Source organism: Meleagris gallopavo, chromosome 8, assembly GCF_905368555.1.
Source record: "Meleagris gallopavo chromosome 8, MGAL_WU_HG_1.1, whole genome shotgun sequence".
In the NCBI taxonomy this organism is placed as follows: Eukaryota; Metazoa; Chordata; class Aves; order Galliformes; family Phasianidae; genus Meleagris; species Meleagris gallopavo.
In genome coordinates this window covers 18,322,294-18,394,382 of record NC_139411.1, presented here as the reverse complement: position 1 = coordinate 18,394,382, position 72,089 = coordinate 18,322,294, and positions in this window count along the sequence as shown.

Genomic DNA, 72,089 nt, shown 5'->3' with positions numbered 1-72,089 from the left:
AGGTATTCAAGAAAAGGGCAGAATATGGTACTGAGGGACATGGTTAATGAGCTATATTGGTGGTAGGTTGAACTAGATGATCTTAGAGGTCTTTTCCATCCTTAATATTCTATGATTCTTTATATAGTTCATATATATCTCTTTTTCTGTTCATATCTATATATCTATACGTTCACACAGAATGTGCTGTAAAGATATCTAGAACAGATCCATTACAGTGTGGCTCAAGTTGAATAAAACCAGGATGACATTTCCTGATTTAAGGCAGAGTTGTTTTTGTGCAAGAGGCCACGTGAGTAGGCAAATAGGGTCTTGTTATTTGTTTTTGTTTTTTTTTTTTTTTCCGCTTTGGGAAGATGGAATTTTCTCGGGACATCCATCTCTCATGTTATGACCTGCGTCTTACTGTGTTATGGCTGCTGTGTATTTATATTCCAGTGGCACCTGACTTGGGAAAATAGACTTGCTCTTGTCATAAGGTACTGGGTTGTGGGTGCCTCCTTATTGGGAGCTCTGCCTGTAGGATACTACGCTCAACTTCAGAGCTGCTGAGGGCTGTACCTGGTTTAGACACATCTGAAAATAGTTCTGATTTTTTTTGAGGCACAATATGCACACGTATGTATTCAAGTATTTGTAAAAATATTTGGGAAACTGCTCTATATAGAAACAGCTTTTCCTTTAAGACCACCTGTCAAATTTCTGCTTCTATAACAAATTCAGAAGTCTTCATTATGCTTTGTATATGAAGGGCTGGCATTTTGGTTCAGACAAAGACCAGTGTCTGAGAAACATGACTGAAGGAGGTGTCTGCTTTAAGGATATTAGATGCTACAGAGAAAAATTGGTGGTCCAGCGGATGACTTCCTATTGTGAGCACAACTATCTTTCCAGTTCCTGCCTTCTTCAGTCAGGAAAGGACCTCAGTGCTGAGCATTCTGTGTAGCAGGCTCAAGACAGAAAAGGGTTAGGGGGAAAATAGAGGTGATGGAGAGTCCACCAGCCAGCTTGGGAACAGGAGTACTGGGCTGCTTGGGAAAAGGCAGGAAAGCAAAATCCTAATGCTCAGGAGCCCAGAAGTACATACAGTGCCGATAGTGAAACAAAGGGCTGAGAGCAGCTGGACATGGTCTGTGCAGTTTCATGCTGGGACTGCACTGGTGTAACAATTTCCGTCCCTTAGCTGGATTCATCTGGGACTCGGCTTTCAGTGAGCTGTGATCAACATGTGGTCCCTTCCACTGCCCTGCTGGGAAGGAGGGAGGATGGCATGCTCCCATTCCTTTGGCCAGTCTTTGTCAGGAACTGTTCTGGGGAGAGAAGGGTGTTCAGTTGCTCTCCAAGCCTGGAGGTGCCAAATGGCAGGGGAAGTGCATGCTGGAGGTAGATGGGGAATCAGGTATTGTTACTGCCTCATGTCAGGGCTCTCCTGGTGTTCAGAGGACTCTGGGTTGCTCGCCAAGTGCTGATCATGAGGGTGAAATTTGCAGCAGATTTGTGTGGGTGGGTCTCCTTGGAGAAGAGTGATACTAGCCCAAGCACAGAGCCAAATGGTTTTGCTTTCCCAAGGATGACAAGAAGATAAAACACGTTATGACTAAAAATATTTTGCAGCACAAAATCTGGAAGCTGTCACAAGTGTGGAATTCAATTAAAATTCTGTCCTACTTGCAGCTACACCATTAAAGAGCAGGTCTCCAAGATCCTTTTGTTGATGACAGCCAGGACGTGTCTATTGCTCTTGGTGTGGTGGCTGCAGAAATGTCTTTAGGCAGGAGAATTTCTTTGCAGAGAATAATTTTGTTATTTCAACCTGGAAAATGTTAGTCATTTTAAAAGTTAGGTCAATCGGGAGATCTGCCTTGAAAAAATCATATCCAAATCTGACCTTTCTAGCTTAATCTCTGGGAGATTGTTTCCCAGGGGTAAATAAGAGAGGCTTTCATCCTTTGGGCAAGTACAGCCCTAGCACGGTCTTCCTGAAAGCTTCAGTTGTCCAGAACTGAGAACATATTCCAGCACTGCAGACAGGAGTAACAGTGCATAGAGCAGAGGGCAAATGCAAAAACCTCTCAAGTATTGCCTGTGGCTTTAGATCAGCAAAACACGAAGGCATGCGCTTAGCCTAAAATTGTAATACAAGCAATAGTTACTTGTCTACTTAAAATTAGACATGTGGTGAAGTGCTTTGCTGGATCGAGGCCAGCATGTACAGCATGATACTACCAGACGAGTAATTGGCAGCGGGGACTGACTGCACACACATGGACTGATGGCATTCTCTAATTTGCCAGCTGAGCTTCCAGGCTGGGCCCTTGGGCTGGAGACTGCCACATGCACCCGTAGGAGATGCACAGCTGGGCTGGGTGGTGCACTTGGGTGATGACAGCTGGGTGACATGGACATCTTGCTGACATGGTGCCAGCAACACTAACAGCTCTGCTGAAGGAGCGCACTGACTGTACCATAGATTGTCACCTGAGCTCTATAGGCACAAGCAAATGATGTAAATATCAGGGGGAACTTTTTTTTCACAGTGAACATGTTTTGGTTTGTTGTTGTTGTAGAGCAATAAAACCAAAGATCAAGTGAATGAAAGGTAGTATTTGTAAGTAGGAAAATGAGATTAGACAAATGTGCATTCCATTAAGAGATTTTCTTTAAGGAAAATATCTAATTTTAGCAGAGAGAAAGTAGCTGAAGGAAGTAACTGCTAGTGTTACACTGTGCCACCTGGGTATTCTCTGTGACCCAGTGCCAGGAGCTAGCTTTCATTCATTGGAAACCATACACGGTTCGACTGAAGTCTGGGAATGAGGGGATCTGGCTCTTCAGTCCTACAGAAAATGCAGCACAGAATATCAAAAATGCCTTTATTCTAAAATGAAACAAACAAAGACACGTTCTGGATTGCTTAAGAAGTACATGCAGAAAGATTCACATCACTTCACTTTCTTTTGTTTTTTAATGCTTAAAGTTTTTTTTAATCTGTTTAAAATTAAGGGATTTAAATATAAATATATATATATATATATATATTAAACTTTCCCTGAACTGGTATCATTTAAAAATGATGCTTCCCTACTTCTGAAATGGAGTTTCTTCTCTAAACAAAATGCTAAAGCCAGCTTCTAGATTTTTATTTTTATTTTTTTTTCCCCAGTGAAGGAAATACCTTTCCTTAGTTAATGATACTTTCATTAAAGAATATGGAATGTACTCTGAAAGCCTGTTTGATGAAAGATGGGCTTATTTTACAGCACACTGGAAAGCAGTCAGCTCTGGCAAGGGCGGTGTGAAGGTTTTAAAGGACTCAGGAATTCACAACGATTAGGCACTTACGCTAAGATGCTTCCCAAAAGGGATTTGGAGCATGGAGCTCTCAGCTATATTTGGTCATAAATATTACTCAGATTTTAATACCATGTGTGGCAAGCCATCTTAGTCTTCAGTGAAACTCAGAAATGCTGTCTTGTGGGTCTAACAGAGATCTTTACTGCCAAATATTATGTCTTAAAAATGTATTTGAGAGTAGCTCTGTCTTGGATTTAGCAGTGTGTATTGGGATGTAGCTTACCCAACAGCATGAAGATGTATTTCATCAGGAGATTTGGGTTTGTTTTTTTTTTTTTTTTTGATTATTTGTGTGCATTTCTTTGGATTGAAAAGTAATATATGAAGCAAAAGTAAAAAAAAAAAAAAAAAAAAAAAAATTCAGCTAAATTTGTTTTGATGAATTAGACACAAAAGCAGTCTTTTGTGTGTGTACATATACATGTGGATATACATATGGCTTTCAGATACAAAGTGGTCTTTGTTAGGAAATGTTCTTACTTAACCCTGATCTTAGGCAGAGGCTTCTTATCTACAGAGCACCCAGCAATGGGATAATCCTATTAGAAGCATTTCAGATACAGGTAACTTCATGAAAAGCACTAAAAGTGCTATTCTGGAGCAGGACTCCTGTCTCACTGCTTAATTATATTTTCTTTCTCTACAAAAATGCAGCTATCTGAAAGGGTAATGAAGTGCTTGCTGTGAAGAAGGGGAGCTCATAGGTTCATTAGCAAAGCAAATGATTTGCCTTTGGCACTGGTTAACCTTCAGGGCCAAATGCCACTCTCAAGTACAGCAACAGGAAAATAGCGAGAGGCAGTCTGGATTTACGGAGGCAAAACTTGGTCCTTACACTTCAGTGGGAAAGTAAATACAATATTGCTGCTTTCCATCCATCATGTCAGGTACTAGATGGCTCGACTAGATTACAGAGGCCACGCTAACAGTAATGTGTATAGGGTCGAATTGAGAAATGTTCATTAAGATGGGATTCTTGGAATTTAGCAGGAAAACATAATGAGTTTGGAGGGGAAATATTTTACTTACAAAAAAAATGGGGTGATTAAAAATGAGAAAGCTTTAAGGACCCTCCAATCTGTATTTAGAGTTGAAAGCATTAAAATACAGTTGGTTGTCTGATTTCCACGGCTTTGTGACAACTTTTGGAATATTTCTGGCTTTATTCTCGGAAAACTTGTAAATCTTAAACCTTTCAAAACTACACATTTTTATCTTCTGTAGAGTGTATACTGATACAGATCTATCTGTGTGTCAGTTTGTGCAGCAGAGTATTTCACCAGTCTGACTTTGCCTAAAGGCCAGGCCAACTAAAAGGGAGTGCTGGGGATGATGAGACCATGAAGGACCATCTGTACTGAACCAGGAACAGAACCATGGTCCTTTCTCCTTTCTTTCTGCAATATTAGGCTCAGATTTCTGTGGAAGAACTCTGTATCAGAAACAAGCATAGAAACATCTTCAGCACTAGCAAGAAAAAGTTGGCCATGAGCAGAGAGTGGAGAGGAACTAAAAAAGTGAAGCTATGTAGTGGTGGGAGGAGTACAGAGTGACTTTTCTTTATTGACTTTGAAGATCAGAAGTGACTTGTAGGTCATCTGGGCACCATAACACAGACTCGTGGTCTGTGGTGGGCCCTGAAAAGCTCACCCTGTTCTTTGAAGTTTTCTGCCAATCTATGTTTCCTGAATTAGGCTTCCCTTCTGTGTACTGTTGGTACCCCATGTTACCCTGTTGTTCCCACACATGTTTTCCCAGCCTTCCCTGTTGTCACGGCAGGTGGACGGAGATTTGTCCTCCAGTGTGACTTTCAAAGGTATACAGGGAAGGATTCCAATATTATTAACTTTTCTCACATTAAACAGTTAAATTTATTGTTAATATGTTACAGTTTTCTCTTGGACTCACAGTCCTTTTGCATGTTGTTTGAATCCCTTTACTGCCAGTGAAGTATAACTTTGAGTATATCTAAAAGCATTCCCAATAAATAGTCTAGATCTTCATTTATTTCCCATTAAAATGGCCTCTGTTTGTGAAACTCCTTTCTTATTTAATGGATTTTTTCCTTGCACTTGGCATTTCCATCATTTGTAACTAGAGCTCGTGCAAAACTTTGTGGAATAAATTTTGATTCCCCCTGTATAAACTGAGAGTAATTTCTATCAATAGAAAGGCTACTCCAGATTTGCACAGAACTGTGAGAAAGGTCTATTAAAAAAATCGATAGATCTGAAGTTGCAAAATGATGCATCACGTGCACTACAAAGCTGTAAACAGCAAATTTAGGTACAGTATGTAGTGCAACTAAACAGAATGTTTCCCAAGGGCATGCTGGTTTCTTTGTCAGGCACATGACCTAAGGGCTAGCAGCAGCCCGAATGCATTTGAACAGTTATGGTGCTTCTCCAGCCATTTCCTAGAGGCTTCCTGCTGCTTGTGCAGGAGGGCAGCAGGAGCAGTGGGACCCTGCAGCAGTCACAAAGGCGGGTAGAGCCTTGAGGAAGTTCTCAAAGCGAGGAACAGGACAGGCAGGTGGCTTTCTTCATGGGCAGTCTCACTGAGCTCTGCACCAGCAGAATGGCTGTGGTTCAAAGCCAGCCCTTGCTGTGGGCAGGTTGCCCCCCACCACATCGGGGCTCCAAAGCGCCTTCCAACTTGGTCTTGAACACCTCCAGCAATGGGGCATCCACAACTCTCTGGGCAGCAGACCAGGGCCTCAGTCCCCTCTCAGTGGCATCTTCTCCCAGACATCTTATCTAGATCTTCCCTCTTTCTGTTTAATGCCATTCCCCTTTGTCCTATCCCTATCTAGTTGTGCAAAAAAAACCCCCAGATTTTCCCAAGTTCTGACTATTCTGGTAACTTTTGTCTTAGATGCCATCTTTGGGTTAAATTTTAAGGAGAACCTTCTTCAGAAGTTTGGCTGCTTCCATGTGAAAACATGGAAAAGGGGGTGGGAAAAAAAGCTTTATTCTGTTAAATGTTCTTATCATAGGTTGGTTGGGGTTGAAAGGGACATTAAAGATCATCTAGTTCCTTTTAAATTCACATTTTTAAGATTTTCCTTTGCAATGCAAAGACTACAAAATTCCCCTGGGTTGTGTGTGTTTGGGGGGAATAATTACTTGCTGAATTCCTTGTGGAATCATGTGATTTTGGGACATTGGACTCCATGTAACTCCATAACTCTACACATGATCCAACTGCAGACTTGGTGACAAACCTTCTGCAGCTGGTCTGATGTGGTGGTTTGCATGCAGCCAGGTGTCCCTGCAAGACAGGCAGGCACATGCTGACCTCATCCTTGGGAGTCTTGCAGAATCCTTCCCTTTCAGAGCACATCTGGCAGGGGACAGGCGTGCTTTAATTATTACTGGCTGTGCAGGATATCCGTGTATTTCCAATTGAAGGATCACACGTTCCAGGTATCTCTCTTTTCTGCTTACTTCACTGAATAGGAATATTTATGATTCCTTGAGGTTATTGCTGGCTTTCTCTCTTACCATCTATCTATGGGGGTAAATAAATCCTGGGTTTTTTTTTTTTTTTTTTTTTTTTTTTTTTCTCCCTAAAGGAGAGGATATCTACTCATTTTATAATGAGTGTAGATCATCTTTCTTTTAAAGTCTATCAACCACATGGTCTCCAGCTTTGGCTAGCTCAGGGTCATGAGCCCAGGGCACGTTTGGCTGATATGAATCTCTGTGACTGTCATGTGCAAGCCATTTCCTTAAGGATATTCAGCAACAGTGATACCTGTGATGAGTCAGTGATTGCATTAGCAATCAGTGTATTTTCAAGCTCCTAAGGGGGCTAAAAAGACTTAAAAAATAAATAAATAAATAAAATCAGGAGAAAAGCAGATCCAAGTAAGCATCACCTGGGCTGTTTTTCTGGCCAGCAAACTGCTGGGTCTATGCTCTTTCATTTGTCTGGACAATGACAGCTTCTAAGACTGATGCTAAGGCTGAACTGAGACCCCGTAGACAGTTGGCTCAGAGGTTGACCATGAGTACAGCTACAGGTGTTGATCCAGGGCAGAGCTCCAGCAGCACTGCTGTTACTGCCAGATAACACATACAAGGCTTTCCTGGCAGCTAAGCAGACAACAAATTATATCAGAAAGCAAGATAAACGCAATTACTTCTCTGTTTCACAGACAGAACTGTGTGCTGGCACACAGAGGTGGTGGTGAGCAGAAGCCTTTCCTGTGGCCCAGCTGTCTGCAGTGCACACAGCTGTCTGCAGGGAGCACAGCTGTCTGCATGGCATACAGCTGTCCCTATGGCATGCAGCTGTCTCCATGGTGCACAGACATCTGCAAGCTGCTTCACATGGCACACAGCTCTCTGTGTGGCATACAGCTGTCTCAGGGTGCACATGTGGGTGGGGATGAACATCTGGCTCAGAGCTGTTTTAGGGCGTGCATCTGTCTGCAGCAACAGAATTCCTGCAGCCCCATTCTTCCCTCAGCAGATTCACCTTAACAGAATTTATTGGGACTTATTCAAAGTCATGATTTTCCTTAGACGTGATTGAAATTCCAGGGATTCGCAGCATCTGAGCCACCAGGGGCTCAGCTCTTCCAGCCCTTGAGCCAGGTGAAGTGTGGACAATGTGTTGTGTGCTGGGGGCTGCCAGACCTTGCAGATGGTGTCACATCAGCTGCTGACTTGCCTGTGAATGCAGATTGCCTAGGCCTTGGTGGAAGCCAGGATTACCTTTGTGTGACTTTATGCAGGTCAAAAACTTGGAAGGACAGACCCTGAGAATGGGAATTGGATGTGACAAAGTGATGTGACATGTGTCAGCAAGGCTTTAGATAAAGCTGGTCCTGCCCTGAGCAAGAAAAAGAATTGGAGGAGCTCTCAAAGTCCCTTTCAGTGCTGTGAGAAAAAGTGAAATCCTGACAGCAAGTACAGAATGCAACTGTTACACGTGGCCAGGGACAAAATACTTAATAATACTGAATAATTAATGGTACCACTGCCAGCTGGCTCAGAGACTCACTGGAGATGGGAGAGATGCCAAAGCCATTCCCACCCTACCTGCTCTCCCACCTTCCCTACACATTGGCAGAAATAGTCAGTGCAGAGAGGCTGCTTGGCTGTCAGGAGTGCAACAGGTTTATGGGGTCTGGTATGAGTTTTCTCAAGACCAAAGCATCCCAGGAGGGATAGTCATATGGTGAAGAGAGCAGCTGCCTCCTGCATTCAGGGGAGCAGTAATCCTGTGGCGCAGCAGATTTTCTGCAACCTTGTTAACTTCAGACCTTTGCTCTCTGCCTAATGGACTGTTCTTTATGGACTGACAATGGGATTACCTGCTCCATAGGTAGCAGTACCCACCCAGGTGTGCAGGAACTAAGGTCAGGAAGACAGCAGGGCAAGAGAGGATGGGATGCTGATGGGAATACACCAGACTGCAACCTGGAGAAGGTGATGTTCTGTTACTGAAAGAGCTGAGTAAACAGACATCCTGCTGGGTCAGGGAAATGTAGCTTATCCAGAATATCCCGGGCTTAAGTTTAATGGTTTTCATCCATTGCCTGCCTCATTTACATATTACAGCAACTGATTCAGATCCAGGTGAAATTCAAAACCACAGGCTGGTATTATTCTGTTCCTCAGGGTTTCTTTGGCAATCACATGACATTTAATAAAATAGCTAGAAGTGAAATAATCCCGGAATAGTCCCAGCAGCTCAGTAACTTTGGAATGCAGATCCTTTCCAGGGGATATTTCCTTCACAGTAGGCAGCTACTGATATCTAGCAGGTAAGGGAGAAGTGTTGAAAAGGAGTTGGTATTTGATGTGAAGGCTTAGAGTGTACTCAACTCTGTTGTGGTCAGACTTGTTCTTGATTGAGACAAGGGGGTAAAAGCAGCCAAGAAAAGAACTGTTTGTTAAAGTGGTAGTTTCCAGTTCTCCTTACAGGTGCCTCAAAGTACGCCCCAAGTCTGTCCTTCCTGTTGCTAGCACAGGATTGGACTGAAAAGTGAACGCTTGTTTCACAGAAGGCTGGAGTTCTCCAGCACTACCTCCTGAGTGACTTTCAGCCACTGTGTAGCATTGGTTGTGGATTAGAGGAGCAAAACGGCCCTCAAAATGGTCAAGTTGACTGGACTCTTCCAGAATGTGTAGCTATACTGGTCTTTCTCCCTACCTGATGCTGCTGATGGAGTACTGAGAGGTGCCTTGCGTTCAGAAGAATCTTTTCCTTTCATCCCCATCCTGGGCAAATGCGCAGCCACCAGGTACAGCCCACGGTGACCTGTCATTGTTTCTGCCAGAGGCTATTAGCAGTATTCAGAACTGTGCTGGTACACAAAAACAGTAATGAGAGACATCTGAAAACACTGAATCTCTGTCCTATGGGAAATGTGGATATTTTAGCTTCTTCTTTAATCTTGAGACAAAAATGAAGAAAGGAACTAAGAAGAAGGAAAAGTCATAAGAATTAACATTTTTTTGTTGGATGGAAAGTCCCTAGAGATGCAATTTGAAACCTCAAACATGTTAATTTTCTATGGATAAGGAAATGCTTATGGTTTTGATGTGACAAAGCCTCTAGCAGTAGCAGCATTTGGTATTTCAAAGGAGTGATGCGAAAATGGGATAGAAGCACAGTAGTGGTAGGGTTGAATGACTCATCTGCTCCACTTTCCTGCTATCAGAGGCAAATGCACTGTAAACCCAGTAGCTGTTTGTACACATTAAGCTCAATCTAAAAGTAGATTTATTTTCCAATTTTCCTTTGGAATGCCTGATCTTGAAAACCATTCCTTCTGGTTTGTAGTAAAAATATATTTGTGCACATTAGCTCTTGTACCAACATTGTTCTTTGACTCTTCTTCTTATGCAGTTTCTCCCCACTAGCATCCTTTTGGAAGGAATGACCACACTGCCTCTTCACCTCTGATTTGCTAAGTTACGCAGGCCAAGCAGGGTACTTTAGTTCTTTCTCGCAGTAAACTCCAATTTCCGAGCATCCTTGCAGCTCCTGTTTGTATTGGATTATGGATGACCAGATGTGCAGACAAAGTCTCATTAGATCCCTGATTTCTGGAATTACTATTTCTCACTTCATGTGGAAATACCTCTTCAAATTTCTCTTTTCTCAGAGTTCTGCTTTTCTCTCTGTACTTTCCTCTGTAGTGATGACTCCAAGACATCTCGTTGTGTCTGAGAGCTGCAGAGCTATGTTGGTTCCCAGTAATGGACTGTCCAGTCAAGCTGCAATTTCTGAGCCTGATCATTTTGCATATAAACTTCTGTGAGATTTTTGTCCCATTTTCCTTGTTCTAGCCCCTGAGATCATCTAAGCCTTCCTGTATATGTTATAATTGCATGAAAACTGGCACTTTCCCATGTATGCATTCAATTAAATCTATGTTTCATGAGAATTTTTTAATAGGCTGTGCTTCCTGTTGTTTTGTGTATTCAAATTAGTTTTCATAATTATTTACTTCTTTTTTTCTTAGCTCGTTTTGTCAACATCCTGCCACTGTTCTGAATTGGTCTTTTGGGGCTGGCAACTGGTCTTGGAAAAACTGTGTAAATCTGATGTAATACTACAATAACCCAGAATGTGTCTTCAGATTAGAATCAGAATAACAGCATTGCTGAAGTGATTCTGGGTTAACTGGGACTGAAGCTTCCCTAGTGAATTCACTGAGATAATTTCTTTGAGCAGAAGCAGCAGGACCTTACCAAACTGTCAATTACATTGCAGGATAACAACAACGTACATTGAAGGGGATGTTTTTCCTTTGTCTTGAAGCCCATGAGAGGCAGCTAGTGGGGTATGGTCAGACTGAAGAGCTGGGCTCCTGCTTCTGTCCTACTCCCTCTGACCAACCATGGGCAAACCATCAGATTTCGTGAGGTACTTAAAGGCCTCTGTGGATGGAGATGGGAGTATAGCTTTTCAGTAGAGCTGGAAAAGTAGACTCATCTGATAGGAGCTCCAGGAATGATAGGGGCTCTCAGTAGACACAGAAAGCAGGTGCAGGTTACGGAGAAGGGTGGATAAAAGGATCATGTGTTTTCCTCACCAGGTTTCCTACAGGTATCATGAGATCTACTAATGCCACAAGTCTCATGATAGAGAGGAAGCCAAGAGCTGCATTCAGCCCTGAGCTGGATATAGTTGCTTCTTAAAATTCTCACTGAGTGTTTGGATACCTCTTTAGTATTTCTGGCACTCCAGTCCCTTTTAATTTAATCAGCATTTGCAACTGTAAAGGAGAAATAATTTCACTTTTCTGCCAGGGTGGTTGCTAGGATTAATGTATTTGTGAGTGCAAAGGGCTAAGATATTGCAACAGGGAAAGTAATAAAGGTCTCTGAGACGTGCATCTCTGTGCAGTCAGCATGGGAGTTTGCCAGCATTGTGGCGGGGCTGATTGTTTGAATTAAGCCTCAACATATTTGCAGGAAGAAAGCTGTAAACAAAGAGTACAAATGTGACCATTGTTATTTGCAAATCAACTTTCAAGACTCTCGCCAGATTGTAAATCTTGACTGCGTGTACCTCTGCCGTTTCTCAGGTCTGAACCAAAAATATTTACCAAGGAAATAACGTTTGTAGCGATGATCTCAGAGCAGTGCAACTCATTAGCTGGTAATGTGTCTGCAGGCGTTAGTGAAGATTCGATCCATCTGGAATTAAATAGCAAGGGATAGCTGGAAGCTGTATTCGATACTGATGGTGGGAAAAGCCTTAAAACTCCTTGATTGCTACACATGAAAGTTGTGAGCCATCAATAACCAAAAAAATATGATGTGCCAGCTATAGTAAAAGTAACAGTAGGGCAATGCTGTTATCTGAGGTCATTCCACCTTCATCTTGACAAAAAGGGATAGGGGAAGGGCATGATACAAGCCAGATCTCCAGGCTATTCCTCCCTTGTCAGTAGGACCTAATTGGCATTAAATACTAAATGTGTCTGGCTTTAATATATCTCCTCTGCTCAATTACTTCATCCACTCAAATAGTGGAAAGCTGTTCGTTTCACATTTATAGAGGATAGCTTGCTCTAAAGTGCTTCAGACATCAGAGGCCCAAATGACCTAACTGATATCTTATTAATAAATTCTCAAAGCATTTCTAAGTTGTGCCAAGCAGGGGAGACAAAATCCTGCAGCATTAGGACAGAAGGGGCTTTTATCTGTATAATACATCCCTTTGAAACAGTTTAGAAGTGTATGCAAAAACTGGAAACCTGTTTCTCCATCCCTGTCAGCAGTGTCATAAGGAAATATGTAAAGTGCAGTAGGGGAAGGAAGGTAAACTTTGTCCACAGCACATCCAACATTGAGCCCATTTTAAGGCAAGTGGGGAGATGATGCTCCACTGCCCTTTTGCTCTATGGCTTCTCCACTGGTAAGAGAGGGCAGGAAAGGTGACAGAAGCCTTCATGGCCTAGTAGGACATTGTGTTTGAGATACATGCCAAGCTCGCAACAAGTTGTGTTGAGAAACTGAGGCCAAATGTCAACTGCTGACTGCTGCCTCCTACTCCGTCTGGGAGCATCTTTTATTGCAAAAGGCTGTCCAACCAGGATGCCTGTGTCCAGTGGGTCCAGTCTGGGTGGGATGGGACAAGGCTGTCATACCATGGGACTGCCAATGTGCCTTGCCAAAATGGTTAATATTGATAGGGAGGGAATAAGGTTTGACCCCATTAGTTGCTAGGTGTTTCTGCTGCTCCTGAAATGGTGTGGCACTGACCTCAGCCAAAAGTTTGCACTCAGAATTAATAAATGAAGCACTTGAGCAGTTCTGACAGATTGATAGGCTTGTTTAAAAAAAAAAAAAAAAAAAAAACAAGATGGAAAAGGGACCTCAAAGCACCATCTAGCTCAGTGTTTCCCTGGTCTGCAAACATCAGGAAACTCTTTGTGAAAGCAATGCAAAAAACCTATTGTAGAACTGTACCCACCCACCCAGTACGCTCTTATACATGCCAAAACCTAGGGGATGGGGAAACTAAACATAGCAAGTGTGTGCTCTGAACTTAATTTCATTTTCAGCCAGTTGCAATTGAAAACCGTTGTGGAAATGCTGCACAGGAGGACCTGCATGTTCCTCTCATATGACTTATGTGACCTTTCATTTAAAAAAAATATATATATACACACACATACACACGCTCAGGGGCTCTATAGCCTAGTCTGTGTTTCCCAGAGGGATGAGTTTTAACTACCTAGAGTCTGATCTAGCACTAGCAGGCATCTGAGTTTTCTGGCTATGTCCTATTTCTTCCATTTGGAAGTCTACTGGTGTGAGATTATAGAACCTGCCCATATCTCCAATATGGGAGGGATTCTGCACCTTCCATCTCCAGAGCACTCCAGGCTTTCATTAATCCTCTCACTATTGTAATTTCATTCTGCTGTTTTTTTACGGTTAATGGACTTGTGTGGCTGCCATTGCTGTTTCAATAGTGTTTAAACGTAGAATATCTATAGTACTGTGTAAACAAAGGGGACATCAATATGGACAACATTTTCTTCTTATGTTGCCTTCTTATCTTCTATAGCTAAGTCTGCACATTTTTCAGGTAATGTTATTTCAATTGTTGGATGTGTAAGTGGAGCCCTTAGCTATTTACTGCAATTTTGCGTGGTTTTTCCCTTGTGCCTATCAGGCACTTTCACCTTTGTTGTTGAGGCTCTGGCAAGTTCATGCTCATTTACCAGACCAATCAGTAACTTTGTCCGGTTGTGCATCTGTACGAGTTCAGTCCAGGAACTAGAAGAAAAAGGAAACCAAGAGGACTGCAGGCAGGAGAGACAGAAACAGCTCCATCCTTTTGGATGAACATAATAGTAATACAGGAAAAAGACTGTACATTTTTTTTTTTCCTATTTTTCCTTTTTTCTCTATTTTTCTATCTGGTAGTAATTATTAATTTTTGCTTTGTCTTATTAGCTTTTAAGAATCAATTGGACAATCTTACAGAATTCTTGGTTTGATGAATGAGTTCTGGTCCAATGTATGGTATGGACAGCAAACAATCTCTTTTGTTTAAGGAATTCAAGCATGAATACATCCAGTTCCCTAAAACCTTTCTCCATCAAAGGATGAAAGAAAAAACAAGCAAAGTAAATGCTTTAGCTGCTGGCTGCATCTCACCTGAGAAGAAATTTCACTCCTGAATTTGCAACAATTTTTAAATGAGATTAGGCAAGGCTTACTTGAATGCAAAAGGACATGTAAAGCCATATAGTAGCTTTACCTGATTGTATCTGCTATATGGACAGCACTATTGTTATGTGCTATTACTCTGAAAAGACTCTTTACAGCCCTCTGATATGCAGAGACACCAGCCACAGAGTGCCACATGGTGATGACAACCTGAGGGTGAGATCTCCTGTCAGTGCCAGTACATTTTTTGAATGGCATCTAAGGTTAATTTAAAAGTGTTGCAGTAGCCTGATTTCTGAATCCTCATTTGAGCAGGGAATGTACACATTCTAATATAGGAATACAAATCTTATCAGTCTTCTGGGTTTTCTGAGTCAAGTTTTTAAAATAATAACACATCAAACAGTATTTTATTTCACTTGATTTTACAGCATTATATAAATAACATAATGTATGGATCATAGAGTGGATAAACTGTGTGTGTACAGTCAGCTGTCAGCTGTCTTTGGAGAGATTTTAGGATCATGCAGAAACAGTGCCAATGATGCTGAGTTGGGAGTACACACAGCTGGATGAGTGTTAGCTCTAGTAAATCTCTCAGAACCTCTGCAGTAATGTAGTGATAACTTCTAGGATGCTGCAAACTGGCTTTGGACCAGAGCTGGTAAGGCTGGTGGGCCTCAGCCGGCCGTGTGCAGAGCCACCTGGCAGCCAGAGTACCCTGAATCCCAGAAAAGCTGTAAGCATGCACGTGTTGCCCTTCTGCTGTGCGAATATCCAAGCCTCCTTTCTCCTTCAGTAATTCATTCACTCAGCAGATTTCCAAGGGAGTGGCAAGGTTGTTTCTAAAACTGCTGGCTGGTAAAACACTCAAAAGGTGGACACTGCAGTATAAAGCATTGCTGCTTTGACCTTAATTTGTGCTCTGTCACATTTGGAATGATAGGACTGCAGAATTCCAAGATGAAAGCGTGGCCTGGAGTCAAAGGCAACATTTAGTTTAAGAAACAAATAATTGTCAACCAACCCTATTTATACAGCCCCTTCCATGCTGGGAGGCTTCTCCAGCCCTGGGGTTTCTTGATGATACTGAGAACCTACTAATGTTTTAACAATCCCTGAAACACAGCAATTTCTAAAGAGGTTTAGAAATGTAGATATTTCTAAAACTCCCTTGCCACCATTTATGTTTCCCCATTTATAAACAATGCTCTACACCATTTCAGTCATTTGGTTAGAATCCACTCGTTCATTTTGGATGTTGGGCCTGAGGGAAGGATCTTATACCTGTTCTCAGTGCACCCTTCCTGCCTTTCACCCAGGGTGCAGAAGAAGTCAGCAGTTATGGTATCAGTTAAAGAGAGGATTTGAGTGATACAGCAAACAGCACAACTGGAGCTGCCATATCCATTTGCTCACCCAGTAGTTTTGCCCTGACGCCTCGTGCTTTGGTGCCTAAGTTAATTATGACAAGTCATTTAATTTGACATCTTTTTTGAAGTTTGGTTGTACTGACATAGGAACCCCTCTGGGGCTTCCTCCATCTCTCAGACACAAGATAATTTTAGTGGTCCAAAGACATGAAGCAATTCTGGAATTTGGTACTCCTGGAGACAGGCTACATAAATCTAATGGAGTTTTAGTATTTTTATTTTTTTTTTTTTTTTTTTAGAAAATTGTTATGTATGCCTCAATAATAGCAGTTACTATGAACTGTAACACAACACAGTCTTTTCTGGCCTAAAGATAAGGAAATGCTCCAATTGATCAGAGCTTCCCATCTATTATATACTTCTGTAAGTAAGAAAAGGCATTCCTAAGCTCTGGGACTTCCCACTTTTGTAGGCACCACTTCATTTACAATCCCTTTTAAATCCTGCCTGAGACTGGAGGGGATTTCTGAACTAGCCATTAAATTGGAATTGGCAATGTCTTTGTTAGTATTTTAATGCTACGTTTTGCTTTGAGACTCTGGATCTGCTATTTGAGGACAAAAGCGATAACAGAAAACAAGGCAATTCTGAAAGGCAATGCAATTTGTATGTGGCATCCTTATGTTACCCTTCTTATGTAGCGTAGAGCTCTTTATAGACCCCTCTTTGATGCAAGTTGAACTTTAGCCTTTTGGAGTTCAGAGGTTACGTCAAAAACTTTCTTCATGGCTTTTAATGTCAGCAAGTGGAGATTTAAGCCCTAATAGTGACAAACTCCCATTGTTTTCTGCACACCAGGATTTAGTTGGGATTAAATTCAAGGAGGTATAGAGCAGATCTCTTCATCTTATTGCTGGTAATGGTGTTTCTCCTGGGATCTTCAGATTTTCAGGAAGAAACTTGGTGCCCAGCCTTATACTTCATGCATGTCCTGACCACAACTGTCTTGGTGGAACAAGCTGAGTAATCCCTGCTTACCCCATCTGCCTCCATTTTTTCTGTGCTGATGCTGGCTGATGAGGTTTAGAGATGTGTTGGTGCCCAAAGAGCTTCCAACTCTTTAGTTTCCCCACAGACAACTTTGCAGGAAGAGAAAATGCGAACATTTTGCTCACGTTATTATTACCAAATTCAAATTGTAATATCAATCCAAATTTAGATGAGTAAATGATCCCTTTCTAGTGAGCCTCAGCCTCTACTAAGGAAAAATATCTGAAAATGAAGGCAGATGCTGCCAGAAAGTATTTCTTCCTCTGGAGGGAAGGGAGAGAATGAAAGAGTTCAGCTGTCAGTGCAAAATGTTTTGCCTGGAGAGATTTTGGAAAGTTTCCCTAGCTACAGTGTGCAAATCCTTATGTATCTCTCATCTGCACTCTGTACTTTTAAAGTGCTATTAATGCACCTAACATAATTCAGTCTTTTGTAAAAAAAAAAAAATAAAATAAAATAAAAATAAAAAAATAAAAATAAAAATAAAAATAAAAAAATCACGGTAACCTACTTCAGTCCACCAGCCTGGAAGTGACAGCTTGATCTACCATGAAATGCAGTGAGTGCAGAGCCTTGCACAGTAGGGCCTGCTGTTTGCCTCCGATCTGCTGCTCTATCACTGCCAGCAAGCAGCTCCCACCTGGGCAGCTCCACACTTTCTTCAAAGGCTGCCGTAGAGGACCTCTGTAGAGAAACTTGAAAGCAAGGCAATATGCAACGGAAAAGGCCAGGGTCATGGTGGAGCACAAATCACTCCTCAAGAGCAGCCACACAGCATGCGAGACACTTGGCACTTCCTGGAAGCACTGAGTCACGAGGTTTCCTGCATTAACTAACTGGTTGCTGGATTTTCAGGCAGGCACTGCAGGTCAGCAATGGGATTTTGATGACTGCAGCAGGAAGGCACTTGCAGGCATGTATGAAACTTACATCAGGCTCACTGGCTACTGTAAGGGGGAGTAAGGATATCATGAATAAGTCATGAGCTGGAAAGGGAAAAATCAATCAACCATTGCATCCAGATGTGGACCTCTTGGAGTATATTCAGAGAAGGGCCACAGAAATGATCTGAGGGATGAAACACCTCCCCTGCGAGGACAGGCTGAGAGAGCTGGGGTTGTTCTGCCTGGAGAAGTCTCCAGGGAGACTTGAGAGCAGCCTTTTTACATCTAAAGAGAGGCTGTAAGAAGGAAGGGGACAGGCTCTTTATCAGGGTCTATTGTGATAAGACAGAAGAAAGTGGTTTCAAACTGAAAGAGTGGAGATTTAGATTTGATGTAAGGAAGAACTTTTTATAGTAAGGGTGGTCAGCACTGGTACAAGAGAGGTGATGGAAGTCTTGTCTGTGGAGACATCCAAGGTCAGCTGGATGGCGCTCCGAGAAACATGATCAAGCCGTGGATATCTCTGTTCATTTCACATGAGTTGGACTAGGGGATCTATAAAGGGTCCCTTCCAACTCAAATGATTCTATTATCCTTCCAAGGCAAAGAAGAAAGATCAGTATACAAACTTGAGAAGATGAAGTACTTTAGCACTTGCAGATGCAGAAGCCAGAGCCTGGCTTGGCAGCGGTACATTTGATCGTCTGTTCTCTTCTGTGTCAGAGGGCCCACTGGTGCTTCTTCTGCTTCACGCTTTGCTTCTATCAGAGATCCCAGATAAACATCTCCTTTCCAACTCAGGGAATTCCTGCGCTTATGTCTCTCTCTGCTTACAGTGGCTGCTGTGGGGTTTCCCAGTGTATTGAGGCCTGTTTAGGATGGCTGTACTCTGGGGACTTCTCTGGGACCTTAAATGGCTTAGGAATGTGCTCCAGCATGGGAGCAGCTGTGTCTTTCTAGATGTTGACTCTTTAAAGAAAGGAAATGCTTCCAAATGCTCAATTTGTATCCAAACTGGGGCAGCCTGTTCTCTGAGGAGAAGAGAGAGCAGTACAGGATGAGTCTGGGCCCTTCTCCAGGCAGCTAGGAGCATGTGTCTGGGTGCAGGCACATAGTAAGCCAGGTTGGATATTAGGTAAAAATTCTTCTCTGAAAGAGTGATAATGCAATGGCACAGGCTGCCCAGGGAGGTGGTGGAGTCACCATCCCTGGAGGTGTTCAAGAAATGTAGATGTGGTACTGAGGGACATGGTTAGTAGCATGGTGGTGATGAGTTCATGGTTAGACTAGATGATCTTAGTGGTCTTTTCCAAACTGATTCTATATAATTCTCTGATTCAAGTCCTTGCTGCTCCACATGCGCTGAAGCCTGCCATATTCTGAGGTTAACATTTGCCATGGGTGCAGTGGGAGAAAAGGTTGCTGCAACATGGTGTGACTGGAGGAAATCTGATAAAGGAAGCTGACAGTATTTGGAGAGTTTGGTAAATTATCTGCCCTGAGCGATGCTTTCTTTCTTCAGTTTGAAAATAAGGAAATTTGGCTACAGGTAAAAATAAGTTTGGTTTTCTGCTGAATATGGCAAAATGCACTACTTTTTCTTTCTTTCTTTTCTTTTTTTTTTTTTTAAAGAACTTTATTTATTTTTGTCTGTACAATGAGGGTAATTTGTCAGAAAAGACAAGCGTCTAAGGGTCTTTGCAGACGGAGCTATTTGGTACAGGCACTGAATCCAGCAAAGGTTTGAATTATGGGTTACCAGCAGATACAGCAGGGTATTAGCCTTGCTGGTAGTGCCAAACAGCAAACAGTTTAGCTTCTTTGGTTCTGTTCTCCAATTTACTGCTATCCAAAACCACAGACCATAGCTAACCTATGGTTACACTACCTGACCTCACTATCCTGTTTTGCAGCTTGGCATTGTGCATTCTTCAGTTTCAGGCGATACCAGTGAGTCTGGGAAGAGAACCACTCAATTTATCCAGTCTATCAATTTGCTGCTCTGAGTGAAATCACTCAGTAATGGGAAACACATAAAGAAGATGCATAAAGTTTAATGCAGCAAATTCTTAAGATAAGGAGATTACCAGATGTATCTGTATTCAGTCCAGACCTATGAAAGAGCAATTTTCTGAGCTGTTGCAACTTTTTTTTTACATTAATTCACCAAATTTTTCTGCATAAATGGAACACGTGTCTTTCTATTCAATATCATTAATCAATGCATCATAGATGGTGGCGAAACTCTTTTTCTCTCCAAAATCTTGCTCTTTTCATCTCTTATTCTTTTAATGCCTTCATCCTCACCATCTCCTTTTCCCCTATTAATGCTGTGACCTAGGCTGATGCACTCCTCAGAAGTTTCTTGTACTTAAGAGGAGAGTGAGAAGGCTGCAGAACTTCCAAACCTCGCTGGGGGTTCAAGGCAAAAAGCCCCTTTTGTTCCGAACAAAAACTTGGCAGCCACACAAGCACTCCTATGTCAGTGCTCTCTTCTGGTTAGGGCGAGGGTCTCTTACACATTGCTTTGGAGGGAACAGTAGGGAGGCTGCCTGCTGGGTGGACACCAGGTGCACAGTCCTGGACCACCAGCAAGTTCTGAGCTGCAGGTTGGCTCAGAGTCAATCTGTAGCGTTCAGAAACTGGAGAGAAAGATGAGGAGGAAAAAAGGCCAGAGAAACCTTCCTATAGCCTTTACTCATCTTGCACTGGGCAAGGGAGATGCTGCAGCATGGCTGGCTGTGAGCGGGGCAGCCAGCACACAACATTTCCAGGTGATCACCCTGTGCATGGTAGCTTTGTCTCCTTTCCACCAGGAGAGCAATGCCTGATATCTGCCCAGCTCTGAGTAGGAGTTTGGCAATGAAGTCAGGTATGCCAGTGCCTCAGATAGCTCCTTGCATTATTTTTTTTACCTGGCTTACAGAACACTCTTCACAAAGTGAACAGAAAATCTCTTTATGCTGTCATCCAGAAGTTCTCAAAAGAAATATTAGAGCAGGGAGGGTGTCTTTACCAGAGGCACCAGCCCCAGTTGGGAAGAGCCATGCCTGCTGCTGGGAGGTATGTGCTGTGTCTGCTGTTATCACTACCTCTGTGTCTTGGTGCCCATCAGGTGTGGCCAGCAGATCCAGATAACCAGTCTGCCCATGCCATGACTTTGGAAAGGAGTAGGGGCTTGGTAGCATGAGGAGGAGCTCAAGACTCAATAGTCAAGGCTTGGTCACTTTCAAGTTGTCACTGTTTTGGCAGCTGCATGCTGAAGTGTGTCAAAAAAAAAAAAAAAAGAAAGAAAGAAAGGATTAGGTTTTTGGATAGGTTGCTTACTGCAGAGTTGCCAGCTCCCAAGTCTTGTAGCATTGCTTTAAAAAAAAAAAAAAAAATTATCAGCTGCCAGAATTAGAGCACCTTTGAGATCAGTAGTTTACATTTCTTAGCTTAGTTTCCAAGGGAAGCCAGGCTTACAGGATCAGCATGCCTATCCATCTGTCTTTCAATCCCTCCCCAGTGACCTCAAAACTTTTAGCAGACCAGAGAAAAGAGCCAAAAGCTCAAAATTATTAAATTCATATGGGCCCTGCAACACTGGGCAAGAGAGGTAAAGAGTAGATCTTGTTAGAGACCTCCCAAAGAAAGACGATCAGGACTGAGTTGTCATCATGAAACCTCTCCCGAGATTGGCAGAGCTGCAGCCCATTTTACTGATGATGAACCATGTGATAAAGTGACCTGCTACCTTTGCTATGCCCCAGGCTCACATCTGAAGATGTATCAGACACAGTAGCAAAGTCATGTGTGGGAAAATAAGGACAATTGCATTCACTTAACATGCAAACAAGGCAGCAGAAAAGCTAGATGTATATAATATTTTGTGACTTGTAAAAAATAGAGAATAAAAGTTCATTTTTCCTTTGATTCTGCAACATGTTGAACAAAGGGGACTTGATCTTAGTTGGGATCTGTGCACTTAGTATAACCATATTAACAATAAATAAAAGCAAATGATGGTACCTGTTCTCACGGGGTTACTACACTGTTGTTTTTGGACTCAGTCCATAAATAGCAGTTTAGGAGCACTGCTTTTCCTCTTGCAGCTTTTTTTTTTTTTTTTTTTAAAGGCACTATGAGATCACCTACAAGATTGTGAAATCTTATTTAACTGATATTTCTTTTAATTGAAGAGAGAAAAAGATAATCTCCTCTGTTTCTTTTCCTCTAATTGAATTTTACTTATGGATCCACTAGATAAAAATGTTGTGAGCTATTTCTTATTTAGTTAAAAGAAAAAGAAACCTGAACACTTTCTTAACAGCTGACTTCAGCCCTTTTACTTTTAATAAGGTAAGCTGTGTTTCTACAAAAAATATTTTATAAAGTGATTAAGAAGCCCATGCATAAAGGTTGTTTTTGCATTTCACAGCATGGAGGATGATTGGTCATTTCCATGCAGCATTTATTTCTCTCTGTGTTAGCAGGCTCTCAGGTTTCACAATTACAAAAACCATGTTGGGAAATGAGGGACAGAAAGGGGTCTATGTGTTCCCCTTTTGCACAGCTCAGAAAAGGGTGCTCTGTTGTGCATCCTTCAGGAGATGCTGGTTGGCCAGAAGGACTTGAGAGCAAGGGAGCAGCACCATCTCCAGCAGGGGCATTCAGTCCTTGATAGCTTGCAAAGGGGCATTTGGGAAAATCCTGGAAGTATACGAAACCTGGCTTAACACTGACCAATTTGTGCCTGGCAAATTAGTTTTCTTAGTAAATGGTTTTCTAGATAATAGTGAGAGAATTTTATGGGAACACTTGGTGCAATGTTGTATGGGGAAAGATCAGTTTAACTAGGAGAGCTGATGGTGATGGAAGGGTGGCAGTGAATGAACACTGTGAACAGTGTGTGGCAGTGAATGAACAGTGAACAATCAGATGTGGGCTCTCTATGACCCTGGAGAGCCAGGGATGTGTCAGTGGTGTGTTTGCCTCTCCCCCCTTTTTCCCCTCCCACTGAATACATAGTGTGGTATTTATCAGCTACTAAGGCAAGAATCAGTGAACTGGCCCCAAGAGGTTAATATAGCTACAGACTCATTAAATGCCTAATTACCATACTAAGGAATGTGAGACTGCCATAACTCATTCAGTTATACCTCACTTTTCTTATTTCAGGATGAAAATCTCCTCTGTGGGTATGGGTTGTTAGTTGTTTATATTCAGATGCATCCCATGGGATCTCCCAGATCTGGAAGGGTGGGCCCTGAGATACGTTAGAAAAAACACATTGTCCTCATCAACTTCTGTCAGCATCGCTGGACATGTTAAAGCCTGTCATCAGGGGATACTTCCTTTAGAGGCCGAGTATTGATTTCTATATGTGCCTTTGAAATGCTAATGGTACTGATTAGCCAGCAAGGAAACACCAGAATCATAGAATGGTTTGAATTGGAAGGTACCTTTAAAGGTCATTAACTCCTTGGTAATGAACAGAGACATCTACAACTAGATCATAGAATCATTCAGTTTGGAAAAGGCCACTGGAAAAGACTATCATGTAGTCTAACCAAGAACTCATCCCCACCATGCCCACTGACCATTTTCCTCAGTGCCACATCTACAGGTTTCTTGAACATCTCCAAGGATGGTGATTCCACCACTTCCCTGGGGAACCTGTTCTAGTGCTTCACTGTCCTTACTGTGTGAGTTAGAGTAAGGTGCAGTATTTTCCTTCCCTTCTTATCTGTCTCCATCCTTTTTGTTCTGTTTTTAGAGTTCATTAAAGACATTTAGCGCTGTCCCACCAGCCCTCTCCCATTGCTTCTCTGGGACTCCAGAGCAATGGGGACAGGTTCTGTGGCTCTGGTCTCCACAGTGTGGCTCTGGTCCCCATGATGTGTCCCCACAAGGCTGGCAGAAGGGAAATGGGCTAGCAGGCAGCAGCTGAGCTAGAGTTGTGTTTTGTCTCAGAGTGACTCAAAAAGTCTGCCTCAGACTCCAATTAAGCATTTTATTGCATTTTTAAAATGTTTTGAAAACTTTTCAAAACAGTTGGGATTATAGGAGGAAAAAAACAATGCAGGAAAAACAAACACTGCAAAGTGGAAGTGGCTCCTTCCAACTTGTTTGAATTTTTTATTTCCCTGCTTTTAATTTCTTTTCAATCCTATTGTCTTCTGACTTACTTCTTAGAGTAAGGTCCAAGAATAGCTTCCCTCCCTTCATAGCCATTTGCATTCTTTTCATTTTCCTTTTACAGTCCTTTGTAAGTATTTTATGTTGTCCCACGATGGCTGCATCCGCAATGTGCATGCTCACATGCATTTTCTGAGAGCAGGGTTTGCAGTTCATCTAGCAGCCTGCTCACCCCATACCCTGGGCAGCCTGCACAGAGGGTTATCCTCACACAAGGGACACTAATCCACAATCTGCCCGCACTGTGGCTGTTTTCAAACTCATGACCCCACATCCAGACGCCAGCTGCGCTTCTGCAGCTGAGCTTCCACCAGGCTCCCAGCCCCTAGTTTGGCAACTGTTGCTGCAGTTCATCGAAAGTTTGTCAAAACCCATCCAATTCCACAAACCCAGCAATTCCAACAAAGCAACATTTTTCTACAGAAACCTGTTCTCTTGGAAATTTCCCAACCCAGTTCTGCTGAGAGCCATTATTTCTGAAGTGCTTTTGTAAACATTTATTGCAGGGTTTTTCTCAATGACAATAGCCACAGACTCGGGCTGAGCTTAATTTGGCAATTTGAAAATCTTACTCTTTCTTGTGCTTTGGCCAGTTGGAGGAAAGGAGAAAAACTGTTTGTGCCTTTCAACACTGCCACTGTGGTTTGGCTGCAGGATGTGCTGCTAAGTGCCTCCTGGAGAGGTCCCTGCCTGACACAGCCAGGCTGCAGCACTCAGGGCACTGCTCCTGGGTACTGGCAAACATGTTTGTATATTGCCATTCTCTTACCAACCTTCACTATAAAGGAAAGTTGAGCAGTGTGCTGGGAATTTCAAGGAGATGGGTAGAAACTCAGCTTGTGGTGCCTCCACGAGTTTCCTTTGGTCTTTACTGTGGAAAAGGCATCTGACTTCTCTTGTGCCCAGATCCTGTTCCCTGCGAATGTGCTCCATGCTGGAATTTGGATTTTGCTCGTTGCAGACTTTATGTCCAAACCACTCCCTCAGGCTTGGATGTTTCATGCTCCTGAGCTTGTCTCAGCATCTAGCACACCTCTGGGGATGGTCTGACCTTTATATGTGATTTCTGCTGAAGATCGGCCTTCACCTGCACGTTGCCCATCCATCTGGCTACACGCTACTGGATTCCACTACCGAATTCTCCAGGAGCCGTTTGATCCATCCTCTTGGGCTGCAGGAGACTGTCCCCTACATTTGTAGGGGCTGACAATGTGATTGCTTTCCTTCTCTGCCAGATCTCATTCTGAGCAGATCATTGTGGCAGAAAAAAAGCATGCGGGATTTTTATAACCTTGCTGCTCTTTAGGAAGAATTGTTTAGTGAGCATAGCACATAACCAAGAGGAAAAGCAGCCAGAAAACTCTCAGAGCCTTTTACAGATGAGCTTGTTATGGCTGGTCCTAGCACTGCTGCATAGGAATCAGGGCAGATGGAAAGAGTCTCCTCTCTGCAGGCAATCCCTGTGCAAGCGCTGAGTCTGTTGCTGATCCATGCTGGTCTGAGTGGTGACATTGCTCTGTAGTGAGACAAAGGGCTGCACAGCCTCATACTCAGAACTCTCTTCAGGCTTCCTTAACAAGCCCAGTTACATTTAATGTAGACACACAAGTGAATCTGTGAAACATGTTCACGTGCTTAAGGCAGCAAATGGAGAAAGCAACAAGGATTTACATCAGGTGCCTCTAATTTGTCCATTTTTTCTGTTCCTTACTATGTCTATAACAATGTTTGAATTATAGCCCAGAACACATCCTCCTCTAAAACTACTTCAGAGGTAGAAGAAACCACACAGAGCAGAACTGCGTAACCCTCTTCCCTCCTTAAATCATTTCATATTTCACAGGTCCTACAGAATGCTTTGCAGTTCAGGGAAACGGCTGCTCTGGGACACCACACATCCCATTTTAAATAATAGCCCAACTGTTGCCTGGAGGAATATTAGTAACATTTGCCAATTTCAAAAGGTTTGTAAAAGAATTTCCCATTATAGGATTTCACAAAGCAGCTATTTCTGTATCATTTATGCTTTGTTATGTTTCAACATCTCTCTAAGTTTATATATAATTTATAAAATAGGAAAACATTCTGGTAGAGGCTTTCCAATTTTCTCTCTAGAAAGATTTTGCTTCAAGTGAGAAAATACCATGGTGTTTCTGGTACCTGCATTTAGATCGAGCTCTTTGGACTTACAGAATGATTAGTGTTCTCCAGAGTATACTATGATATCCTTGCTGTGGTCCTTGCCCTGGGCTGAGCCTTTGCCTACTCACTGCTTTGCCCTTCCCCTCCCACCCTATTCTGCATGCCATAGGATCCAGCAACTATGCCACTGCTGCTCTCCTGGAACATCGTCCTGGTGTTGGGGGGTCTGGACAGGCAGGGAGCAAGTTTTAATGGCCCCAGATGTTTGTGTAGTTGCACAGTTGGATCTGCAGCAAGTGTGTACATCAGGACTCAGCATGTTGCAGGAGAGGATGTAGGACAATGGGAGAAGTCCAGGTGACTGACACCTTCTGCACATCCCTACAGAGGCTGCCACAGTGGGTTTGGTTAGAGTCACTAACCAAGCACGAAGAGATATTGGAATTCAGGCAGGCATCTCAAACTGTGCTCTGTTCACTTCCCAGCTGTATAAATGGAGGACGAGAGGGATGCCTGTTTTCTTCTCTAGAAAAAAAGTAACCAAATCTTGATTTTTTTTTTTTATTTATTTTTTTTTTTTGAAATGTGAACTTCTTGGTGTGAAGCCTTCTCCAAGCATGCTCTGATTCTTTGGGATTCAAGAGACCAGTGTCTACTTTTACTCTCCCTGTAACTAAGAAGGAAGGGTTTAGTGAACCGGACACTGGGAATTCACAACTTGTTGAAAAGTGGAAGTCTTGACACTGAGGGAGTATAAAGCCAAGGTCTGAATCTTTTCTATGGCTCACACAGCTGCTGAACTGAGAGTGGTTTTCTGGTCTGCAAAACCAGACCTAGACACCTCAGGTTACATTCTGACATCCAAAGGCTGTGTGGCAGCCGAGGATGGTCTCATGCAGTTCCATGTCATGATGGGGAGGGAAGCATGCTGTGCTGCTGCAGGGAGTGAGGAAAAAAAAAAAGCCTTGAAACCTTCACCTGATTTCTGGAGCTTGGATGAGTTTGCATGAGAGTTCTGTTTCTGGGCAAAGAGCACAAGAGGTGTAGCACATCCCTTCTGCCTTTACTGGGGCCACCATCCTTGTATGACATCCAGCCAAGTGCAACATGCTTGCGCCTCAACTCTTACGATTCCCAGCTGTAGCTCAAGCCCACCTCCCCGGGGATGTAAACCAAGGCACCAGCCCGACCGCAGGAGCTGCTCTGATACAAGCACACTGTGCTGCTGTCCAGGGCCCTTAAACCTCACTGGGCACAAAGCCATGGGCAGGAACATCTTAAACCACTTCTCTGAGCTTTGCCAGTGCTCATTTGTCTGAGTCTGAGGTCTTCAACTGAACATGATCTTTCCTGAGCAGAAGGCACCAGTGCTGCATGAAAGCTCTGGGGATATTTTAACCTGTAACCACAAAGTGCAGTACAAGGACCACAGCTGTTTTTTGTGTACACCAAACTCAGGGGAATCTTTCTCATTTCCCCAAAGTGCCAAGTGTCCGCACCTTGAGTGGGAGCTACAGGAACTGGGAGTGCTATTTCAGCTGTCACGCTGAAACAGGAACAAGGCATCGTGGTGCACAGCACTGTTAGATCCAGCAGTCCTCTAAATGCTAAGAAAAGAGGTGAAGTTGAGCAGGAGAGAGATGGAGGGGAGAGAGAGGAGTGGCCATCACTTCAAGTGCTTGGAAAGATTACTTTGCAATGAACAAGCACATCATTAAAAACACATTGAGAGTCAGTACTAGAGTGAGCTGGGATGGCAAACTGGGTAGGTGACAGCAGAGAGTTCGGTGGGATGGGGGAGTGTGTGCTTTGGTACTGGCACAGCGCTTGTGTGTGATCCTGGCGAAAGCTGTGCCTTGATTCCCTGGACCATGAGATAGATGGAGAATAATATTTCCTTATCACACAGTGCTCTTTTGGGTCTTAATTAATTTATGTCCATAAATCACTGTGAGAGTGCATGTAGTAGTATCCATTTACTGTGGAGCTTAAAACGTTAGAATCATTTTTTTCTCCTTGACAAAGCACAGCACAAGGTAAATATTTTTCCAAGTGAGAACCTCAATTAAGTATCATTTTGAAGAGAAAATAGCTGAAACACACCAATATTGAGACAGGGTGTCAGCTAACCACACAGGAGCTTTCCATGTCCAGAGCTGGATCTTTGACTTGTGAACTTAATGCCCAGAGGCATAATGCATAACTATCACATCTTCCACACATTACAATAAAATACCAATGACTGTAATCCTAGGGAAGAACTCAAAGACTGCAATTGTCCTAAATGAGAAGGAAGTGGGCAGAGGAGCTCTGTGTTTCGGAAATGTTTACTTGACAAATATTTAGCGAGGTTGGAGGTATTTTTGAGGGAAAAAAAATGGTATGAGTTCATGTTGATGAATGTTTTGCTACTGATTAAATCTGAGCTTGTATAAACTGTGTGGTGACAAAGAAATCTGAGACTGTAATGAGGAAACGGTGGGGTAGGATGTGAGAGATTGAAACCACAGATATTGCCATCCCCAGGAGAAATGCTTTATTCTGAGGACTGGAAATTAGTTTGGGACTATTGGATTCCATTCAAGGAATAAGTCCTATTATGTACAATATCTTCTAATCTTTATCCCAGAAATTGCCTTGAAAAGCCAGATCTTGTATTGCAGTAATTAAAGGAAAACATATGTGAAATAAGATGCCTATTTCTTTTCTGGACTTTCATTAGCCTGTCCACCATAAAACACTACTGTGGCTCCAATCTGTATAGCTCAACATCCCTCTACACATCCCCAGATGAAGAGTGGCTTTTAGCCTTTGGTAGGCACAGGACTTCCAAGGCACTCAGTTTTGGTTGTGCAACCTATCATTCAGTATTCATATATTTATGCAGCTACCCTTCTTTGTGCAGCAGTTACCACCCAAATCAATGTTGAACCACCATACCTGGCATGATACATTTTAACATTAAGTTGTTGTGGGATTTTGTGTGTGTGTGTGTTTGGTTTTTATTTAACATGGAGTTAATATTTTTTTAACATAGAGCTAGAAGGTTTGAAAAGTGGTAACCTAAGCATAACTTCCCTAGCTCTTGAGTTGGACATAAGTAAAGCAACACTGGATGTGCAATAGTTATGGACTTACGCTGCTAATATTATTGGTCCACCTGGTCATCAAAGCCAGCTTAGCTTTGGAAATTTAGGCCAGATTTTATAAGAAAAGAAAAAATAACTTACTGCAATACATTTATGTATTTCCAGGGTAAAAGTCTGCCATACCTTGAGTAACTTCCATTTGATGTTACTGACACTTTATTGCAACACACTTAAGCCATGCTGTATATCTCTACTCAACAACAGTAACACTCAAAGGTCAGGACTGTGTGAAATGGCCTAGATCCCATGAAAATACAAATTGAGTTTGTGGTCAGCCAACATTTGAGTCTCACACAAACATGGACATACTTGGCCACTGGAGTGTTTTGAATGTTCCTTGCTAAGGCTTTTCTTGCTGTTCTGCTGGCTGTTGCAAAATTCTGTTCTTTGTAAGAAAAAAGTTAGTTATGTGTCTAGTTTTAGTCTAGTGTCATAGATGTAATAGGTTGGTATATGGTGGGTACTGCAGCCAGTGTGGCCCTGCCAGAGCGTGTACCATTGAGCAGAGAGGAGTACCAGGCAGCCTGCTTTCTTCTAACAAACCTTGTGCTGCTCCTTTTGCTGGTGTTAGAAAGCCCATAATGAAAAGAAAATAATAGTTGCATCCACTTATAATGGTGCCCCAATATTTTCCTTGTGGGATTTTAAAGGGCTGAATGATCCAAATTAAAACAGGCATAGCTGGGAAAGATATAAATTCAGTGGGTAGCTTTTTGGACTCAAGGCCTTGCTGCTTATGCTCAAACATCTCTCTTCTCATCGTAGCTGACATTCTGAGCTTGCAATTGTAGGGTGGGAACTGTGCTGTAGTCAATGCAGAGACACGCTCATTCTTTTCATAGTTACTTTTTCCAAAATGCTGTAAAACCTCCAATTTTTACAGATAGTCTGGGTAATTGTTATGCCTTGTGGAAAGCATGAATATGATCCAGAACTGGTGGGTTTTTTTGGCAAACAGTGATCTATGCACCTAGGTGTGCGCTTAACTCCTTCAAATTATGATGTGAAATCGAAATGTTTTGGCTCATATTCCTTCTAGCTCACTCTAGTTCCTCATTTGGGAAATATGTAATTCTAAAGTTATTTAGGGTGAAGTCTGAAATTTAAAAATAGACCTGTCTCCAAAAGGGAATGAAAAGTGTTCGGCAGAGCTAAGCTTTCTCTACAAGGTAGGACATTTGCAGGCAGGTGGTAGGAGGAGGGGGTTGGATACAGATGCTGAGCCATGACTACTGACCCTGAATCATCCCAGTCTCTTGCTAGAAATGTGTGCCATGTATTCTTAGTGCTCTCCCAGTGCTTTCCTTGGAGCAGTTTAGCCCTGCAGCAAAGCTTTAATTGCTGGCATTTCTAAGCATTCTAAAATCCACCTTATGTTTTAGAAACCTTTTCAGAGAAAAAAAAGGAGTTAAATGGCTTTAACACCTTTAAAACCTTTATACCAGTAGGGGGATGGACTCAGAGACTAGTAAACATAGCTATGAGATAATGAACTCAGGTCCAGAGCTGTAATTACTGATTTGTCTGATTCATTGGTGTAAACAAAGTATCTTAAAAATAGTGTTTAAACATGATTTTTTTTTCATTATTATTGTTTCATTATGTGACATTTGAAATGTTCCCTGAACTAAAGCTTCATTTCAGGGCTTCATTTACTCTCATTTTCAAATACATTTAAATGAAAGCAGAAATAAACTACAGTGATCTTGAAGAAGCAGTAGTCTGGTCTGGAAAATATTAACATGAAACAACTGGACTTTACCAAAATATATTCCTTTTCTATTTTTGTTGCTTGAGTTTGGAAAATATTTTTATTCTCTGAAGATGACAGTATTGGTGCAGAGTTAACCAAAGAGGAACTAACTTTGCTCACAACAATCTTGTTAAACTTCCAGAGGTTTCTTGGTGATGAGACTCCTCCTGCTTCCCTAACGGTCAGAAGCTGATTGTAATAATCAGCATTCTCTCATGAATGTGGCTGTGGAAATTGTCTTCAAAGCTGGTAGGGCCCAGGGCAGACCTGGGAATGAAATCTGGGAATAATGTGATTAAAGGTCTTCTGGGACAGAGGAGTCTCTCAGAGAAACCGAGGCTTCGTGCTCAGGCAACATAAAGTCTGTCTCAAGCAGACAGCTTCAAAAGCAATTATGCTAGAAATAAGCTAGAATAGAGCTGTGGGACAAACCTGCAGTCACTAGGTGAACAGTTTCTTTTCCTGGAAGGCCAAATGACAGACGTTTAATATGGCTACTTATCATCATTGAGCATTCAGACAAGGCTGAGCATCTTTGCCATTCCTCTGCTCTATGAGTTATCCAGGGAAAGCGTCTCAACAGAAAACCTCCTGCCATCACTGCTTGCACTGCTTGCACAGCTGAGGCATGGCAGAGATTGGGAACCTAGGGGGATGATAAGAGAGCTGTGCTTTGCTCAACTGCTGTCTTGGCTACATGCAGCCGGTATTCTACCTCCTCCACATTTTTTTCTCTCAGCCTTCAACTCTGCTGATTTTGTGAAAAATAGAAAAGTGGAAAAGTTTGATCTGAGCTAATGTTTTCCAGCTTTCTGGTCAGGAAAGGTGCTAACCAATTGTACTTCATTTGTAGCAGGTGCAAGAGATTCAGCTGGCATGAGCTGTGGAAACCATAGCTATCTAATTATCTGGAGTTGCTGTAAGAAAAAAACCCCAAGCCCTGTGCAGCCCAAATCTCCCAGGAGTGATCCAACCCGTGCTGAGCTTCCCACCCTTCTGCAGGCGATTTCAAGCTCCCAGTACCTCCCAAGAAGAGGCATGGAAACAGTGCTGCAGTCCTGAAACCTAACGCATTTTGCTTGTGCCCCCCTCTATTTAGATAGGAAAGTGGTAAACACTGCAGAGATTAACCTTGTAACCTCAGCTAATTCACATTAAGTGAGTAAAATGAAGCAGAATCTAGAAACAATCATCATTTGTGGCTTTCTGGGCCTTCTAAGCTCATTTCTCTGCAATGCAAACCTCCCTCTTCAATGATTTGTTTAGCTTTAAGTCCCTGAATTTCGAGCTTTTATGCTATTACAAGCTTTCCTGTACTGAGCATGTTTGTGCCGGCAGGTGCACAAAGCAGGGGCCCCATGGCAACATGCATTTTATTACTTCCAAACAGACCATTTTTTTTCCTAGTTTGTAGCAGTTCTGGAGCTATTACTTGATAGGTGGTTATTAAGGTTACGACTGAGTTCTGAGTTCTGAGCCGGTAACTACTATCAAAGAGGCTGCTGTGCAAATGGGGTTTGCAATGTGCTCTGCAGGGGTGGGGCTGCAGCTCAGCAAGCCACGTGCCTCGCTCTATCAGCTCCAAGCAGCACCTGTTGTGCTCTCTGTGGTGCTACCTACTGCTTTTGGTTACATGCTACAATTTATCTCCACCAGGAAATGTGCAGGAATTGATGGCCATAGAGAGAAATGTGGACCCTTTGAGAGGTGGAAGTGAAACTCTGGTAGCTTCATGAAAAGATGACTTGGTCGGGATGCCATTCACCCATGTGTACATAGCCCTGCTCAGAACTATTTCTGATGTTTTTTAAACATTCCAAGAGCGGAAGAGTGGAAGTCCATTTACAAGAAATCAAATATCAGACAATAGGGACCTACTTCAGCAGGAAAAAGCACAGGCTTTTATTTACATGGGACTAATTCTTTCAAGGAGGAGTGAGTGCCAGAGGCAGTGACAGGCTCCCTTCTCTTCCCCAGGCTGCTAAAAAGGAGAGATGCTGCATCCTATCAAAGTGTTTATATATGCCTTCCCCCCCCCACCTCAGTAGCCAAACCTTCTGTTCCAGAGAGCCAGAAGTGAGCAATAAATAATACCAGCAACTTTCACCTTGCTGCAAATGCTTTCATCTTGGGAGACAGGAAATCTTTTCTGACACACTTCACACCTTGAAAAAATCCCTTTGCATTAGGAAGTGGTAACTGACATGGCCTTTGAAAGAGGTGTTGATGCACAAGGGAGCTCAGGCCAGAGACCATTTATTTGCATCCTTGCTGTCAAAGCATGAGACTTGAGGAACAAGTGCCTTTCAAACCCTGCTCAGTCAACTTTTGCTCCTCCTTTCTGGGAAGAGAAGGCTGTGATACATTCTGTGTCTGCTTTTAAGGGGCTGTTGCGGGATTTCAATTTTCGTGTCCTTGCAAGCCGTTGAAATTGAGCAATTGCAGCTGATAGACATGCTGAAACTCCTGTGGCTTTTGTAGCCTGTCAGTGCTCCTAGCAGGCTGAGATGAGGGTTGTTTTCTGCAGGCACTCGTCATCCCCAGCTATTCCAATAGCGGCGTTCCCACACCCACTTCTGAGTCCCCTCCGAGGGCTTTCCTGCCTGCAGGCTTCTGTAGTCTGTGGTCTGTTTATGGCTTCAGCTTTATAGCCAGCCTAATTAGCTGTGGTGATAAGGATAATTAGGTAATTAGGATAATTTGGATAGCACAGTATGAGGCTTTTCAAACCTCTCTTCTGGAGAGTTTTATCTGCCACAGTGTAGCCAGTTACACTTCTCTAATCTCTCGGAAAACAAAACATCTCTGAGTGTGATTGATGGGAGAGAGTTAACATCCAAGCCAAAGCATGAACTGAGAATAAGAAACCTGGAAACAGGATCTGTCAGGGCAGGCTGTAGCACTGAGCTCATACCATCACAGCTCTGCGCACGCGACATGAGAGCTCTCTCTGATCTCACGAGTCATCATACTAGGACTTGGCTCCCTCTCTTTCTATCCTGCTGCTACCTTTTAATAGAGGTGGTGATGAGCTACTAGGAAAAAAAATGAATAAAAACATGGGGAATTTTCCATCCCTTAATATCTTCAAATCCAAACTGGAAGCTTTCCTGAAACACATGCTCCAGCCAAATATAAGCTGTAAACTGTAGAGCAGGAATGACTAGAAACTGCAAGGTATCAAGCCTCTCTTGTCTGAATGCAATGAACTTTCTCTTATGACCCCTTTTTTTCATTCCCTTTTCCCTGTACCTCCTAAAAAGCTGTTGTGAGAGTGGCCGTAGAGACAGTCACAATTGAAAAGAGAGGATCTTAAGTAGAAACATTTGGAAACATTTCTCTGTTTCTAGATGGAGTTGCTGAGCAGCATGTGGGAAGTAAATATCTCAATTTTTTTCAAGAGTTGAAGTATTGTCCAAAGCTCACAGAGGACTAAAGGTAGGGTATATATGTAGGAATACATGGAGAAATAGAAAAAAAAACAAAAACAAAAAACCAACAACAAATGGAGGGAATAGGCAATAAAAGCCCAGATGAATTTCCTATTTTAATCAGAAGAGAACATTAAGCAACCACAGGAGCCTTGGCTGAGGAGGAAATAAGATATAGGACTTATAACACATGGTTCACACTCATGGAGAAAGAAAAAAATGTGAAGGCTGGTAGCTGATGCATTTCCTTGGGAATTAAGAGAGCGGGTGATTCAGCACAGAGAAGAGCAACTAGGCTGAGCTCTGTGGTTTGCTGCTCTGAGCTGCCCCCGGGAACTTTCCCCTTTGTCACCATGCTGAAAATGTGAAAAAGCTGGCCTGGAAGTGAAGGGGAGGGAAGCAAGTTTCACAACCAGAGCAGCACGTGTGCTCTCAGGGGTGGGGTGCAGGTGCAGATGGAGAGATCTCCCCTTTTCTGCACTGCAGTGTGGAATACACATCTGGAGACTGGGGTGTGGGAGGCGTTCCAGCTGTGAGGTAAAGTAGGACTGTGTAGCCACTCAAAGACATCAGCTGGCCCTGCAGGGCCCAGCCCTGACTGCTGAGCTGTGGAACAGGAACTGATCTGAAGCCAGAATGCCAGGAAGTCACTCAAGTGCCTGCTATTCTGTAGTGCTGGGTCTGCCTGGGGGCACAGAGAGCAGAGTGCTTGCCTAACAAATTCATTTACTGAGGCTTTTAACTGGAGACAAGCAAGAATCCAATCTACATAGAGAAAACATGCAAGATTCATGCCACGTGCAAGCTGAGTTATAAGAACCTAGGGGCTGCAGATCCTCTAATCTGCATTAGATCCTAGAGAGCAGCCCTAGTGTCATGGAAGTCTCTTGACTTCTGCACAAGGATTGGTCTTATCCACATGTCATTCCTGGAGAAGAGTGTGCTGCACTCCCTCGCACTGCTGCAAAGCTGATGGATGCAGGATTTCCTGATTAGGAAGGGCCAGGTGCTCTTTCAGATGAGCAGAAATCTTGGGGCAAGGCTAAAAGCCAAACCACTTGTGAGCTCCTCCCAGTAGTCTCCTGGGTTCTTTAGACTTCATTCTGTACAAATTGGGGTTGGACTCGATCTCTGGAGGTCCCTTCCATCCCGTACAATTCTGTGATTTCTGTGATATGCTGCAATTATCCAGACTGATTGCCTAAACATCTATTAGTTGTTGGAGTGCTTGTGGCTATTCCTAAACAAAAGCTACGGTCTGCTTCTGAGTCAGTTCAGTGCCTTGCACTGCATTTATCTTCTCAAAAGAATACCTCTAGTCCATTACTTCTATGAAGTCACTCTTGGCTTTGATGTGTTGATGAGTCTTACAACACGCCTCGCTCTTAATCGGCGCTGCCTCGAGCTGCCCTGGACCTTTCTGCTGAAGCGATTTTTCCCTCACAAGATATCATTTTGAGTCAATCTTTTTCTTTCTAAATAATCAATAGTGAGGGTGACTTTTATCACCAATATTTCTAACACTTCTTTTTGCACAGAAAGAAAAAAAAAAATCAATACTCTTCTCTGTTTTTGAGCTATTTGCTGACATTCCTGTGTCATTTGATCTTCTGACTGGTATGTCGTATTGCAGATGTGCTGCGGCAGTTAATATGGGCTGGGATGAAAAAGAGGGTTGTCTGCGTGGACATGAAGCAAAGGGGAAAGTGAACAAAAGCACATAGTCTCCTCATCAAGTGAGATAATACATGACATAACAGACAGCATAGGATATGACAGTTATGTTATAATACCTGTAATAGCCCTTGGAAATTGTATTATTTTTATCATGTATTATTATATTTTATATTTTACTCTTGAACAAATGAGCACAGCTGTTGCTCAGCAATGATTGAAACATCCTGTCTTTTCTGGATTACGTCTTCTATTAGTGTTAGTGTATCTTAGCATTTGGAACAAAAAAGTATTCATAGACTAGATGAGCAGCTATTGTTTAAATATTTTTAAACACTTCCCAGTGAAGATCAGAATGGCTACTTCTCAAGAAATGTTGTAAAAATAATAAAAGTAACATAAGAATAAATACATAGGAGAATATTTCATTTTTTTTTCCCCATTAAGGAATTTTACTTTTCTGAATTCACATCTCACAGAAGAAAACGTTCAGAGCTTTTTTTCTGCCACAAAGTGAAAGGAGATTTTAAAATTTTGTACTGGTGAGAAAACCAATAACTGGACCATCTATAGAAGTGCCATGGAAGTGCAGTATGTTGTTGGCACCTGCTGTCTCAGGCTATGTATCCAAGGAAGTGTTGCCCCCCCACTACAGCCCCCAGGCTGAAGCAGACCAGTGATGTTCGCCTTGCAGCTTTTGTCATCAGCAATAGCACCAACTTCTCCCTTTAGGCAAGAAGGTTCATCTTTAACTGTCTCTCTTAACTACTGAGAGTTCCTGTCAGAATGTCTGTTATCAATATGATTTCTCTTCTAGTTTCTTCATTATTTTCATTACAATTCTCAAAGCTCTGGGTTTGGAAGGTGCTTTTTGAGACAAGTAAGCAGGAATGCACATTAGAACTGGCTGGAAATTTGCAGGGTTTTCAACAGAATGGTAAATACGATTGAAATTGCAACAACTTATGTTGAAAGACACATTCCATTTTTTAATTTAGAACAACTGAAAAAATAATCAAAGAGCTACATTTTATCATTTAAGAATGAACTTGTCCAGTTTCATAGGTTCAAAATTGTGCTTATTTCAGATAATGAATACATTATATTAATGTTTGTGATCAAAATAAAACATTTCCAGATGACCAAAAAGTTTTTAGGAACCTAAGGGAAGGCTTTTTGTTGACAATCCTTTCGGGATAAAAGCTGTTCACTAAAACTGTTCATGCATTTGAGAATGGGAAAAATACTCGGTATGAAAAACTGTCATTCTTTCCCATCTGCCCCCATCAAGATATCCATGAAAGAGAGTACCACTGATTTTATACTTTATTATTTTCTATTCCATTCCACATACAGCTTCATGTATTGTTCGTCTTTTGATCTCAAATACACCTTCCTGCTTTTCCATCCATTTTCCATAATTATGGAGAATGTGTCGGCTTTGTAAGAAAAAACTGATTAGAATTCCAACACTCCAAGACAATTATTCTTCTACTGGAGCTTTTGGGCAGCTTGGCTTTTGGCTGTATGCCTCCCAGTATGCGGGTCTCAGGGAAAGTTGTCTCTGAGATGCCACAAGGGTATTTATATTCTGGAATGAGTCATAAGCTTTCCCTTTGCAGGTGTTGAAGACATCTGTGTGCAGTGCTGCTCCCACAGTCGCAGAGGCTGCACCTCCTGTCCCACTATTTGCCAGTGAGGGGCCACATCTCCCAGCCTAAACATATCCTCAAGGGGCTATGATGCACAGAGTCTGAGGTGAGGGTCGGACTCTTTTTCCAAGTAACCACTGATAGGACAAGACGCAATAATCTTAAGTTGTGACAAGAGAGGTTCAGGTTGGGTGTTAAAGATTTCTTGGAAAGAGTGGCAGTGCAATGGCATAGGGTGCCCAGGGAGGTGGTGGTGTCACTGTCTCCAGAGGTGTCCAAGAAACATATAGATATGGCACTGAGTGACATGGTTAGTGGGCATGGTGGTTGTGGGTTGATGGTTGGAATAGATGATCTCAGTGGTCTTTTCCAACTTTAATGACTCTATGATTCTACAGTGCTATGACTGCAGCAAAGGGCTCTGAGCAGACTTTAATCTCAGGATGACAGACTGCAGGTGATGTTTCTCCCCAGCCCATGAGGACAAATCATTGGCTCAGCTGGAGGAAAGCTGTCCCATAGTGGGGGCTGTGGACACTGCCTGGACTGCAAGCTAGCTGCTCTTCTAAACCCAGTTCAAATGTTGCTTTGCCAGCTTTTGGCTATTTAATTGGTATTTTCCTTTCACACAGCAGCCAGACCAGCAAACATCTTGGTGTTGAGACAGCCAAACTTGCAGCAATTAAACACTATTAATTTGTTAGGAAATACTGAGAGATCTTGGTGTGGGAAATATTTCAGACAAAGAAACTAGTATGTTGGCAAATGCATCATGAGTTATGAGAAATTAAGGACATAAAGTTGTGATGTGCCCAGCATTGATAGCTCCTGCTAGTTTTGGACAAAGGTGATTTTGTCCAGAGCACAACAACATTTGACCCAAATGGGCTACTTTGGGAGGTCAGACAGCCCTTGCCAAGCTGTTCTGCTTGAGCTGTCAGACCAGCGGGGATCTCCAGGTGTTATTAATGCTGAAAGCTTTTTGCTTGGACTAGCATGGAGAGATAGGGATGTCTCATGGGAAGTTAAAAGGCTGCTTTGCACATAATAAAAGATTATTTAATACCATCCCGTGGAGATTCATCTTGTTTCTAATCTATCAAAACTAATTTGTGCCTCGGGGGCCTTTGGCCCTTTGCCCAAGTTGCCTTGCCCATCTCTCCTATAAAAAAAAAAAAAAAAAAAGGAAACTTTGGCAGCATCGTCATTTCATGAATGAAGCAGATTAATGTAAACAATGCTATAAGTTTAATGGGGTCCATATTTACAGGCATTAGTCCCACTCTGACCCTGTAGTCTACACTCCTGCTGACCTAGGGGTTAGGCTTGTCTGAAGATAACATGAGTTCCTACACCAGTCCCTGGATTTATTCAAGAGTGTGTTGACTTTCAGCCTGTCTGCCTAAAATATACATGGAAAAGGACAGATTGCTTTCTGCACCAAGTGCTGTCTAAAGGAAGTGTCTGCTGAGTTTTTGGTTCTGGGCCAAGTTTCCTGCTGTCTAGCATTAGGGCTTTGGCAAGGCAGTCTGGGCCCTGTCACAAGGAGAATCTATAAAAATGGGTTTTCTTGTCAACACACATAATTAAGGACAACATTTTAATCAGGCGGCTCCGCTTAATTGCAGTGCTTTGCGTTAGCTACCCTGGACCTGCTGTTTTAAGTAGAACCAGTGCATTTGTCAGACAGGGTCAGGCTGGGAAGATGAAACCTCATCTGAGATATGGAGAAGTCAATTATTATATAAGGAAGGAATGCGCTCATGTCATGGTTTGTTACAAAATAACCACGGTTAAATGCAGGAGGGATTGATTGCTGTGGTATTGGAAGCAGTCAGCTTTAAACTTTGGTAGCTTGCTGAGGTTTAAGAGACCACATGGAGAGATGAGGCTTTCCGGATCAAATCTTGTGACTGGACGGGCAATTTTGATTGATTGATGATTTTATTTTTATTTAAATAATAAATAGCAATGAAGAGAAGCTGTAGGTTCCTTGCGTGTGATAAATACTCCTGAGAACTCAGGAGCTGATTTTATTTAAAAAAATAGACCAAAGGAGAATCAGGAAGCCATGAATGGCTGCTTTTGAATCATTTATAGCTTTAAGTGCTCCAAACCTTTTTGTCAAAAGATTTTTTTGCAGTGTGCCTTGGAAGCCACTATTTTTGGATCCTGTCAGCTGAAGATATAGAAGGGAAGAATACTTTCCAGCATCATGGAGGGCTTAAAACCTGCTTGGTTCATAGCCACAAGAATCTCAAAGAAGCACTTAAACAATTTAACTCATGAAAGGAGACAATCCTTCCATTGCTAGGCCAAGATAATACTTACAAGGCCAAGATTGCCTTCTCTGTTTAAGTGTATCGACCTTTGCAGTCTATTAACAGCATTCAATGGCTCTTACTTTTGGCTGACAGAGGCAGATGCAAGGAACTGTACCACACTAAGATGTGGGAAGGGCACAAACTGCAGGTTTCAGTGAGCATTCTTGGAATGTGGATGGAGCCACTATTACATTTCTATCCACTGTATAACCTGTGAATCTGATATACAGATGGATTAGTAACAGCAGCTTTACGTCCTATTGATAAGCAACTAGATTCTCTGCTGTCTGAATTAATGGCTGCCCACAAGACTGCATCACACACTCATCACATCCCATACAGACTTTCCAAGCTTCAGATTTTCAAAGGCTGGAAAGTCGGTGGGGAAGTGATGCTAAGCTGGCCTGCATGTTGCCTGGTTCAGCTGATGTTCCTCAGTGTGATTCCAGGCCACAGACCTGTTTCCCCACATTTGTAGGAAGGAAAATCATTTGAGACTGCTCAGAAGAGGCAGAGTATATCTGATGTGATAGAAACCAAGGTGTTTCAGAAATGCACTGCCCCAGGGCTCCTGGTGATCAAATTATTAAAACTGAGGCTTGCCAATGGTTTTGCTTTCTTGTCAATGATTTTGGCTATAACTCATTAGAAAACTAACTCCGAATTCTTGTCTCAACCACACATATTCAGAGGAGATGGATAAATAAACATACCGGCCAGAAACAGGAGACTCTGGAAATCCCCTTTTGGCAACTGCTCCATCTGTGTATAAATGCTGAAAGAGAACAGCACAAAGGGAATATCACTATTGCTAGCACTGGCCTCCACTGGACGTTGTGTACTGGACCATATCTGTAAACACCATCCTCCCTCCAGCAAATCAAGTCCTTGAGAGGACTGGCAAGAATTTACATCTTTACAAGGGAAGGATCAGCTGTGGAAATGGTCCTTGTCTTGTCCCAGGACTGCTGTCAGGCTTCCTGGAAGGTGACCAGTCTCACAGCCCAAGCATTCACAGTTTTAGGTTCTCCTAATCCTTTATAGGATCTGACTTGGCTAGAAGTTTTAGATCTTGATGGAAGTGACCTGCAGAAAGCACAGATTTATGTCTGAAATTATAGGCACACAAGTCACAGTTACAAGGACATTTGATTACCTAACAGATTGTTACAGATCACCGATCTGTTACCAAGCATTTCTCACTGTATTGGAGTTCTTGGACTCAGCTAATGATAAGCTCTTCTGAGCGCAAAGAGGTTGGATTGTGATGAGGGTACAGCAGTGACAAAAGCACACATTTTGAGTGTCGGCAAACTGCTTATCTCAGCCAGTCACCAGGGCACTGGGATTGGACTCCTCAGGTCTTGGTTTTCTTTTTATTTCCATCTCTGTAACTTTTAGGAAGCTCTGTAACTTTCAGGTGCTCTGTAACTTTTAGGAAGTCACTTCACTTATCTATTTCCCATATTCCTTTGCAGCTTTCCCTTTCCTCAATGGTAAACTTTTCCAGGCAGAGACCTGGATCTCATTCAGGGCCTTTAGGTGCTACTGAAATACAAAAACACGGCAATCCTGAAGACGTTGTATTTGTTCCACTTGCAGGCAGTCACACCTCATCAGAGAGGTGTGGATAATGTTTGGATAATGTGACACATCTTACATACTCCCTTTTGAGCAGAGTGTTTAAGATGTCCAGTATGTGTATTTAATGTGATGCTAAGACAGCATTCTCATACTTCATGGTTCTTAGTAAAGGTGTTTGCACTGACAGACTCAGGAGAAACATTGGGTGCAAATCACAACAGGCAGAGAGCTGCATGTCCACATTGCCAGCAGGAGGTCACTTCTGCATTTCATAAATTCTGCTTGACTAAGGAAAGCTTATTTGGGAGTGCTTCAGCTCTAGGCTCTGGAATTTGCTATCTGTAGATGAAAGTGATAAAACTAGCGTGTTCTGGTGAGGGATGACTGCTCCAGCATATAACCCTTCTACGTGTATCATTTGCATTGTGATTAGATTTACTTTTTGTTAACCAGCAAACTGCAGGCAAAAATTACATCCCTGGGGAGAAGCACATAGCTGACACCACTGAAGCATGTTCCTGGTTTATATGAAATACATAGTTTGACAGGGCACGGGTCTGTCTGCTAATGGTGTGCCACCTGGCAATATCAGAAGCCACGTATTAATTGCCTTATGTTGCTGATGGTTCCTGGGAATTATTCTTTTGTTTGATAAAAAACATGCTATTGAGGCAAAAGGATCCTTTTTTTCAACCTGCTGGTCCCAAGAAGGCCTTAATACTTCTGATGAATATTGCAAAATGAGCACTGTTGAGTCAGTCAGAGAATCAGTGTGGGTCAGCATGTTTCACATTGCCATCTAATTCTTCAAGCCAGCAGCTGATTTCTTGGCTCTGAAAAGCTCTAAGGTTATCCAATACATAACTATCTCTTCAGATTTGTTTTTCTAATGGCAAGTCAAAATATGGTTTCAATTTCATCAGAAAAAGTCCTATTTATACAAGTGTTTGCAGTGGAGTTTTATGGTCTTTTCCCAGTTGGATCTGATCATTACACTGCACTCTGCTGAAGTTCGTGCTGTTAGTGCTGCAACCAATGCTGATGGGCAGAGCTCACCTTATGTTCAGCAATCGCTCTTCCTTTTTCTTCTTCATTACCACTGAGGGAAATCATTGGGGAAAAGCCAGGAAGACTCCTTAAGGCATGTTTCCAAGTCCTGGGATGTGGCCAGGTAGTTTTCAGTAACGTGACAGGGAGCCAGTTTCCCACAAACCATTTCAAGAACGCACGCTTCATCTTCACAGTCCAGTTTCATCATAAATAGTGAGGATCCACACACACACACCCACACAGAGAACAAAGCAGAACACATGGCAAAGCAATCAAATATAAAATATGGGCAGTTTTGAATTTCATTTTGCTTCAGTGTTTTGCGCTATTCCCTTCAGAGAATTCATTTGGTTAAATGCATACAGTTGTGTTAGTGTCATGGCCATACTCAATCCATGATCAACACATTGGTCCCTGCCTTTTTTAATTTTTTTTTTTCTTTCTTCCATTTTTTCATTTTTTTCATTTTTCTTCTTTTTTTTAGGATTTGTTCTTTTTTTTCTTTCACTTCTAGTCATGTGGATCGGTTTTTATTTGTCCATCAGCTTGTGAAGTAGGAATTTGCATTACAGCTCATCAGTTACTCCTGTAACTTCTTCAGACTCCTAATCAGCAATCAAAAACAAATCCAAGAAGTTAAGCGCAGCGACACGGCCACTGAACGTGTGAATGCCATTTTTGCACAGGGACTTGTAAACAAACCGATAACAGCAGTGTTTCCCTAAATGAGAAAACCTTTTCTTCCACCAAAGGTGTCCCCATACCAGCAGCACTGTTGTAGTGCCCAGGTACCTCACTGTTAAAAGCAAATGCTCAATATCAAGTAAATCAAAGAACATACTCAAGTTCAGATTGACAAATGTGTTATAAGATACGCATTTTGCTAGAAGATAGCTGCCAAAAAATATACCGAAATCCCACTTTGTACTCTATTTGCAAGCGGTAACTTGCCTGTCTCTCCTCAATGGAATATCAACAAGTAGCCATGGAGCAGAGTGTAAAACTCTTCTGAAATTCGGCATGTTAGTTCCCTGGCATGCATTCCCAAGGAAAAGATGCTTTAAAACCTATCAGCATCTTGCTCCTGAAAATAGGAACCTCAGCTTCTTAGCTGACTGATGAAATAGAAACTGTGTTTCCGAATCGTGTTGAAGTACTCACGATTATTTTTTATTTTCTGAAAGTTGTAAAGAAATTCTCTTGTTTAAAAAATATGTTTTCTTTTACCTTGTTCTCTTGATTTTTCTTCAAAATAGTCTAGCTGTTGTAAGAAATCAGTAGCAGTTTTGAAAATTAAAACATGTATTTTAGATAATATTCCTGTAAAATTTTAATCTTTCTCAAAAATCACTTACTATAAAAAATTGGACAGGGTTTTACACATCACAAATAAAAATTTTTAAGTGGAAATTGTTCTCCCTTAGTTGGTTTGCTCAGCATCATTGATATCGTGAAAGCAGAGAGGCACTTTGAACACTTGAAAATTTTTATGTTAAAAATCTTCTTTAATATAATGTTGTGTTTTGTACCAGTTCCTCAAATGAATTTGAGGAACCAATTCAGTGAATCCATCAAAGATTAATTTAACCGTGACTTAAGCATGACTTTACTCACAAATCCAACCCATTGCTGTGTCTAAATAAACACAAAGCTCAGCAGCACAGCTTTGGTATTCGTGCTTCTCTGAGCCATAGCTCTCACTAAAATATATTACTCCCTATATAAACGACAACAGCTAGAATTTTTTAACCTCAGTAAAAATGCAAAAACAAAGCAGAAATCTCTCTTCCAGTCCCTACTCTTGTTAGATTTATGGTCAAAAATACGATGTGTCTCTCAACAGGGGGAGGTCAAAGAATGGTCTGAGCTAATATTGGAGCCTGTGAAAAAATGCATTGTTGTTTGGTTAACCAGTGTCACACAATTAAGCAATGGTCAAAAATCAATTAGTCATACATTATAGCCAAAATGGCATGTTTTCCTAACTCCGCTATATTTTATTGCATCTTGAAACCCCAATACTTGTTTTAACCAAGATGTTTCTAAGTCCTATATGACTTTGAAATGATGCTTTCTTAGGGGGGGAAAAAAAAAAGTCTCTTCCAATCTGGAAATGATAGAGTTCCTAAAACATCCAGAACAGCTTTAGAACAATTACTTTTGTCTGCCCTAGTCTGTTTTTACAAAAGCCTTTAGGTCAGTTTATCTTTCTTTCTTTTCTTCTTTTTTTAATTTAGCTAAGATGCAGCTGTGAAAACTGGATTCTTCTTTTGAACTCCTGTATTTACGTTTGCTTCTGGCAGACCCAAGGAAACATGATTGTTTTAAAGCTTACTGCAGAGTTTAAAAGACCTTAATAAAGGGGGCTAAAAGTAACATTATATGGGTCAGTGGATTTAGAGATTCCTACTGCCTATATTTTTGTCTGTCACGATCAGGTGAAGCCAGGGTATAATTGCAGTATGGGTGTGTTAGTGATTTCTTCTGATTAAGGCAGCTGATAATAAGATCAGTGAGTGAAAGTTTTCTGAACTAGGTCCGACTTTCCCTGAGGTCAGGACCATTTGTGTGTGAATCAGTGCTTCTCACTGGTCTTCAAAGAGAATGTATGAGGTTTTGGCAGATGAAATATTTATATAATAACCTGCATTTTAAGATATGTGGGAGGCAAGACTGTTTTGGTCAAGATGTGTGAACATTCATGCTGGCCAGTGTTAAGGCAAAAAAATGAGTTTCCTGGCGTAAGTAATCCTGATTGCAGAGTTGCAATTGCCACAAGGCACAATGGTCACACAAAGTATGAAGGTTAGCCACCACTGTCCCTAGGTAAGATGTCACTAGACAGGAGCAGAAGACTCTCAAAGCCTGGCTGCCAGGGGGACTGGATTGCTCTTGTGGTTTGCTGTGCACATTGTGAGTGAAGGTAGACTATTAACTAACCTCAGTTAAAAGTCAAATTTTCAACCCTACTGCAAAAGTTAGTCTCAATCCCAATTTAAGAAAGATGTGGTTTTAGTCTGCTTGTTAATGCAAATCGCTGTCAGTCTATTTCAATGCTATCACGTACTACAATTAAACTACATTGTTAATGAACTGAAAAGGCATCAGGTCTCCTTCTTACAAAAAATTAGGCTCAGCTCTTAATATTACACATGTTAGTAGTCCTACTATAATCAGTGGGACTACTCATCTAGCAGGAATGTCCCTTTGATATGATGTTGGATCAAGATACAAAGTGATGTGTGGTTGGTGATAGGATATGTGTTCTAGCCAACACAGATGGTGTTATGGGCAAAATCCTATTGTATTTGGATCTCAGAAGCTTTGATCCTGCTTCAACTGTAGCAGATAATCAGCACTGTTTGGTTCCATGTGCCGAGGTTCAGGGTCTACTCTGCTGCAAGGGACTGGGAAATGCTGCTGTTGAGTATGCAGCTGCTGCCTGAAGGAAATGAGCCCTCAGACTGAATTTTCAAAAGTTTCTGGGCTGGTTATACAAGCAAAGAAAGGTAGGAGTATTTCTGTAGAAAACAGTATGAAGATCAGTGTGTTTTCGGTACTCAGTTAACTACACGACTGTCTGTATCTTGATCAGCTTTGCCTACTGGTTTGTTTCTAATAGGAAGAAATCACAAGCCAGGCTCTCTTTCCTCTTATTGTTTTCTGTTTAACTTGAGTGTACAAAAAATATCTGATGGCCAAGAAAGACATAAAATCCTACTGTGTTGTATTCAACAGAAAGAGTCTGCTCACTAAATATTCTGGCTTTTGTGCTCCTAATTGCAAGTGGTCCCAAGAGGAAGAGAATTCATGGTGATGATCTCTTTCTTACTTAATCTTAGGAGCTAATGAAAAAGTGATTATTAACCATGTCACCAACCAGGGAAAGGTGGTATGGCACTTAAATATAAATATTCTGTGTGTTGATGTAGATCCAGTGAGTACTCTGAACCATTACGTCAGGTAACTTCATTAGCTATGTGAATGAGAAAAGTTACTCTAGGTGAAATATCTGTACAATAGGTTTCTTTCTATTAGGGTTCAAAGTGCTTCTTTCTCTACATTTTGGTGTTAGGAGTGTGAAAAGAGCCTGATTGTGACAGGGTCAAGTTTAAATCTCCTTAGTACAGTGCCTGGCTCAGTAGACCTGACTGTCACAGAAGAGGAATGTGTGTGGGCCGTAGACTGCTTTCATCAGCAATACTTGCTGATCACTGTGGTGCTTACAGTGGCAAAAGATCATAGCACTGCTTTCGGGGATGTGTCAAGGAGCATTTGGGAGGTAACTGTCAAGATTGTCATGGTCTGGTATGTGAAAGGGCAGAGAAGGCAGCTGAGTTACTAACAGCCCTCTTTAGTATAAGGAAAAAACAGATTTGTATATAGAAATAGCAATACAATAGTCTCTGTCTCTGGGAGGGAAGTGTGAAAGGCTTTCTCCTACTATACTGAGCTTTCTATGCCACTCTAAAAAGAGAAAGGTCCACTTGAAAATGTTAGACAGCATCCATACACATAGCACAGCTTCACTGAGTACTTAATTGCCAGCAGCAGTGAGGAGCAATACAGCCCCTGCGTAGAAAGTGATATTCTGGCTTGGACAGTCTCCTCAAAACATGCAGCTTTCTCACAAACAGTGACTGTGCAGAGGTTATGGGTATCCCAGACCTGCTCCAGGGGTGGAGTGTCTAAAACTTTGCCTTCTGGGCAGTACGCAATAGGCCTGTTTGATCTCTTGTTTGTACATTATTTCCACTCATCCCCTTCCAGAGGAACTTGCTGTCCTGTTGGAAAGCCCTCCCTTCTTTGGATACAGCACAGACCCTTGGTGGGTGTTCCTCTGCTATCTGAGTTTCCAGATAACAAGTTTGCCAAAGAGAAGTGCATGCTCCTTCCCCACTACTCCTATGCGGTAAATGGGGGGTTTTGACAGCTGCACTGTATGTTTCTGTCATTTGCAGGAAAGATGGATTGACTGAACACAGAAATCTCTATCTTGGACATACTACTTCTCTTTGACAAGTACAGGAGAGTCACCTTAACCTAGACATGAGCCAGAGCTGGATGCTTGAGATTTAGATTTGTCCATCCAATGATGCTTGGATCTTTGGTTCAGGTATAGCACAGTTTTACCTGAAGTCACGATGCCTAAGGAGTATGTGTTCCAGCTCTGGCCAAGCTTTGCTTTCTCCCTCTATGTCAGTGGCTGTGAAATGATCTGTTTTTTTTTTTTTTTCTGAATTGCTTTTGGTTTTTTCAGCACTTACCTACAGGTTCTTGATATTTGCTCCCCTTCCAACACTGAAGGATCTCATAAGTACTCAACAAAATATTCAGAAAACACTGTGACATAATGTATTGTTGTTTTTTTTTTTCCTTTTTTTCCTCCTAATTTCTTCTTATTTTTCTTATTAGCCCTTAATGTTTTACTCAGCACTCATCTTCTGTTTGGGGAAACATTTTTGCCAGCTGATCTGGGACATAACAGAAAAATTAGACTTTCTTTATAATCTTTCTTAGTTTCTAGATACTTAATTCCCCCTAATGAATCTAAATGGACTTCCTGAGACATCTCAAAATAACTTCTTTTTCTTCTGCAATGTTTCCCCTTTAGACACCTAGAGATGTCAGTTTTACCATGCTGCAGATCATCCATTTTCTTTTGCATTTTGGCCAAAATGGAACACACAATTCTTTTGAGGTATCTGCACATAAGTCACTCTCTCTAGCTACTTCATCATTTTGGTGTGCTTCTCTGAATTCCTTCCAGTTTGTTCTTACTGTTGCTGAGCTGTCCAGAACTGAATGCAGTATGAATATTCTACACAAGGCATATAGTGCTTGTCAGGCAAAGATTAGGAGCCTCAAAATGACTGATTATTTACAACTCCCAATAACACCAGCTATCATGGAGTCAGTGCCTGTTACTATCCCAAATTTGAAAAATGCCACTCATCTACTTATCAAATGATCAATTCTTAGTTTTGATGTTTGAATGAAATATTAGCTTTTCTTATGCTCACTATAGGAAGGGTAAACCAGTAGACTTTGGCATCCAGCCATAAAGTGTCTTGCATCAAAACAGCATTATGGTATTCGTAGGCTCCTAATGGAGCTGTCAGCCTAGGTTCAGTGTGAGCACTGCCTGTTCACTGCACAGTAGGGCTCAGCACTTCAGGATGCAGCTTCAACTCAGTGTGGTAGTAGAGGCGTAGCTAGGTGAACAGACAAGAAAAGCTGATGGGAAAGCTGAGTTTCAGTTTCTCTTCCTCTCTGGGACTGGCAGCTATGTCTGCTCTTTACTCCCCAGAAGGAAAATTGGACTTTTTACATAGCCTGTCTGAGATTCACAGTCATTTTTCTGTCTGCATCAAGCAGCTTAAGACACAGCCTTTCTTCTTCCAGGCTTGTGCTCATGTCTGAGAAGCCACAGTGCTTCAGTCTGCATATCTTCACTTTACATTGACTTAAGCATTTTGCAAGGGGTTCTAACACTAGATGTTAGAACAAGTAACCAATCAAGTAGTTTTTAAAAAATACATATTTTTCCACTTCTGCAGAGGTTTTAGTGACATAAATCTGTTCTACTCATAGGCTTACTCAAATAAAGCTCTGATTTCGTCACATACTTCCTATAGTTAACCACATATTTTCGCTAAGGAGTCAATATTTTCTAAAGTTTATTTGTTCCATGGTCAATGGTACAGATGAACAAGGTTTTCAGCCTTCATTTTGCTTAGAAGTTTCTCCTGCTGTTCTTCCCAAAGATTTAGATTAGGCACTATCAAGTATTGTTAAATAACTGTTGCCACACTGTTTGCTGAATTGGTGAGTCCAACTGTATGATTGGTTGCACTGACCCAGTGCTTGGCGTCCCTGTGAAATGTATGGCAAACACCTTCATGGAATAGATGGAGCAGTTTGTGTAGCTGCAAAAGCATGATGATGGATATTTGCACAAACTCATGGTGGAGCCAAAGATTAAAGTGGCAGAGGGCTATAAACTAGAAGTCTAGCTCAAGGGTGTCCTGAGATTCTGCTGGTGCTGGGAGATGTTTCCTGCACTAGGGGAACAGGATTGTTCTGAAATAAGTCCAAAATCAAGCCTCTGTTCTGAAGGAAGTAATAAGTGATAAAGGGCAAGACATGAGACTGAAATTATGGGCTGCTAACAACACTCAAAGGCTTCTAGATTTAGCTTATGGAATTATAATGGGCCAGATATTCATGCCAACATATTTGAGGAATATTTCTGTTCTGTATACACTAATGAGGGAGCACTGCAGAACTGCCATGGAAAACCAATGCATATGGAGTACTTTCCTATAGTTCTTAAAGCTAACAGAAAGATTCCAGTGTTTTAATCGTGAATAATCTATCACCCCTCTCTGAAAGGTTGCCTGGCTCTGCTAAGCTTATGAAAAGGAGTGCTCTTAATGTGGAGGAAGAAATTCTTAGTTAACCTCTGGTCTATTTCCAACCATCATTAATCATGATTTAGTCATTAATTCACTAGTTCAATGCCTTCTTCAGAACAGGTAGAAAGTTGATATGAATATTGGAAGTTAACATGGGCTTTGTAGCCTGTTGTGGAGTATATTTCAGATTCACCAGTGGCACAGAGAAAAATTGCTCACAGAACTTCATCACTAGATTTCAAAGGAGGTATCAACAATAACTGGACTTTTTCTGCCCAATTCTAGTGCTGTTACAGCTAAAAAATATTTTCCACAAAGAAATGAATACCCAAAAGAGTACCTAAATAAAGATTTGGGACTTTAGTTTCAACCAAATTCTCCCACAGTTACACCAATAGCAGTAATCTATTCTTATGTATAATGCTGGCTTTTGATTCAGCCTGTAGACTATCTAGACCAGACAAGAGTTTTGGCATTTTCACATAGTTTCTGCCAAAATGCTGCTGCTTACCTCTGTATGACATTTTTTCAGGCAAGACAACATTTAAAAGTGTTGGCCTTTAAATATAGACAGGGATATTAAAGAGCAACAGTGCCTAGAAAACGTATCAACAACAGTGTGAAGAGATCTGCCTTCAGGATATTATTTCTGTACATAGAGCATTAGTGTTCAGAATATTGTGCAATCCATGACTGAAAAACTCTCACCTCACTGGTTAGTTTTTGATGTCTCAATGAGGCATGAAGACAGCAAATCCCTTGGTGGTTACCAGCAGACATTGATTCATTTCACGGGTCTCAAGAGGGCAAAGACCAAGCTTAATAACCTGAGATGTGAACATTTTGAGAAGTCTAATGTGGAGCTGGGGGTCCTATTTGAGCGCCTGACGCTTACTCAGCTGAAAGTTGTTCACTTTGTGAAAATTTCTAAGGCCAAAAATAACAGAATTCTGTTCCTTTTTGGAAATCCTTACTCCCTACCCCATTCTTGAATTCAGGAATTCAAGATGGTAAGTCAAGGGCCCTGTCTAACCTCTACTCTCTCTCTCTTTTTTCTCCTTGATCCAACAGAAGTATGTCAGTAAAGATGAATCATACGTACTGTGTTGAGGTAGTTTACTGTGTTTCATTATAGAAAAGGGTGATGTCATGAACAATGTACCCATATGCCCTACTCCTTGTTTGACTCAAGTTCTGGGTGCAGGACAATGGCTCTCTCCTCCCCATTGTCAGTAGTACACAATTTCTGGGTCACTGAGAATTGTCAACCCATGACCCCTACACAGAAACTAATTTCTTTTTTTTTTTTTTTTCTAAATAACTGTTGGAGTTAACTGCAAGATTTTAACAAGAGAAAGCAGGTTGATGAAACACTAAAACCCAGGGAGTTCAATGGAACATGGGCCTCGTGAATCTGTAGCAGCTTAACCTAAGATTGTCAAAGGGAATAGAACTTTTTGGTTTGAAAATCGAAAATGGTCAGTATTTGATGTCTAAATTTGCTCCTACTCCTCACACCTTTTTTTCTTTTGTTGCTTCAGAATGTATTTATAAACTTGACTGCTTTGCTACAGTGTTATGGTGCAAGAAGGAATTAGGTAGATGCATAGAAATGTAAGGAAGACAAAGATTGCTCTGAACAAAAGTGGCATTGGAAATTGTTTAGGATTATGCCTAGAGTGTTTTAATGAAATTTAGGGGCAGTGGAATGACTGACATCAAAGAAGATAGAAAAATATAATTCCCTTCCCATGGGAAGAAATGTAATTTCAGTGCTAAGGACAAACAAACAGTTGGGACAAGCAGTTGAAATAAAATTTAACTGAGTTTATTTTTCAAAGAAAATCACGGGTTTAGAAATGTTGAAAATGCTGCCTTCAGTTTTAGGTTTGACCTTGTTCTTGGCATATCCTTTCCCACAAAAGCCAGTGGTGCCCCATGGCTCATGGAGACTCATGGCTGCCCCTTGCCACCCCATGTCCTAGAGAACTATAAGGCCACACGAGCAGCTGCCAGGCAGGGTTGCGCAGCACATCTTAGCAAAGCTCCCATGGTATATTGCAGGCAACAGCCATCATGTCAGCTCATAACAAAATGTTGTGGGCCTTCTGCACTTTGTTTTGTGTTTTCTGTGGAAAATTCCACTGGAAGCGATCCATTTTTGATGGAAATGGATGTTTATAATGTTGAAACAGACCAGTTTTTGATAAGAGAAAGTGTGGGGGTGGAGAGATGCTCTGCTCAAAATATTTCAACTAACTCTTCTTAGCAGAAGATTGACTCATCTAACTCAGTCTAAAAACTAGGGACTTAATCCCACTAATGAATGAGGAATAAAAATGAGATTGCTTTTATTTTTCATCCAAAACTAACAGGCAAACATACCTTTGAAAATTGTGAGTACTGCTGGACTGCTTCAATTTTTTTTTTTATTGCTTTGTTCCAAAACTGTGTGCTGCCAGTTAATTAAATGACTTACACTGGAAGGACTCAGCATAGCATTTTAAATGCTTCAAGGTGATCAAATGTTCCAGATTGATCCGTGTTAATTTTTTCAGTGTGTCCTGCTTTTCTGAAAAATCCACAAATGTTTTGGGTCCAAACAATGTTAATGCAGTTCTAATGATTCTAATTTAATACAATTTGTAATGTATTTAAGAAAACAGAGCTTATCAGCTTTTATGAGGCTTCAACTTCTCTGGAACAAAAGACCTTAAGCCACACCTGGAAATGAGTTTCCTAAATCTCTTGGATAACTCATAAAATCTTACTTTTTTGAGTATATTTCCTGCAAGGCAGGCTGATGGTTATGCATACTCTGTTAGAAATGAATGGCTGATCAGAGCAGGCACAGCTGCAGCAGTGGCATATTAACTCTTCCCCAAAGACCCAAATACCAGATCTTCTACTCCTGATCACATCAGGCCACACAGTGCAAGGGTCATTTATCCTGCCTGGTGACTGAGCAAATGATGTGAAATGATCCATCCCTGCAGCTCTGACCTCATGGTACTGTGAGGGCCCAAAAGGAGATGGAGTTCACTGAGACAACTCTTCCAAGTTTATTTCAGATGTGGTGGAGTGTAATGTTTTCTGTTTGGGATTTTATTATCTAATCTGTTCTTTAACATACTACGTTAAAAACAAACACTCGTCATCTGTTTCCAGACACAGAAATAGTCCTAGATTCCCTCCACCTTTGTACAAAGCATTCCAGTCACAAACACTGTTTTTTCACTATCCCTGATGTCCTGTTTAGGATGAAGAATGACTCTCTGTTTGGCCTGGTTAGGGTTATTTACAAGTGTTTGTAGAATGTCTAGGACTGAGAAGGAAAGGGCAGGCGTGGGGGGAAACAACCAAAGGGACTGAAGGTGGGAGAGGGCCACTAGCAGTTGTTTGTTTTATTTAAAATAAAAATCCATTCTGGTGCTGCTTTAAAAAAATAAACCCACATTTTATTGCCTGCACTTGGGTCCAGCATGGACTATTTTGGCCAGAGGGCTGCAGTGAAAGGTGGAATTTCTTCTGCTGATAACATGCAGGGTCTCACTGCAGTACTGGCAGGACAAGGCCTGTGAGGCTTGGCATGGCCCAGATATCCAGGGAAAAGCATGTGTCTTTTGTGTTTCATTTGAATTTCCTTCTGTGAAATCTGTAAAACATCAGCCAGATCTAGACAGTTCTGTGCCAGTTGGTACTGAGGAGAGCCACACACCTTCTCCTGCATGAAGATCTCTTGTAAGGTGTATGGCCCCTGCTCCCTTCCCACAGTCTGCCATAAGGGAGTAGGGTGGCAAAGAGATTGACTGAGCCCCATGTCAGGGCCAGCCCCATCCTAGCTGCCTGGCCATGACTGTAACCCTTTAGCCAGACAGACCAGGGCCAGCCTGATATCCTGTATCTTTCTTCCTCATTAATACCCTCCCAGGCAAAAATGCCAACTTGAAACACTTCATCCTCCAAACTTTCTTGGCTTTCCTGCAGAAATGTGCACTTGCTTTTCACTTCAGAATGTGATCTAAAAATAAACACAGCTTCTAGGTCTGCTTAATCAAGAAGTCCACTGCTGTTATATATTTACACAGTTTTGGGGCCAGACCAATCATGAAACTCCCTGTTGTGTGTGGTTTTAAGGGGCCTTCCAGTCTTTCTGCAACATTTCTGTGTGCTTAGTTTTTTCTGCTTCCTCTGAACAATTGCTTCTTTTCATTTCACTTTCTAGGAAACAGCAGATGTGTTTATACAAGCTGGATTTTTCCCACCTTGGTACTTTTGTACTCTTTAGCATCTTCAGGTGATAGAGAGGAAGAAAGAAGTGGGAGCTGAGAAAGGAGGAAAGGTAAAATCCTGCCTGCTTCAGATATCTTTATCTGAGCTCCAGATAAAGCACAACTTCAGACATGGAACCAGGAATCATAGAATTGTTAAGGTTGGAAAAGACCTCTACAATCATCCAGGCTAACCATCACTCCTTCCCTCCCTGCCCACTGGAGACGAACTGTTAGGTCACAGCTTGAACTGGTGATTGAGAACTGGTGAAGGGATGTGGCTGGTCCAGGGAGCACAGGCAAATTTTTCACACCTGTGGTGCCCACCTGACCAGGATGAGTGGACCCAGTGTCCACTCTAAGCTCATATAAGGGCCAGCCACTGAAAGGAGAGAATCTCTTGAACTTAGACTGCGTGTTGAGATGGAGTGCTGTATAGCCAGAGAACTCCTTCACCAAGTGGGTAGGTACAGCTCTTCTGCACTTCGATCCAGCATGACATGGAATATGTTAAGTGTTAGTCATAAACTGCAATTGAACTGGTTTTCCAATATACAGAACCTTTCTGCAATTTATGTCTAGAAAACTTAGTCTACCTAATATTCAGTGTCTTACAAGCTCTTCTGGTTTCAGTGAGGCTGTAGTTTGCAGTCACACAATCTTGAGCAAATCTAGTGTTGCGCAAACCTCACTCTGGAGCTGAGTCTGTGCATCAGGCAGGGGCTCAGGCTGGTGCTAGGCAGCACTTTATGAGGCTTGGACACTTCACGTAAAAATACTCTAACATCCAAATACCCTTCCTAGTTTTCAGCTCATTGATGCTTGCCTTGCTTCTGTTTGATTTTTCCTGAGTGCTGATATCTGCTAAACAAAGCGGGAGGATATTTCTGTTCAAAGTACAACCCTACCTACTCTCTCAGTTGTGATGTCTTGCTGCCCCTATCTCACTGTTGCTTAGAAATGTGCAGGAGAGAGCATTTCCATTTTTTCGTTCCTATTATTCCTTTTAACAGAGAGCTTATAGTCATAGGCAGCATGTAGGCTTAGTGAGGAAAAAAATACAGCACTAATGTTGCCATGGAAAGCTGCAGCAGTTCAAGAAGGGCAAGGTGAAGAATAGATTGAGCTGTACCTGTTATAAACCTTCTATAGTTTGACCAGGGGCTTCTGGTAGGCTTCCAGATACTTACGTTGGTCAAATGTACTTAATGTGCAAGACAGTGCAACAATGTCAAGAGTTTTGTGCGTGTGATCTGATTGAGGAACGCTGTTTTCAGAGTTATTTAATTTGTGGAGTGGAAAAACAGACTGTGGGCCAGCATGTTTTATTTTATAATCTATTACTCAGTAAGGAAACAAAATATCTGTGGGGTCCTAATTAGCATGTAGCTGCATCACTTGGAGACTGCAGTATGCAAGCCATGGGAGTAAAATGTTTCAACTTCAGCACTGAGAAGAGGTTCCCATCCAGGAGAAGCATCTGAGCTGCAGCTGGACACCCCTGAGACTATGCACATCCTTGGTTCTCCTTTATTAAAAATACACTTTGGAGCATTCTAGTTTGGACTTGTTGCATCACATATTGAATCAATATACCTTGCTTGGTAAGCAAGCAGGTTGATAAAATTCACATCTTGATTGGGACTAAACCACTTCCACTGAGTTGCTGCAGGATCGTGAATTTGCGCAGAGCATACAACTTCTGAGGTGCACAAAGGCTGTCTTTAACCAAAAGAGAGAAAAGCTGGGTTGTTCACTCTAGGTTAGTGGTCTTGGCAGATGCTCAAAGGAAGATGGATTGTAGGACTGATGAGGAAACTGAGTCTAAGGATGATAACATTTCCCTTGACTGGAGTAGAAGTGCAGGGAATGTCAATCCCTGGTTATGCTACTGGTTGGAAATTGGTTGTCAGACAATGCCATCAACATTTTGTTTTCGATTCTATGATTCCAAACTGGCTTATGGATACTTCATTTCCAAATTTCCTTTCAGTGGTTTTGTGGTAAAACTTCATTATTGCACCATAGCTGCAGTTGTGAACAGCACTGCAGGGACAGGAGATAAAAATAAAACAAACAAACAAAAAACAAACAAACAAAAAAAACCCTGGGACTAAAGAATTAGGGAGGCAAAAGAAATATTCCTGATGTTCTTGGAGCTCCTGCAGGATTGCAGCATCATCGGGAGAGATGGAAGCATCTCTGATACTCTGTTAGGCATCTTCGATACTCTGTTAGGCATCTCCAGCCATTCCCTTGCCTTAGATCTGCCACTGACAGCATCAACCAGCAGCACCAATCTGTATCTGGCAGGAAGGCTCGGTATGGGAATTCAGCATTTGTAATCAAGTAAAGTTGCTGCAAGGACTAAAGAATGAGGTCTGTTTGTCTTTGAAATGAGGAAATTCAAAAACACTTCTAGATGTACTATATGAGCACTTACGGATGCTTCCATAGGGTCTGGTGTTGAAGTGTTGGCTCAAACACCACCCATGAGTAAGAGTTCATTCAACAGGCACAAAAAATCATTTGTGCCTCCTCAGTGGAGTGATGTAGCCAAATATAACACACAGTGAAACTGTTGGGCTGCAGTACCCAGTGTTGTTCAAAGCTCTGCCTAGCAGGGACTATAGGGTCCTGGGCATGGCAGGTGCCAGAGCTGTAGCCTCTGCAGTGCTACAGGAAAACTGTGTTACTGCTGAGCATGGGAGAGCAAAGGAGCAGGAAGTGTGAAGTGCCTTGAGCTGGAGTCTGTCCGCAGTGCTACACAGAGTGTTGCCGTGCTTGCAGAAGTTGCCATGGTATTTTAATAACTATGAGTGATTTAATGGCCCATCTGGAAAATGCAGCACTGGTACAGCTAGGTTCATGCCACAAGCATCGTTGCCTACAACCTTCTTGTAAGGCAGCTTTCTTTTGGAAATCAGTTATTTTGTGCCTTCCTTTATACTAGCATAGTCACACGTGTTGGCAGATCTGTCCTTCTGTGTTCCTGGGTTGCAAATTTTCTCTCACCAATCTGAAATATTCTTCACTGACAGCATGGGACCAAGGTAGGTGTGCTGAGAAGATATGTTCCTCTGCAGGACAGATTTCTTCTTGAACTTCATATCAGACATATCCTTCTCTGTCCTTCTCCTTTGTTTGTCATTTGGCTCTTGTGAAGGCAGAAGCATTTATTTCAGTTCAGCAGGAACATCTGTTCTGTTCAACTTTCTGTGTATAGTGGTATAGAAAAAGATGACTGCTCACATGATCTTTGCAATTGCACTAGGAGGTCTTCAAAAGTTTCTGTCCCAGTGTCCAAAGCCCAGTTGATGCCTTCTGGTCAATGTGATTTCTCTGATCTATTTCAAAACATTTATTCTTCAGGCTGGTACAGACTGTACTGGAGAATCCAGTTTCAAAATGCTGTCCTTGCAACTGTTATATAGTTGTTTTGTAGTCCTTTCCTCTAATTCTTCTTTCCTTTTTATGGGGTCTATCAAGAGACTTGGGAAACAATAAATAAAATTGCTGTTTGAGTTTATCTTAGGAGAATATAGGATGTTGGCTCAAGAAACTTTTTTGATTATCTTGGCTAGCCTTGGACATTTCCTTTGGTGTATCTATAATTGCTTTGAGAAACGTGTTTGTAAAGAGCTTCTAATACTGTAGATTCAACTACTTGATTTCAGATACATAGCTGAATTCTGCCCCCTATCTTACTGGAATTGCCCCAGCATAACAAAAGTGTAATTTGTCCTACAGCTTGCAGGTATTTGATTTCGTTATAACTCATTGCTTTCAGGATATTTGCGTCTTGGATGAAATTTTAAACTTCTGGGAGAGGTAGTTAATAAGAGGGAGAAAAGGGGACTACACAATGTATCTAATAAATATGTGACATCTAGTTTAAAAATCTGTTGTTTTCTTCCAAGAAATGGGGAAGAAAGCAATGCAGTCATATTCCTTCATTCCCTAGGCATGAATCCTGGATCCACTGAAGTGTGTAGGGAGATTTAATTAATTAACTTCAAATACCAGATTAACTCATGGTTTCAGTATATCTTCATTCTAATGTGACATAAAAAGAACTTGGATTAATGATCACAACTTTGCTCAGGTATTTGAGGGCTCTTAATAGTGACAGCTCTTTCTGCAATTTGATATCATCAGCATATAATGTGACATCAAAGTCAGTGCCTGGAATTCATTAGTGTTACTGAAGATAAAGCCTGCAGGGCCAAAACGTTGGCCCTGTTAAGTCACTTGCAGTTTAATCAGACTTCAGAAGCGCCTAGATTTCATTCTAATGCTGCTGTTGATAATCTACTTAAAAAAAAAAAAAAAAAAGAGAGAGAAAAATACACACCACACAGGAAAAACAAACTAAACAAATTCTACATGACCAAAGGCTTCTACGTGCACTAACAAGCTTGTGGAGTTGAGCAGAAGTCAGTGTCTTGTCTTCAGGTCTTCAGCATTGATCCAGATCTGGAGGAAAGGAGTAGATGAGCCTTGTCACATGTGAGAAGGGCAGATGTGGCTGCAGGGAATTGTCATTATGTATAAACTGTCTTTTCCACTCTCCAGACTTCAAAGAGTAGGATACCAGTTTGCTGTCTCTCAAATAAAGCTTATCTAAGGATGTTTTTGCAATTTCAGACCAATAGAACGTGCAATGAGACAAGTTTGGATTTCTTTATTGTTGCTGTAAATCCAGCATTTCTATAGCCAGCTTCATACTTAATCTATAGTTCAGATCTTCCAATTAACTCACGCTTCCAAGATGAGGGACATGATCTAGCCATAAGAAAGGCAATAAGTGTCATCTATTAACAGGCAAACCACAACATATCCAGCCTAGTCACTCACCTTGTCTGAGCCAAGACTGCCTGCAGAAGCCCTGGCTCTGCTTTCTCCACAGGGAGACTCAGGCCATTGGATGATAAGTAGTTGAAATTGTGGTAAGCCTGCATTGTGCAACTGGATCACACTGCATCATCAAGTGAGAAGTCCCTCTGTGGCCACAGTCTGGGAAAGAATGTTCAACATCAGGTCAGACTCTTCCGAGTCTGCTAACAGTGACTTTTCCATGTTCTGTTCTTTGGATCTAAAGTGTTAATATTTGGTGGCAAAACCTGTCAGACCTCCTGGTCCCAGCAGATTTGTTCTACTAAAGATTGATTTGGTTCAGCATCCTGGATCATCTCAGTGATACAGGCCTTACTTGAGGAACCCTGAGAAAGCTCAGACAAAGACAAGGCTCAAAATCTTTTACATCAGTGTTGCCACTGAAGATGGAGTCTTAGGTTTTGTAATTGCAGCATCAGGAAGGCAGGTCTTGTGTGCAACAGATGCAGTTCTGTAAAAATGGTGCAGCTTTGGCAGTTGGTAATTCGTAGAATCAGAGAATTGTTTGAATTGAAAGGGATCTTTAAAAAGATCATTTGTCTCATTCCACTGCAATGAATAGGGACACCTACTCACAATGATCACAATGCTCAGAGCCCTGTACAGCCTGATCTTGGATGTCTTCAGGATCAGGGCACCCACCGCCTCTCTGGGCAACCTATGCCAGTGCCTACCACCCTTATTGTAAAAAAATAAATAAATTCTTATATCCAATATAAATCTCCTCTTAGCTTGAAACCATTTCCCCTTGTCCTATCAGGTGTATATGGAAACTTCGAGTTGGCTTCCTGCTATGCCTAGTTTCATTTGCGGAATAAAACTATCAGGTCATTTTCTTGTTTTTTTTTGGGGGGGGAACACGGAGATGGTTTTCATGGGGTTTTCATTGCTACCAGAGAAGTCCAGAAGAGCTCTTCCAGTCTGGTGGGGATGTGTCAGGGAGCTGTGTGCAGGGTATCATATATGATGCTGATGCTCATAAAGATCCATTTAAAATGAGCTGTGTGGGCTTGAATTTCTTCCTTTTTCAAGCAGTATAAATTGAGAAAATCCTGAGGAAACCATAGGTTGTTTCTGTAGAACAGAGGATTAGGGAGGTCCCTATTTCAATTCCCCTTTCAATTACTGCATCAGGATTCCAGTGCAATGTGGTATAGAGTAGGGACACTTCATTAGGAAGGCCTTTATATAGTTAATTGCATCCCTAAAATAATACATTCCTTATGTGGAAAACTATGGTCTGATCCACTGTCAAGCACGTGGAACCTTGTGAGTCCAAATGAAATAGCTTAATAGGCTGTTACAGACGGACCTGTGAAAGTAGATGGATTTTTCTGCTCAAGCTGCAGTAGTGTGGAGGGCAATGACTGAGTCCCAGTGGTTCTTGTCAAAATGAAGACTATTGCATAATTCTGGGCCTGAATTTCCTTACACTGCTGCTGCTTTTGCTCTGCAGTTTCTCCATTCTCTTTTCCCAAGCTTTTAAGCAAATCAAATTTTAAAGCTGAACACTGCTGTCACGTCTCTTGGCTGCTATTAGGAAGGAACTGTGTAAATATCTGCTGAGTGTATATCAGTGTAGCACTGAGAGGGCAGCCTGATTAGCTAAATCTGAAGTCCATTCATGTTGCCATGTTCTGGCTGGCTGGCTGTGATCAATTCTACCATTTTAAAGCCAACAGCAGAAAATGGTTTCAAAAAGCTATTGGCAGAGTTCAGGGACTCCAGCAAGCCTTCAGATTGAGAGCATAGTTCTGTAAACATGCTTTGGGAAGCATTTATAGGAACACTTTATTCTAGATTTTAGAGCAACACAGTGTTCAAACTCATTCATAAACTGTTTCCCAACTTCCATCTGCCTTGCAGGCCTCCACCAATCACTGAAATCTATATAATTTTAAGGATGATTCTATTTTAAAAATAAAACCTAGCATATGAGCAGCTTCCAGCATGTGTCAGGAAGAGATAAGTCACCCAAAGGTATGATGGCCCACTGGGGTGCCTTAAGTGGAATCAAGCTCCTGTCTATGCAGTCCTTATTAGGATCTTCCTCTCCCTTTCCCTCTCTCTCACTTCCTTTTGGTATTTGCTCTTTAAAGTGAACAGCACCTGAGCTGGCATCCTGAACCTCACCAGTCTTTGTGGAGTTCAAATTGAGTTCAAATGTTCTAATTAAAATATGTTCTTCCTCTCTCCATCATTAGGTAGATGCAAACAGACAAACTGAAGCTTCCTGACTGGAAAAGATTGGTCAGTGGCCTTGTATCCAAGGGATGAAAAATTCCTGCTGGGAAATATATCCTTATGCACACTGCTTGACAGGATATCTACTGAGTCAGAGCAGAGTAGCAATTATATGAAAATGTTAGCCATGATCTTATGGGAAAGGATTTTGTCTTCCAAAGTTTGTGTCTGGGTCCCTGATTCCCTGTTCAGATCTGATGTGTGTCCTTTGCCTCCAAGTACCTAGGATGGTGTGAGAACATTAACTGTCTGTTGTCTCTCCTTGGAATGAGATTTGTTCTTCCCATTGGAATAGTGCTGGGAACTGAAGGCTAAGAAAGAGAAATAGGAGCTTTGTGAACAACCAACTTCCTGCTACAGCTGCTTTAAAAAAAAAAAAAAAAAAAAAAAAAAAGTTCTGACCCCGTCATACTGCACTTTCTCTGCCCAGAATCATTTAATTTTTGACACTTGCATTTCATTTTTTAAAAGAAATAACAGTCTCTGATGTCCCAGGTTTGCTTTAGAATGGGGAATGAATATCTATTTCCTTCATAAACAAAAGCCAAATACTTAGAAATCTTCTTGGTGCTTTTTTTTAAAGCCAAAATGCAATAGTTCTGCTATGGGCAGTGCTTGCCCTGGCATTATTCGGGAAATGATGGCTGCAGCTGCTTGGATCTGAACCTTAGATCCATTTAGAATCCACTTCAGATTCAGCTTGTGCTGTTCCTATTTCCTCATTGCTTCCTTTTTCATGAGAAACATGAATACAAACCTGGTTGATAGATGAGCAAATTCTAGCCCAAGCTCTTCTCAGGCTTTAAGCTACTTAGAGGAGAAAGATCTCCTGTTGGTAGGAAGCACAGAGGAGCTGTTTTCCATCAAATTCAAGAGGTGTTTAAATAGCTCTAATCTCAGGCCTGAATTTCCTGTTTGCCCCTTAACCCATGCAATATAATCCCCATCATGGCTAATGTACCAAGGCTGATCAGAGATCGCTCAGGCTCTAAGCCTGTACTGCTACAAATTTGTAGGAAGAAACCTATCTTCATCAGCAATATCTGTAAATGTTTCATTGTCACTTCTAAAGAGGGAAAGAGAAATGATGCTGAAGACCACCCTTTCTCAAGACATTACTGTACCCTTTGCAGAACCTTATTCATTACTCCCCTGACAACTCCTGTGCTTAGATATTTGCTTGGCCCTGGCTCCAAGTGCTGACTATTTTGGTGGAAGCCAATCTCTGAAAGGAGTTCCCCACTGCCCCTCAGCTCCCTCTACCTTTCTCATGCCAACACAAGAATTTCAACAACAACAACAAAACACCAAATCATCAAATTGTTCATTTCGTAACCAAGAGCAAGAAAGATTGGCTGTGTTTTCTTCAGGAATGGAGCTGCAGAAAATCACTGTGGAAGAGCAGTTCCCCATGAAGGCTTCCCTCCCAATCTCTGATGCAATCCATCACTGAAGAACTAGACTCATTTGCCTGCACACACAGCCTTCAAATCCTTTTTCCTGCAGTAGTGACATTGTTGAGGCTGTGATGAAAGGATATAGTCCAGTCAAAGTTTGTAGAAGGAGATAACATCTTTTATTAGAGTAGCTAATACTGTTGGAAAAAGCAGACACGCTTTTGGAAGCAATATTATCCTTTATTATCTCACTGTTCACTCTCCCCTGTGACCCCTCTACCATCTTTCTTCTGAAACAATAAATACTTACAAAGTGGAAGGAAACCTGACCCTCTGGGGCAGGTAAGAGACAAAGGCTTATGTCTGACTCCTGATCCGTGTACCTCTCCCATTTGTATTGGTAAGAAATCTCCCAATGCTCAAGGGCATTACATGGCCTCCAACTACCCCTCCGTTCTGTGCCAGAAAAAACAACAATGAGCAAACTCGCTTGTAGTGGCGTCAGTAATGATCATTTCTGATGAGGGTCCCTTGTCTGGCCTCTTTGTGCCCCTCTGTCAGCACCTCTTGGGTCACTGACAGCTCATTGGCAGCTGGAAATTATAGACTGGTAATGTGTTTAACATATTATGGAGTGCTGGTAGAGGAGGTATCAGAAAAATCTGGATTATGGTTACTGACACAATGGAAAAGGTTTCTCTGGGGTCACTGTAGGATCTCCTTTGCCAAAAGTGTGCCCAGACAATCAGGAAGGCTAAACGTATTCTGGGGTGCATAAAGTATAGCACTGCCAGCTGAGTGAGGAAAGCGATTGTCTTACTCTGTATTGCGTGGTCTCACCTTGAGTACTCTGTGCAGTTTTGGGCAATTCAGTATAAAACTTTTAGTGTCCGAAGGAAGATTACAAAGATAGTAAAGGGTCTGGAGGACAAGGTGTGTGAGGAGCAGCTGGGGTCCCTGGGTTTGTTGAGCCTAGAGGAAGGGAGCATTCATGGCAGCTGCAGCTCCTCATGTGGGGGGTGGATCTCTGGGCTCTGCTCTCTGATGACAGTGACAGGGCCTGAGAGAATAATGTGGAGCTGTGTCAGGAGAGTGTCAGGTGGGGGTTAGGAACAGGTTCTTCAGCAGAAGGCAGTGGTCATGGACCCAACTGCTGGAGTTCAAGGGAAGTTCAGACAATACTATCAGATGCAGTTTGACTTTTGGTTGGTCCAGTGTGCAGCCAGGAGTTGCACTCAATGATCCTTGTGGTCCCTTCCAACTGGGGAGTGTTTTGCGATTCTATGATTCTGTAAAAGTATTCAAGAGATTAGAGAAACGTTTGTCAGAAATGGCTTTACTGATGAATACTTTGGTGCGCCTAGGGATGAGGAGATGAACCAAGTCAAGGTGTTGTCAGCTTCCTTTATGTAAATCCATTTTCATTTCAAGGCTGTCAGCTTCCCAGCCATCTCTTTGCAAGCTGGTCTCAGCTCTGAGATCTTCTTCTGCTCCCAGCATGAAGATCAAGGACCTGATCTCAGTGCTGTCTGAAAGCCTGTATGCTTTCTGCCGGGGTGTTCAGTACAGAAAAGAATTACTGGGTGAAGAAGTATCATGTAACCTAACCAAGCGGCTTTGGGTCTTCCTGTGATTCTCGCCAAAGTGAGGCATCCATCTGTTCTGTGGCAATGTAGCCAACAAGCCACCCCCCAGAAGAATAGAGAAGGAAAAGATTGTTCCGCTGGCCGTGATCCCCTCTCAGTGCAACACCTTAAGAAAGATAACAATTGAGGTTGCTGGGATCATAATGTGGTTTTCAGCAACGTTTTTCAACACCACCAGGAGAGAATGATAGAGATCAGGCTTGAGAAATTTGCTTAGACTGGAGGCAGCACCTCCAGGGGTAGTGTAGCCTGAGGTGACAGTGGGAAAGCAAGTGATGAAAATCCACGAGGATTCTGAGAGTGGAGAACATACTTATTTCATATTGATAGGGAGTAAGGAGCTGCCAAACCTACTCAGGACAGGGTTTCAGCTGCCTGAATAACCATGTGCCATGTAACTTTGGTGTTATTTCATAGCTCACTAATAGCTTCCATGTTCTGAGTGTTGCTCAGGACAGAAATGACCGCAGATCTCTGTTCAAATCAAGAAATATTGATCCATTTCAGGAGCCAGGGATAGCGTATATACACGCAGACAGGCCACCCAGCTCTTGTTTTTAAATGAAGATAGTCATCATAAGCATTTTTTTCTTCTCTAGAGAGTATTCTGAATTGGCTGAAAGCTTTTAGAAGAAGAAGGATTTTTTGGGAAGGAGGTAAAGAATGAGGAAGAGAAAGAGTGACAGTGAGGTTGTGAAAACATGTCAATTTCAATATAAATTTGTTTTCAGTTTTTTTAGCACTGTTGTTCTGATTCATATCAGCTGTTTGATTATATTACAAATCTAAATTAATTACATATTAATATTTTAAGTCATGTTGGTGTTATTTAAGCTGTACAATGTTTTCCAAAAAAACCCCAAACAGCTACTGCCCTCTCTTGGGAAGTTACTGCTACCCTGAGTTCTTTCAGTCAGCAGTTCCAATTTTGGGTTAACTCATACGTCCAGCTTTCTAGGGCAGTGAGTTTCGAACAGCTTGTTTCCCTGCCAGCAGGCACTGCTCAGGTTATAAAACTCAAGTCCTATTTGGTCCTTCATTTGCTAAGTCTCATGGTGCATTTCATGAAGGAGATAGGTTTCACCAGGACCTGTCATCCCACAGGTCTCTGGAAGTGAGCAGATGCTGTTTGTAAAAGGTTTTTTAATGAGAAGCTAATCCACAAGAGAAAAGTAAAATTAAATAATAATAATAATAAAAGAAAAGAGGACAGAATAAGATGAAACAATTTTCCATCCAGTGTGTGAACAAGCTACAAAGCTTATTTCCTATAATATTGTTGAAAAAAAAAAAATAGGCAAGGTCCTAATTAGGAATGAAATTCAGTATAGACAACAAGCATATCTACAGTTATAAATAATAACTGGCAATATTTCTTTAAAAGGTCATTGAAACCTCTGGTTCCAGGGCTCAGAGCATTCAGATGGCTGAGGACATTTATTTTTTTACTTTGGAGGGTATCTTTCCTAAAAGCACTGGTCTGCTAGCTATTGTCAGAAAAGGAGGAACCACTCTTCATGGGCTTTCTTTTACAGTGCTGTATTGTCCTTAGTCTCTCACTCTCTAAATCTGAGCAGGCGTTGAAATATAATGCTTGATATTATTCAGAAAGGAGTTGATAAATCTGTAGATTAGAAAAAAATACCCTGAATCACATTGAAAAATAAGTCAAAGGCTTTTATTTTAGAGTTGTTATTCTACACTAAATAATAAATCAAAATCTTCCTATGTGTACGTTGTTGTGGAGCAGAAGACTCCCTGGGATCTGACAGATGGTCTGTATACTTGGGGTACCCAGTGGCTAACTCTCTTTCCTATGTATGGGCAGAGCAATTGTACAAGGACCAGATTAAGATTAGGACATGATTGGCTGAAGAATGACTTCTTTTTTTTTTTATGTCATTCCCCAAACTTCAGAGAACAACGGAAACACTAATTTGTTTCCATGGGCATTAGCCCCTAAATTGTGATCAAAATCACCTGCAGGATGTTTCAGTCTATTCTTCAAGCCAATGCTGCACGTTCCTTATCACAGAACTGTTGTGGCAAAGGGCCTTATATTATTTTATATTATCTCTGATGTCATCTGGTTGGCCTAATTGAAGATGACTGGGTCTCTGATCTATTGAGACTACACATCTCTGTCTTCACGCCTCTCTTGGCTACAGTAGCTGCTAAAAAGAGCCCAAGGGACAACTGATATTCTTGACTGCCAGCCCAAACATCTCAGCTGGAAGGAAGACAATTTCCCAAGTGATATCCCTTCCCCCATGAAGGCTTTTGGCAGTTACCTTGCTGCCATCTCCAGTCACAAACATCTGGCTATAAGATCAGAGAGCAGCAGAGCTTTCTGACCCCTGAACCTGGCTGACCTTTCCCTACCCTTAAGAAGGGGGGCTGCTGTTGTGTCCTGAACTCCCAGTGGCCTCTAGATTGTTCCCACGACCATCCTCCCACCTGGTGCTGGTAGCCTCAGGCTGGCAGCCCTGGGTGCAAGGTCAGGGGTGAGTGAGGCACTCACAAGGCAGCTTTCTCTCCAGGGTGCTCCAGGATCTTCTCTGTGCATGTGGGCAGGAGCAGTACCCAATGGCCAGTGTGCTGCAGCCAGGCTGTCACCAGGTCTCCTGACCCAGCCAAAGCATTGTCTGCCACTTAACTCTTTAGGGCGGAAAGGTGACATCAGACCAAACTTTGCTCTTGGTGATGGCAGTGAAAAGCTAGAACAGTGATACTGAAGCCATGATCCATTCCTGTGTGACCTGGATATAGGGTTTGCACATCTGTGCTGGCATCCTTGCCATAGAGAAACTTCTGGCTCTGTATCCCCACAGAAAAACAAGAAACAAATTCCATTGTCTGTCTCTGCTCTCAGAAGAGCTGCATTTAAGAAATTATGTGTCAGGAAAGAAAAAATAATTAAATGAAGTCTGCCCCTAGTTCTAGCCACAGAGTTTTCTCCAGAGCCCTTTTCACTGTGTGCTCTACACCTCCCCCTCCTCCTCCTTGTGTTAGCTGGAGTCCATCTGCTCCATCCAGTCCACTGCAGCTCAGGGAATCTCACGTCATTCTCATCTCAGCTAGAGATGTGCCTGAGCTGCAGACTGTTGGATGGAGATGCCTTTGTTTGTTTCCCAGTGTGGGAGGAGGGGATGAATCTTCTCAACTTTGCCCCAGTTCCTTAAAAAAAAAAAAAAAAGAAAAAAAAAAAAAAGGCTGACAGTGAGAGGTGACTGTGGCAGTGGACCTGGTGATGGCTAGCTTGGCCAGATGCCTGCTCTGCTGTGCAGCCCTATTGGGCTCTGTGCCTGCTCCCCACGACAATAGGTTATTGTGTCAGACCTGGGGAGCTGTGACATCACTGCTGCTATGGTTCCATAACCAAAGGGCAGTCAGTCAAGACAGCTCTCCTCCATCCCTGCTAGGATGGCGCAGGCAGGGCAGCCTCTTTGCTCTCTTTACTGCCAGCACTGCTTAGGGTGTGATGAGACAGATAGACAGGAAGCCTCCAGGGAAAAGGAAGGTGAGTGACCATAGGACAAGACAGATGGTCCACCTGAGGTTGCAGCTCAAGGGTTGGAGATGGGCGAGGGGGTAACCGCACTCCCTAGTTGCACTATGGACTGTATGCACAGGGCATCGTGTCCCCCCCCAGGGCCCTAATATAGGGAATTCACCTCTCTGGCTACTCTGGTAGACCCTGCTTGCAGGAGGGCATGAAATGGAGGGGGAAATCAATCCAGAGAGTCCAAGAAATGGCTGTGAAGCAGATGTCTGGGGATCATTATGAGAACACTCTCAATCTTCCTGGAGCAGCTGAAAGCTTTACTGCCAACAGCACTTGGCTGCCAGTCTCCCATTGCTGTATAAATGATGATAATGCTCTTTGCTACTCCTTCTCCACACGTTCTCCTCCTCCCCTGGGGGTAGGCTCTCCTTGGCAGCCACAGGGTTCTTGTTATATGTGAGGCGCTGTTGGCAGCAAAGGCTGGGATTGAACAGAGGAAGGCAGAGGGTAAGGTCCATCTGCAAGCTAATAACCACCAGCAGCCCCGCTGCAGTGTTCTGTGCTCATTGCAGAGCTTCTCCAGCCACCTTTAAAAGGCAGCACTTTCTATTCACAAGCTTTAATTAGGGGCTGGAGAGTCAGAAGCATTTTACTTGTAGAAAAGAAGCAATGAGTCTCTTTCCTTGCAGTAGCACTGACCGGAGTCCCGCAACTGAGTCCCTGGCACAAAAAAGCCAGCAGGCAGCTGCTCTCTGCCATGGTCCATCATTTGTCCTTGCAGGCAGCACTGTCCTGCAGCCCCCTGGTGGTTACTCAAAGTCTGTTTCAGCTTTGTGCAAAGCGTCCCAACTCCTGGGCTTAAATCTGCTTTGGTGGTGTTTAGCAGTTACTCAACAGTTGACAGCAGCAGCTCCAAAGAACCCTTCCTGCACTATTACCCTGCTGATGAAGGGCTGTCTGTCCAGCATTGCAAGATATTCCCAACAGCACGCTGAGCCATAGGAACACAAACCCAGCAAGTAAAGCCTTTTCAGCCATGGAAGTACTCTTCAGTGCCAAATAATAATGCAGAGTTCTTGACCTATTGTACCTCTTTTGCTGAGTGCATGTGGAGTTACAGAGACACCGCAAGTGCCCTGGATGTGCATTTGTCCCTGCAGCAGTAGTGTTTCTATACCTGACTAATATATGAAAACAGCTTTTCCACCTAGAGTTTCAAGCTAAAGTGCTTATATTTCAGGCCTGCAACTTGACAAATAATAGCAACAAATAATCGAACGCCCTAGCCTCTTGTCTGGCAGAAGTCTGAATGAACCAGCACCTCTGGAGATATTTCCTTTGGGGAGAGAAAGTATAGAAGTGTGTACCCTCACTTATAGACGACAGGGAGTTATTCTGACTCACAGATGTTCCAAGTTTGCCATGTTTTTGGATTAAGAATCCTCATCCTTCTCCAGAAACATTCAGTGCTTATACAGAGGTCTGCAGTGCACGTGTGAGAGCTCTAAATTCAGCCCTACTGTATACATGTATCAGCCTCAGAGCTACTGAGCAGAAATCCAGCAGACTCACTGTGCAGATAGCAAGATAACAGTGAGTCAGACTGAAGGCAAGCCTTGAGATTTCTTCTTGCAGAACCCTACTTCTTCGGGTGCCCATGGGACCTTTCTCAGGGATTTTCTTCTGTTAGTCACCCAGGCCTGTAAACTGGGCCTCTGACTCCTTGAGGGATGCAGGATTGTTGGATTTCAGCAGATTCTGGCATGAGTAAAAGATGAGAGATCACTCTTCTGACTTATTCAGAAATGAGAAGCAGGCACAAGCAGACCTGCACCAGCCAAGAAACGTTTCTCTGGAAATCTCCACATGCCTTTCTGGTGGGATTAGTAACAGCAGAGAACTGTTTTGAACACAGATGCCCATGTATATATTTGGCAATTTTCAAGCACTGGAAATATGTGGAAAGCTTCATTGGCCACAGAGAAAAACAACTCAGTGCAATTACTGCACTTCCTTCAGATCAAAATGGTGTAACACAACAAAAAGATAAACCCTGTGACAAAACATTTCTTAAAGAAGCTTTATTACAGCAAAGCCCAGTTCTCAGGGGCCTTTCATGTTCTTTGTATTATCAAGTCACGGGTTGACTTAGCCAAAACACATTTGTACTCTAGAACTGTGTTTCTTCTCTTTTGTTGTTTCCTAAATCTCCTTAATAAAAGTTCTCAAAGGGCTGGCAGGAGAACATGGAAGAAGAAAGCCAAGTGCAGCATTCCTGCACACCCTCTTCAAACAGGGGCGTAGAAACTCAGGCTGAAGGTCTGGCTTAAACCAGCTGACCCTGCCAGACTAAGAGCTATTCAGCCAAAGATCACCTCGTGCTCCTTTTTCCCCACTGCTCTGCTTTCCCCCTGCCAAACCCAGCCTTTATGAGTACTCGTTAGGTTCTGAGATAAAAAAAATAAAAATGTATTTTCTGTTGAAGTCTTGGAAGCATCTCAGTTCTGAAAATCTTGGTATAGTTCAGCTTGCACTGAGATTGCAGTTAAGGAAGAACCAGTGCTTCTTAGTGGTGGTGATGCTGATCAGAGAATTATCATAGACAAAATAAGCAATCGAGATATTCCGTGGGAAATTTTTCATTAATGAAAACAGGTTGTCTAATTTGGCCAAAAATCAACTCTCTGCTGATCTGACAAGCTTTGAAGCCCCATAGGAGCAACAGCCGGAATGCTTCAGGCTGCTCCTCCCCTGCATAAGCTGTGACACACAGCTGGATATCTCAGGTTGGATATGAGCAAAATTTTTTTCTCAGAATGTATGGTGAGGTATTGGTACAGGGTGCACAGGGAGGTGGTGAAGTCACCATCCCCAAAGATGTTAAAGAAAAAGGTAGATGTGGCACAGAGGGACATGGTTAGTGGCCATGGTGGGGGTAGGTTGATGGCTGGGCAACTTGGTCTTTGTGGTCTTCTTCAACCTTAACAATTCTGTGATGTTATGATTCTATGGACCATTGTTGTGTGTGTGGTGTGGGAACATGGATCACCTGTTCCACTTAATCTTTACCTTTTCCTAATGTGTTCTCCTCACTGTATTTGGGAAAGCTGAGATCACCAACAGATCTCATTCATATTTGCCTCCCAAACAGCCATCCCTTGTATACAGCTCTCTGAACTTCCATCTTTGGTTTGCTCATCCCATGTGAAAATCTATTCCATATCCTGTTCTCTTCCGTCCTTCTTCCAGCTCCAGTCTGGCCCACACCTCATTATTTTTGGACATAGTAGGTGGGATTTTATCCTGTAGCTGTGCTGAGGGCAACTGGGGAATTCAGTCTGCACAGAAGATATCCCATAAAACATAGCACTGTGTTAGGAAAGAAGTTGGAAGAGTGAAGGGTCCAAATTGCAGACGTGTCAAAGGAAAGGCAGGTAGATCACAAGCCATGATGATGCTACATCCATCATTTTACCCTCTCATGAAAATCCTCAGCTTTGGCTGGAGTGGCACAACACAGCCTAGGAGTGGGAAATAATCTGTTTTTAGATGTCTGTGCTTTCCTATTGTTTGTCAAAACTCATTTCCCCTCTCTGGCTGCCTGTGCCTAAATAAAGCACACTTAAAAATACAGACAATGCATATTACACATGTTGAAGCTGCATTAGGTCATCCCACGTGGCTGTGCCGCAGAAGCAATGAGGCCATTCGTATCCTTGGGGGTCACCTCCAGTCCCTGCTCCTCCTGCTTTAGTGCCTTCACCTCGCCTGCAGGAATGTTCAGCGCAGCACGGCCATATGGGTGCCAGAGAAAAGCAGATATGTACACACAAAGAACAGGAAAGGAGAAAGAATGACGGGGTTATACATCAGTGGATTGAACTGCCTGACAGCCCTTCTGGGGGCTTTACATCTTTTGTTTCAAGTATGAGCTTTTTTGACCGATAATGTCTAAGCTG